Below are 51,392 nucleotides of genomic sequence, written 5' to 3'. Positions count from 1 at the left end.
GCCACTGAACCATAGGATCTCTGGGTTACGCCTCTGTCTGTATACTTCGCCGGTTCGGGTATTCGAGAGGTCTCAGGTCAAAAATGAGAGCAGTCTATAATGAGTACCACACTAACAGAGCGCACCAAACAAAGAATTTTTTTCCTATTTCCAAAAGCTACAGATCAACAACTGAGAATAAAAGTAGCTCGACCGCGAGGGCCTCAGTGCCCAGGCCGCCGCTCAAGCCTAGGGGGTCCTCGGGTAGTCCTACCGCTCAGGCATGAGTGGTCGGGACCGCCTAGCCCCGGCTCCCTCTCATGCTTTCCAGTGCTCGGGCACTCCGTCCGAGGGAACCAAGTTCATGGGCACCCCGAGCTCGGAGCGCACACCCCTCCTGAATCGGCAGGTCGAAAGGCTGACAGCTGTCCAGTGAGTGGCTAAAGTTATACGAATTTACAATCTTACGTATTCAGCAATCTATTGTTCTCGAGCTATCCTTAGGACCCTTGCATTCTAATCTGTTCGGCGAGATGGTCTCCTCGCGCACAAAACCCTGTCCATGTGCTCGCTTTTTCCGGAACGACAGAACAGACAGTAGACGGGTGTACCGTACGGACGTCAATGTCTGACCGAAGTCCTTAATGGTGGTCGTGGTGTTTAGCCCGCTTGGAAGTACCCCGGGCACTACCGGGCCTCTGGGGTTCTCGGGTAATCCTACCGCTTGAGCAAAGAGCAGTCGGGAGCCTAGACCCCGGGGGCGGGCTATCGGTGCTCGGTCCCGTCCGTCCTAGCCCGAGCACCACCAAACCGTGGGGACTCTTGGTCGCATTTCCGTCCGCACGTGTCTCCGGTCTGCTTGTTTGAGTGGTCACAAAGTGGAAAAGTGTTCACTGGTCGTGGCATGCTCCGTGCTGGATCGACCTATCTCCCAAGCAGGGAAGTTCGTGCCTTTGTCTCTTGACTTAGCCGCTACGGACTCGCGAGGCTGAATGCGCGGAGAGGCCTCACTACTCGGACGATGAGTGGTCGGGGCGACTTCGTTCTCGGGGGGGGGGGGGGGGGAAGGTCGGGCTTGGTCTGGCTAAGTACTCCTCAGGACATCAAGTGAAAAGAGAAAAGACCTCATCAAGCGTCAAGACAACATTGGAGTTGCGATCCCAAAGAAAGGCTCCCATTATATTAAAAAAGAAGAGCTATTCGGAGGGATCACTCCCATATTTACAACAAGTCAAAAGAAAACAAAAGACAAAAGACTAATCTAGACTCCATTAAATACATCAATGCTTAGAGATGATAAAAGGATACTCTTCACTAAAGCATTAAATTGCCACTCCTTATTTGTGACATGTTGTTTCATCCCCTCTTCGGTGACTCTCAAACTTCTAAACATTTGGCTTGCAAATAACAAGTCATTAGAATTTTCTAACGAGAGAAATGAGTGTCGTCAAAACATGGAGCAATACAGGTATCTATCCTTTCTCCGGACATCACAACTCACTAGGTGGTAAAGCCTAACCGATCAAAATGAGAACACGACTCAAATGCCACTTGAATTGACGTATCCTAGTGAAAGGTGTGAGCCTCGGCTCTGATACCAATTGAAAGGATCGGTGACGTCCTAAGATGGAGTGAATTAGGACACTTAAAACTAATCGGCTCCAAAAACTTCACAAGATAAACCTATATCAACTTCTATCTAAATGTGCTCTAGATTCATTTAGTGTGTCTACTCTAAAGGTTTGCAACATATAGCCAATCTTAGCAACCTACTCTAGAAAGGTAAAGAAGCAAAGGATAGATTGCAAGAACTAAATACGAAAACAAAAATAAGGTAGAGAGTGCAAACTCGGCACAAGAGATTTTTTATCATATGGTATCGATGGCATAAACGACACCCCTAATTCATGTTGGAGCAGCCACCTTGGCTATATTTCCCGGATGACACCCGGTCACAGCTCTTGAGCCACCTTGGCCTTAAGTAGGTTGAGCCACAAAGCCACAAAGGCAAGGCCTCACTATAAGCCTCTTTTGTGATCACTTGCCGCCGTATTCACTTCAGAGCTTGAACCACCAAGGCAAGGATCTCCACGTCCTTGTACAAGCATCTTGTCACCATTTGACACCAAGTCTCACATTCAACAAGCATGAGCCACCAAGACTCACGATGCTGACAAGTCACCAAGACTCTAAGGTACCAGCATACCACTTGGTATAATGTAGGATCACTCTTTGATCCACTCTCTAGACAACAACACCTAGCAACAACTCTCTCCATGCCTATTAGAACTAATCACTCCTTAATCTTATTCTTAATTTCCTTGGATGATCACTTTTAGCACTTAGTGGCTTCGATGTCTTCTCAAGTGTCTATGAGCTTCCCTGGACTCCAGCACACTCAAATGACCGAGTGGGGGTATTTATAGCCTTAAACCCGCGCACTAGTCGTTGCTCCAACGGTCACAAAAGACCGTAAACACAGGGTGATCTGACGTTAACAACAATACAAATACCAGACCATCCGGTGTGTACAGCAGTAGAAAACTAGCCATTGGAACTTGAAAGGATAATGATGTCGCTTAGAGGGGGTGAATAGGCGTTTTAACAAAACTTCGACCCCTTTTACCATATGGCTTAAACTTGTAGTGAAAATAAACTAACAGCTTTTTCACAATTGAAAAAACTAAATATGATAGGCTCAACTAGCGCACAATAACCCTAAACAAATATAAATTTTACAATCCTGGGGTATGACAAAGACTATTCAAATCTAGCAAGATATGCAAGAAAACTGTAATCGAAAGTTATGGCACTGTTCATCAGAACTTCCGATCAGCTCAGAAAAACAAATTTGTATATCATGAAATTAACTAAATGCATATACAAATAAGCATACAAGCATGGATGTCAAAATAATGCACAATAGTAAGGAAATATGGAGACAAATAATTTGCTACTGAAGTCTCAGATATCCATTGATATCCTACGACTCTGTTGAGGAAGCTCGGTCACACTTGAGCCGGGTCTTTTTCAACCCTTTTCCTCACGAGGTAGCACACATGCACTCCTTGTATCCACTATGGTTAACTTTTTCTCCACTCCAGAGATGGTGAGTTCCGCAATCACTTCCGGGCCTCCTCACAATCTTCACTTGAGGAGATCACCGGCAATCCACCAACAAGCCATCTAGGAGACAGTGGTCTCCAAGAGTAACAAACTTTCGAACTCGCACACGATCAACACCGAGTTCTCAAACACACACAACTAATGCGACACGTGCGAGCAACTCAAGCACCACACACCTCACTAAGGCACGAAGGCTTGATTCTCACAAAATCTTGATAGAGAGAGGAGGGAAGCACTCAAAGGTGGAACACTAAGTTCTAACACCTCTCACAAGCACCACAAAGGCAGTAAAAACCACTTCAAAGCTCTGCTCCCAAGCAAGGCAACAAAGGGGTATTTATATCCCACTCTGAAAAACTAGCCGTTACAAGCATTCTGACCTAACCCAGAACTTCCGGGTCCTAAGTTGGAACTCAAACAGTTGGCGTTATAACTGTTCTTCTATTCAACGGATAATTGAACTCGGAACTTCTGCTCCAAAACCAGAACTTCCGGTTCCATGAGAAAATCAAAACTAAGAGCTTCCTTCCAAGTTGAACCTAGAACTTCTGACTAACTCAGAACTTCCGGTCCAAAACTGGAACTTCTAAGGGATACACATCCCTACTAAATTTATGATCTCGATCTAGGAACATTTCAAAGACCGATTCGGACACTTCCGCCAATTTTCTAAAGCTTAATCCACTAAGATTAAACTAGGAACCACATGGAACATGCCAAACACCCCTAAGGCTTAGCTACAACCACTTTTCACCACTAAGACTGACAACACAAAGGGTTAAATTTAAAACACCTTTTTAGATACCCTGGATTTCTAAAACAAACTCTCAACACAAATCCATCTCGTACTAAGCATGATTTGAGCACTCGACACAATAATCGAGCAACGCTTTTGGCAGTCCCTCTTGATATTACAATTATCGATCCTATAACCCGGTCTCCCACCAAACTCCTTGAGACTGTCAAAACTAGAAAATATATTCTAGTTATACCTTTGCCTTGAGCAATCCTGTCGAATTTGACGAACACATCATCCAAGCCTCGATGCTTCTCATAACTCTTCAAGGCTTGTCGTCACTTCTCTTCATCTTGATGACGATGATCAACCTCACTTCCCACTTTGATCTTCACTTGATCTTCCGAAAGCTTCATGAAGTTTACTTGATTGCTTCCCATGCACCAAGGCTGTAAGACTTCTCTCTTTTCATCATCTTCATCTGGTTGACCACTTAGGCATGAATCGCAAGCATCAAGCACACAAGTTGTCCACTAAGTTTGTCTTGACCTTGCTCTTCCAACATGGTGTGTTGAATATCTCAATTCAACTCATGCCTTGTTATGGAACCTAACTCCAACTCACTCTCAAGCACAAAGCATACGAGTTAGTCCATAAAACCTAATTGACAACTTTATACCTTAAGTAACTTGATCTTGATAAGTAACTTGTCCTTCACTTTTATTGTCAATCTTCACATGAAACCTAACCCCACTCACTCTCAACCACATAGCACATGGGTTAGTTCATAAAACGTAATTGAAAATCTCATACATTTAGCCTTCATGCTTATTGTCAATCTTCTCCTTCATCTCATGAGCATCACCTAGAGCTCATTGATCTCGATGCATGTCTCTTGATCTTCATGGCATTCCTCAATGAATCCATTCTCTATCAATCATGCATCACCTATGGAACATACAACAATCAATTCTCAACACAATTATTAGTCCATAGGTATTGTTATTAAGTACCAAAACCACACTTCAGGGCTAGATAAACATTCAGAACCCCACTCAAACTCATTATAAACACCGGATGTTCTGGCGTTAATTTGAACTCCATCATCAGACTATCTGGTGTGTATACTTCAGTCGACCACTTTGTGTGAGTTTGCCCTTTTCCGAAGCCAGGAGCCATGATGACTGCTCCAAGGCCTTCATTGTTAGCTCAGCTAGCTCCACAAGCTTCCAAGACGACGCACGTTCCCAAGCGTGGTCGAGTGAACCACATCATGGCTGAGAAAGCTCGAGAGGACGATAATGTGCTCGTTGGTACGCTACTTGTGAATTTTCACCCTGCAGTCGTACTTTTCGATTCTAGTGCATCTCATTCATTCATCAAAGAAGGTTATGTCTTGAGTCACAATATGGTTACTCAGACCCTACCTTCTTCATTCCATATCGATGTGCCCGATGCAAAGTTGCAAACTAATCGGTTCGTTCCTTTGGTTAAGATTCTTATTGAAGGGGTTTCGCTCTTTGCAAATTTGATCTTGCTTGATACTAGAGGAGTGGATGCCATATTAGAAATGAATTGGCTAACCTGATATGGTGCTCATATTGATTGCTCCAAGAGGGTTGTTTCTCTCAAAAATCCTAGTATGCGGATTTATCTTCACCTTGGAGAGGGTGGTCCCTACTTATATGCCTTGATGCATATGGCAACCCCGAGTCTTCTGGATATTCCTGTGGTATGTGAGTTTTCTGACGTCTTCCCATATGAATTGCTAGGAATGCCCCCGACTGAGAAGTAGAATTCTCTATTGAGATTTTACCCGGTACGACCCTAATTTCGAAGAGGTCTTATCAGATGCTTCCAAATGAATTGACAGAAATGAAGAAGTAGTTTCAGGAGTTGCTCTTGAAGGGTTTAATTCATTGAGCTCCTCACCTTGGGGATGACCGACGCTTTTTGTGAATAAGAAGGACCAAACTCTACGGATGTGTGTTGATTACCGTCCGTTGAATGAGGTTACTGTCAAGAATAAGTTTCCACTTCCTCGGATTGACATTATGTTCGATCAGTTGACCAGTGACCAGGTTTTTTCCAAAATTGATTTGAGATTAGGCTATCACCAAATAAAGATCCGATCGGAAGATATTCCAAAGACGATTTTCTCTACCCGTTACAAGCTCTATGAGTATACCGTTATGTCCTTCGGCCTAACCAAATGCACCTGTATTCTTTATGTATCTGATGAACACGGTCTTCATGGAGGAACTCGACAAGTTTATCGTGGTATTCATTGATGATATTCTCATTTACTCCAAGACTGAAGCAGAACATGCAGATCATCTCTGAGTTGTTCTTGGCTGACTACATGATCACATACTCTATGTCAAGTTCAACAAGTGTGAGTTCTGGCTCAAAGAAGTCACTTTTCTATATCTTATCTGAGAACAGAGTTGTTGTTGACAGGAGCAAAGTACAAGAAGTCCTCAATTGGGTTCAACCCAAGAATGTCATCAACATCCGGAGTTTTCTGGGACTCGCGAGCTATTATCGTCGATTCATCGAGAACAACTCCAAGATTTCTATGCCCATGACTGAGCTTTTGAAGTAAGGGAGTGTATTCGAGTAGTCATGTGAATGTGAGCCAGCTTTCTAAACCTGGAAGAAACTGCTCACGACCACTCCCGTTCTTGCTCAGCCTGAAGTGGCTAAGGGTTTCCATGTCTATTTCTATGGTTCTCGCATAGGCCTCGTATGTGTTCTCACGCAAGAAGGCCAAGTTGTTGCTTACACTTCATGCCAATTGAAGCAGTACGAAGAGAACTACCTAACTCATGACTTAGAGCTTACGATAGTTGTCAATGCTCTGAAGATTTGGCGTCACTATCTGTTGGTCAATCTGTTCTGTATCTATACGGATCACAAAAGTCTCAAGTATATCTTCACTCAAGCTGATCTGAATATGAGACAGAGAAGGTGGATCAAGTTGATCAAGGATTATGAGCTAGAAGTTCATTATCACCCCGACAAGATGAATGTCGTCGCCGATGCACTAAGTCAAAAGGCTTGATGCAATTATCTCTCGCTCGAGCCTAAAGTCACCACGCTCTGTGATGATTTCCGAAGGCTCGAACTCGAGATGGTTTTGGAGGGATTTCTTGCAAACCTAGAGATCAAATCTACCCTCCTGGATCAAATTAGAGAAGCTCAAAAGGATGACAAGGGCATGGCCTGAATTTGAGATAAAATGAAGGAAGGCAAGGCTACCCATTTCTCTGAAGTTGATCAGGGTGTCTTATGGTTCGGGAAGAGACTAGTGATCCCTAAGGTTCCAGAGCTGAGAAAGAAGATTCTAGATGAAGCTCATGATTCATTGTTATCCATTCACCCAGGGAGTACCAAGATTTACTAAGATCTCAAATCCAAATTTTGGTGGAGATAAATCGCTTGTTATGTCACTGAGTGTGATATTTGCCGGAGAGTAAAGACCGAACACCTCAAGATGGTCAGTACGCTCCAGCCCTTACCTATTCCCTCTTAGAAATGGGAGGAGATCGGTATGGATTTCATTACAGGATTACCTAAGACCTCTCAAGGGTATGACTCAATTTGGATCGTTGTAGACTGACTCACTAAGTCAGCGCACTTCCTCCCTGTAAAGACTTGATATAGTGACAAGGACTATGTAGAGCTATGTCTTTATGGAATCCCGAAGAAGATCATCTCTGATCGATACACTCAGTTCACCTCTCATTATAGAAGAGCCTTCATGAAGCTATGGGAACTGAGCTCTTCCATAGCACCGCTTTTCATCCCCAAAACGATGGTGAAACCGAGAGGGTAAATCAAATTCTGGAAGACACATTGCGAGCTTGTGCTCTCATATATGGAAGAAACGGGAGATTTGCTTACCATTTGCTGAGTTCTCCTACAATCATAACTATCAATTGAGCATTGAAATGTCACCATTCGAAGCTCTCTATTGCCGAAGATGTTTAACATCGTTGAATTGATCCGAGTCCGATGAAAGAGCTTTTCTAGGCTCGAAATTGGTCAAAGAGGCAAAAGAGCATGTTCTGACTATTCGCTAGTGTCTCCCGTAATCATGTGTTTAAGCATAATCATACATCATTAGCATCATGTTTAATTTTGAGCAATTTTATTTTTGGAGCACTAGAGCATCTTAGTTTGGGTAATAAAAAGAGAGAAACAAATTCATAAGAGAAGAAAATGTTTTTGTAGTTGAAACAGACTTGTTTCTCTAGCAAATGGGGCCCACATGAGTGGCCAACCACTCCATCTCCTTAATGGGCAGCAGCCCCCACTCACTCTCTCTCCCCTCCCCCATGCTTCCTCACTCTCTCTCTCCCACCCGAGCAAGCAAGAGCTGCTCCCCCTCTCTCAAGCTCTCTTCCTCCCCCCACCCCCCCAAAAAAATCTGCCTTCAAGAAGCAAAATCAAGGTATGCATGTGATGCCATGGTGTTCACTAACTCATTACCTTCGCATACATCCAAGTATTTTGCGCATATCCGAAGGATTCGAGCCGTTCTTGACCTCTTTTGGTGTTCTTGGTGTTTGGAGCTAATTAGAGGATTTGGATGAGTTTGAGCTAGGAAATTGTGTTGCTTTGTTGGCGGATGAAATCTCGAACCCATGTGTTAGTGTAAATCCTTCACTCCTTAGATTGGTGAGGCTTGCAAATCAAATCGACCAAAATTTCCCCACGAAGAACTCTCTCTGCAACAATCCGGAGGTTCCGGGTGCAATCCAGAAGTTCTGGGTAGCACTGAAAAATCCTCGTTGAATTTTACTCAGAAATCGTGTGGGTTTAGTGTGTAAATTGAGTCTAGAACTCTTGGCCTAGTACATATACATGTTTATGTGGGATAGTTTTGACATGTAAGGTGAATCGACAAAGAAATCAACAAGAACATATTTTCTTCCAGAACCCGAAAGTTCTGGGTTTGCAACTCGAAAGGTCCGGGTAGTCCTAGTTAGAGCTAACCGAGAACCCCCACCTGGAAGTTCTGTGTATAGCCTGGAAGTTCTAGGTAATTGGAATTAACTCTAATCGAGCACCCTTGCTCGGAACCTCACGTGGAAAGTCCGATCCAACCCGAAGGTTCCGGGTATAACCCGGAAGTTCCGTTAAACCGAGCAAAGCCTAACCGAGAACCCATGCCTGGAGCAACACACGGATATTCCGACTCGACTCGGAGGTTCCGACCTCAACCCAGAACCTTCGAGTCACTCAAAAAGTGGCAACACAAGGACCCCTACTCGGAGGTCCACCCGGAAGTTCCAAGTTCAACTCGGAACTTCCCAATTCTGTCAGAGTTTTTGAACTTGTTAGATCATAGACTTCATCAATCTTTCGCATGTCTTGTACTTTAACTTGTTGTTATGCATCTTGTGGCATATATCTTTGCATATCTTTCATGCTCATCATTGCATGCATTCTTCTTTAGAGAACCAAAGGCTGAAGTGTCGCGTAGGGGTGATCGAAGGTGATATTGAACCACCAGAGTTTTGTGAGTGTTACACGGGTAGCACCAGTAGGCATCGGAGCAGCAAGTCAAGCATCGGAGCATACTCTACCTACTATCTTGGATCATGCGGTGTCTAAGTGATAAATTATGCCACGTGTATGTTGTGCATGTTAGTGAGTCAGTGTCAGGAAATGGTGGGTAGCTCCTATTGTGATGCATTTGCTCCTACCTTGGTTATTTGATGTTTCCTATCCTTGTAACCTAGGCTCAACGATATGTCTGTCTAACTTAAAGTTTAAACGGGATGCTTAGTAGGGCATTAGGTCATCGGTAGAAGTCGAGCGGTGGAATATTCCATCGTTCACGAGCTATAGGTTTAATTATTGTTCATAATGATAATAACAATGATGGGTTGATGAGTGCTGAGAATGAGGCCAGATGTGGACGGTGCTAGGGGTAGGTCGGGAGAGGAACACGAATGCCATAGACCTCTTGCATTGGTTAAGTACCACATGTTGGTGCCGTTGGCTTTAGCACTTTTTGTACTAACCACATGTCGATCTAATGGTAAGATAAGCTGGTTATCATACGCCGTGCTAACGCTTGCTGTGTGTCCCTATGATGCGTAAGAGAAAAATAATATGAGAAGCAAGGTGGCGGGGAGTCGAAGGTGTCCAGGACATGCTCGTGGTAACCCTGGTGTCATAGTGATATGTGAAAGTGGGTAGTTCCAGGTATGAGGAAGGTTGACATGAGTATCCCCTTGTGTGGGCCTGTGTGGTCGTGCAAGCCGAATGGTCCTCAAGTCGTGTGGATAAAGATGTACCCCTGCAGGGTGTAAAAATAATTTGAATTGCCGCGTTCTCGGTCATTAGCATGCTTCTGTCCATCCGCATCAGTCGTAGTCACGAATGTGAGATGATATGGTATGCTATGTTGGGATGTAGTTGAGATGGTTCTATTTTTAGATATATTTACGATGGTTTCAGTTACATATATGTTTATGTCGCTGATTACATGGTAGAATGATATAGTTGATCATGTGTAGATACTTACACATTTATATCAAAAATTGCTTTCGCATGTGAATCAACTTAACTTTGTGGTTGTTCCTTGCTAATCATCCAAATGCATAATCCTTGGAGTCGAATTATTTATATATACCCATTATAGATTAAGTCTTACGAGTACATTCGTACTCATGCTGCTCTTTCAGGTTTTGCAAGCGAGGAGGAGCTAGTGTTTTACTACTTCACGTCCACCAATGTAGGTGGTGTGTATAAGCAGTGCAAACTACTCGAGTGGCGAGTTTTTTGGGTGGTGCCTCAGGGCAATGGCTCCACCCACCTTTTGTTGTCAATAGATTTTATTACCTGCTGCGTAGTGTCTTGTAAATATTTATGGCAATGTAATGACTTAATGACATGTAATATATCTTAATTAATCATTCTTTCTTAAGCTTTGTTGTGATGACTTGTGTTGGAAAAGCGTGTATTCCGATATTGGGCACAAAATACATGCTGTGACTACCGGGTTAATATTCTATTCATGAAATTGGTATGAGACGACTTTAAAAGTTGCAAAGTTTAGAGGGAGTAAACTCCTAAAATATATAACCTATTAATGATCATTAGATTATAAATATTACACTCTTTTTCTTTATGAGTTTTTTTCTATCAAGATTTCTCATATAATGTTTTCAACGAGGCAATATCAATATAAACATATATGTCATATCATTTTCTCCTAAGATTTTTTTTCGCTAGGTTTTCAAAGAGTTTTTCAATGGCATATTACCATCAATATTTTTCTTCTCATATTTTTTCCAAATTTTTTTTTGAAGAAGTTATTCATTGATCAATATATGAGAATGAATCGATTAAAGAGGAGTGTTACGGTTGATCGATACAGAGCCTCAACCACCTATAACGGTTGCTTTCCATTCGTTGAGGAGGGATGTCTCCACAACGGACATCTCTTGGTACAATGTCTCCACAACGGACATCTCTTGGTACCTGTATAATTATGTACAATGATCAATGAATGGAACACAAGCTCATTTTCTATGTGCTGCTACTGCTGTTCAATAGAGTTTTCGATAGAATGAACCTACGCCCTGCCGAGACGGCGTTGCTGTACCGGCATGCCCTCGCTCGGAGGTTTTGCCCTCCTGTTTCCTTCAATGCTGTGTGATTCTTTGTCAAGTGTTGCAGATCCGGATAAGATACGAATGTGCGATGTTCTAGTTGATGTCGAATGACGTGCCATGTTCGAATGATGTGTGCAGCCGCACATAGTTTCAGAAGTTTGTTACAGGCATGTTCAGTGACGGGTCTAGTATTTTCAACTTAGATGTACATACTCATCGTGATCGTGTCCGCGCGCAGCCATGTGCGCCCCTTCTCGCTCATGCCCGCACCGTCACCGCGCCCCGTCTAGCGTTTGGATTCTCTTAGAAATATTTTGGTTCCAGATTCTCCCTGGAAACATTTTTTTTCAGTAACAACAATTGACATAGATATACAACATGAGCATCATCTCTGATCATTTTTGAACAATTGTTGCATGCATTTGCATTTAATTGGAATTGATCAAATTCATAAAAAATGAGGTCATATGAAGAAGCTTTAAATTTCACTATATAACTTATATCTGAAGGTAATTTTAGAAATTATCCCATTAATTAAGATGAATATTGGCGATTTTTTCCTTATTTTTGGGAATTCTTTTAAAGCTCTAAAAATTCATGAAATGTGCAAAAACAATCAACTTTAATGAATTTTAATTTGAATTCTGTTCAGACTTTTTAAGTGCAACCAGTTAAAATGGGTTGCTTATAGATTATACAACCTACACAAAAATTGGTAGATTTTTTGGGCCTTTTAGAAAGTCTAAACTTATAGAGAAAAGAGATTGAAAATATGGATTTTTAGGCAATCTCGCAACAGCTGAACAGAAGGGCTGAATGGAGAGAGAAAAGGGAGAAACGGCGATTCGGTCCGATTGCATAGAAAGTTTGGATCGCTGTCATTTGGATGCCGTTCTGCAAGAATTGCTTGCGAATCCGGAAGCTCCGAACAACCAAACTAGCAATATTTTTTACAAATATTTGGGTGTACACCCATGATCTCACGTGTGCCCGCCCCTGGGCATGTTACTGTTTCGATTTGGAGCCCAGGTGGAGAAAACACAACAAGGTGATCTGCAAAACAGGCGATTCCTCATAGTTATCTGATACATGACTAGTAGCGTGCTTCTTCTCGGACTCGCTTAGCGCTGGTCGTAATCATATCTCAAAGCAACAGAGAGCTCGTGTACTGCCTTGGAAAAAAAGGGGAAAAGGAACAGAGCCACGATAAAGATGAAAGTTGTCAAGTAATTCACATCTCAGTAAATGAGAATTCAAGACCACATCTACCTAAAACTTTAGGACCATAAGATCATAATTTCAAACTCAAGGCCATGTATACCAGTAACTCTATAGAGTTTGCAACATCAAGGAACTATGTATGCAGAAAGATAGGTAGATCGCAAGATCTCCTCTTTTATTTTTCCTCGTAATTTCGGAGGTAATTATTATTGCTAATGAGTCATACACATGGCTACCCGAAGTTTTTCTTCTTCTCTTTAGGTTCCAATAGCTAAGGTGGTTCAACTTAATAGACTTACGGATTAGTAGTCGAATTTGATACATGGACGGTACCAATTTTGACCAAGCAAATTGATCCAACAGCTATAATCTGAATGTTGAAACTGATGCGTTAACTATCTTGCAGCTTATGACGCTTCTCTTGGGAGATCTCAGAGCCATCATTTGCTGCTACTCGGGAATCAGAGTCAATTTCTGCAATTTTCTGTTTGACACCTAAATGGGTCGAACTCTCTCCCAGTTCTGCAGTCCCAGGGTTGCCTTCTGTTCTGTTTCGGTCCATGGCTGCATCACTATCCTTGTTTGCAGAGTGGCTCAGATCAGATGATGGGTTTGCTGTATCTCCTGACGATGGATCCTGCACCTTCTCGGTGCTGGATTTACACTGCTTTTCAAACATCATCTGCAGATACTTTCCTTGTTCTTCAATTCGCAACTGCAATTTTCTCTGAATCTGCAATAGAAATATGAAATTGAGTTCAGATTATGTGGATTTCATTTGCATTGACGTCGAGCATGCACTGTATCACGTTAAGATCTAAGCAATTATGTGGCTCTTCTGTTTGTGGAATACTACATTCCTGCAGCCACAGTTGCAAAGCTCACAAACAAGTGTGGAACAAAGGGTACATGTCAGTGTCGCATTTGTTAGTCCAAGAGCATACAAAGTGCAGCATGCAACTACCCTTCTAGGGCAATATTTGGCGAAAAACAAAGAACAACAAAATTTATAACTAGTACCTCAAGCTGTTCATGAAGACGCTTCTGAACTTCCATCTGAAGGAGCAGCGCTTCAGTAAGATCCATGCTCCTATATAAGAACCAAGATCATGCAAGAGTGTTAACCACGAAATGACCAACAAAGAAAGATGATGCACTTTCTCATATAATAAAGCCTCAAAATTAGAATTTATGTTTTTATAGAAGTGAATGCATAATGGACTCAATATGCATCATGACAATTCCAACACCAGATGAGGTAGAATTTGACAGATGCATCTACATTTAGAGCATGATCTGCACTCGGAGCACAAATAAACAAGGTTTTCTTATTAAGTGTTGGGTATCAGAGCATGATTGTAAAAGCATTTCCTTTAGCTTCACATAAACAAGGTTCCCAGAACAGATTTGAAACAGCCTGTAGGCAATAACGGTTCTTTATTGCATAGAACATTATGCAAATCGAAGGATCCAAATGTCAAGGCTTGGAACAGTCAGAAAAATGGATCAATTCTAGTGCCAGGAAAACGTGCCTGCCCAGACACTTCAATGTCATTATGAACAAAAAGCAAAGCAATTGTCCTGAAACAACCATTGTCCGATTATACCTACGGAAATTGGCCAGTAACCAGCAATTTAAACAATGCTGTTGGTAAAGATGATACTTTTTTTTATTCTCTGCTATCTGTTTGAAAAATGCAAGTGGAAGGGTATTTTATATTCCATATTTAAGCGATTGCCTACATTTCAACAATCATTTATATTTCACAGTAAAAACATGCCTATAAGTGAATCTCAAACATATATCAACATCTTTTTCTCAAGGCAATTATGACAGTCAACACAATAAATTGTCGTCCCAACTGTGACTAATACCAGTTACCACCAAAAGAGACAAACAGTGCGCCAGACAATGGAACAAAAGGAGATATAGTGGAATATAATTATTCACTGACATTTTCAGGTCCAGGGACAGCTCTCCAGTGGTTGTCCTTTTTTCTGATGCACCTGCATAATGAGTTATGAAAATGTTATATTCATACTAACAGTTCACACCAATTATAGTATAGCTACATGCATGCATGCTATTTGCAACAAAGAGTTCCTCACGACATGGTTGTTGGCTTGTTGCACCACAAGAAAATGAGTACTTCTATATAAAGTAGCAGACCCTAGCCATTGCCGCGCAAAATGTACTCAACAATGTATGTGCAATTGAGAAGAGTCCTATCGGGATAAACCTTCAGACAGGTCTGGCTTATAGCGGGCTGTGCGGTACTTCTGCAACACAAACCAGTTCAGATAAGAAAATGAAACGTCTCCTTTGGGCAAGGATACTACTTAGAAAGCTAAACAGCGAACCTGCAAATGGCTTTTGACATGATATATTGTCAAACCATCAACTTTCATATGCTTGAGCACGCCCTTAGGAGTAGCTTCTGAATAGGTATGAGACAGAAAAGAAAAAAAAACAGGCATTAGATACCATATAGGATTCATATTTCATACCTTGAATCATTTGAGGGAAATTGACAGCACAGCAGACATACTTTCGCTACCGCCAAGCTGATTTACAGCATCTACAAAACATTCATGAAGTTCTGGGGTCCACCTCATCCGTTGTTTAGCTGCAGAGGCATTGCTGCTATTGGGAGGGCTAGCAACAGGACAAATCTCCCCACTATGAGATGAAGCTGACTGGTTCACAGCAGGTTGTGATGCAGATGAGTTGGAAGGTTGGATCATGGCCTATAACAAAAGGGAGCAATAGTCATGAAAGAAACATAAGTCATTATAACAAGTTTCACTTAGAATTAAGGGGCTAGAACCATCTTAAAAATAATTGGACCTTTGAAGTCTATTTTGTGCCAAAGAGAAGATGCAGCAAGCCAGCGACATTACTTAGAATTTCCAGCGGTTACCATTTTAACATTAGGAGCATTAACAATCCTTACAAGATTGAAGATTATAACATGGTAGCTCAAGTAGTCAATCTAAAAACATCTATAACACTATTCAAACCAAGATACAGGGAATCATGGATGTTCTCCTCGCCATCACTTGAACAAGGCATATGACATGCAGGTTTTACATCACTTGAACGTTTATAAACTAAGAGCTAGAGCTAATTACATGAACAATGCTATGCGTTCTCATAGGAAAATGGCAAGGATAAAAATTAAACTCCCTTCTACAGATGTGTGTCACAGCAGTATGTGCAAAGCGAAAAATCTCAAACTTCAATCATTACATAAAATATGCACAGTAACATACCGGATGACCAGTAGATTTACTGTCAAAAGGACTTCTATAATTTTTAAGCTTTTGCTCATATGCAATAATAAATGAAAGAAGTACTTCTAAACTACCAGAACACAAGATGGACCTACAAGTTTACTCATTGTGATATTGCAATTGCATACCTTTGACTGGGAATCAGTAGCTGTTGCATCAAGAATATCTTTCCAATCATCATTAATTATCTCTGCCCACCATTCATTTTGTTTAGCAACCTCATCCGATGTCACAGCAGAACTGCCACTCTGGATCTGATTATCAGGAGCAGAAATATTATCTGTGTAACCTGGTAAAACATCCATAGCAGATGGGAAGCAGGCTGCCTCAGTGTGTGCTCCTGGAGTGTTATTAGATAGAGACTGAAACACTTCAACATTGGATGACTGAGAAATAAAGGGAGCAACCATTGACTGCCTCTCATGGTTAGACACAGAATCAAGTGGACTAGCAGAGTAGCCTGAATATGATGATCCGATGACACCAGCTCTTGGGTGCACAGAAGCAGACTGAGGTGCACTGTGACGCGATGGCATAGAATCATCTGGCAGTTGCCTCGACATTGGAATATGCTGGGGGTTGTGAGGCCTTGGGAAGCTCTCTTTCAAAGAATTTGGCAGAATAGGTAAAGAGGATGACATTGCTCCCAAAACTCTGCTGTTTTGAGACTGCCTCACATGAAACTTCCTCATTTAGAATAGTGCACAAGCTTCGTTTCTTTCCCATAAATTGCTTTTGGTACCTTTGTACAGGGTCACCTCGCCAAAAGCTTTAATCCATTACTCTGCAGATGGTTAAGAAAAACAAAGTTAAATAAGGTAACATAGTGAGAGGTCACATGAAAATACTGCAACTGCAACAAACATAGCTAGCAGTAAAATAGAATATCAAGTATATATTACTGGAACCAACCATGAGTAGGCAGCAATCTAACTAGTGTCATGTGGATCAAAAATTCAGTAAACAAGAAATGGTAGAATCTGAAATGAGTTAGCAACAGTCATTAAGTTGCAAACTTTTGTACAGGGGTGGCCAGCAACATAATAATAGGTCACTCCTTCACCTCCCTTTCTCAGTTTTTTTTTCAAAAAAAGAAGAAGAAGAAATGTCCATTCTGATTGTAGAATGGTAGATATTATACCATAAAATAGATGGGAATGGAATTAAGAGAACCGTGGCATTGGTCATAGGCAAGGCATAACTTGACCGATGAAGATTCAACCAATTGCAATTATGCAATGGGTGAGCAGCACCATTTTCTTGCCAGCTCAAGGGTGCCATTTAATTAATACTTTCTTTGAAGCTAGAAACTACCATTTTTTACACATAGCACACCAACATGCACAACCTTACATGGAGCATGATGCCATAATCATGCGGTCATATCCTGACATGGTGGCACTGACCCCGACCCTCTTCCTACAACCAAAGAAGGCTATACATAACTTTTAGCTGCACTTCTTATCCTCATAATTCCAAAATAAAGGAGTGACTGATTATTTAGTGTTTCTACTCTTTCAAAGATCAATCTACGAGACGATATTCCAAGGAAAGCCATCTCAATACTCAAAGCATGACAAATACAACTTAAGCCATACAAGATCCTCAGTGCCGGACTAAGACAAACCCTATGGGGCAGGCAACTGTTCCAAGGGGGAAGGACATGACAACATGGCCGATAATTGCAACCATAATAGTATCTAATATTCTAATAGGGTGTGTTTGGTTGCTCGAACGAGATTTTGTAGAGCTACATCGTATAAGCAGGCCGAGGGGAAGCAGACTGGGTGGAGTCATATGTATTGAAAAGAAGAGTGTTTGGTTGATTATATCTATTTTGACAGACTGAGCTAATTTTCTATTTGACTAACTGAATCTGAGACCGCATGAACAGATACAAGAGTTGAGATTGTGATTGGTTACTCGTATGAAGATTATTTTGTCACACTGACAAGTAGGTTCGTCTGTATCCACTCAGCTTGGATAAGACTCTATATTTGCATCCACTAATGCAGATGGGAACAATGATACAGACAACCAAACACGTTTCTTCCTGAGATTATAACACCCACTAAGCCAGGCTGAGGAGAATTCAGACAACCAAACACACCCATAATTATCATATAACGCGTCCTTGGTCCTACCCCACCATATCTCCCGTCGTTCTCTGTACCACCATCACACACTCACACCATCATAATCCACAAGCACGTGCACTACAACTGCTACCCACCAAACTCTCACAGGCACAGGTCGCGATCATAAACCCTAAGTAACCCCGGGTTCGCGCGCGCGGCTCGCCTCCGCTTCTGTTCCATCTGGCCGGCCGGGTCCGATCAGGATCGTGCCGGCGAAACCGATCGCCCCGGTAACGAACTGGGCGGCGTCGGGTGATCGATACGGCGCGGATGAGCTGGTTTGCGCTGGATTGGACCGGAAGAGACGAGGAGATTGGGGGACAGGCGCGTGCGTACCTGGGCGGGGAAGGGAGGGCGCGGTGCGACCGTCGCGACGCTAGTCCCGGCTGGCTTTTCACGGGGAGGAGAGGGTGGGAAGGGGGAGGAATCTGGGTGGGGCGATCGCCTTTTGCTGTCGCGGTGGGGAGGGGGGAGAGAGAGAGAGAAGCTGCGGGGATGGGGAGAGAGAATGGGGGAGGTGAGAACCTGGTGCGCAAAGAGGACGACGACGCCCACCTGTTGCTCGAGGAGGCGCACCTCAGGCCCATGGTGCGGTGGAGGTTTTCTGCGGATAGGCCCCTGCAGTCTCGACGTGCGGCGAACTTTACTTGCCGCTTTGGTGCTTGGACGGTGGGGATTCCACAATTTCGGTCACTTTTTAACTTCAAAGATTACATCAAGAGTTGTGCAAATGCAAATTAATTAGTCATATGTCTCTCCTCTTCGATCCCTGTAGATGCCACGGCAGTGTTAACGTCGTTGCAGCTTTCTCATGTGCATTGTATTTCGCTACCTATTTGTTTTCATCGTCTAACTAGCTCAACATTACTATTCTAGCTCAACATTACTATCATTCTATCATCATATTCTAACTTAATTTAATGGATATTGTCATCCCACTCTCATATGCCACCTATCTTCTTTCTCTTCTATCGCAAATTAAGGTGACGTCATCACCTATCTATATTTATAATTATTTTCTCTCTTATAGTTTGACAATAATGAGCTCATTGTATAATACTAGCGAACCATAAACTTAATTAGTTATTATTAAAGAAGAAATGACAAGATATTAAAATTACCATAGAAGCAACATAGAAAATTAAAGAGATGACTCATATATATTAACATTGATTGAAAGTTAACAAATTTTGAGCCAGTTGAGATCCAGCAATACTATATATAAAATATTCTGTATAGTTTGAATGCTTAATAAAGATTTTAAAAATAACAAATACATAAATAAACTAAATATTAATATATACTAAACTTTTTCTATACCCACGTCTTTCAAAATTTATACCAAATTACTCTAAAACTCTACCAAAATACTTTAAAACTCTATCAAAGTCGCTTTCAAAAGAGGTTTTGCAGCAGTGGCTAATCGGTATGCGGTTCGACTCGACGGCTAGCACAGAAAACCAAATCACCCCCAACCGTCTGTGCCAACTCCTAGATCCACGCTATCAAAAAAAAAACTCCTAGATCCACGGTAGCCAGAGGCGGCCGCCGATGGCGAAGCAGAGGAAGCCCCGTGCCCCCGCCCCAGATCCGGCAGCCGCTGCGCGGCTCCCATGGCACCCCGCCGCGCCGCCCGTCCCCACCGCCCTGCTCATCTCCCTCGCCGCCCTCCTCGTTCGCGTGCTCGTCTCCCTCGGACCCTACTCCGGCCAGGGCGCGGCGCCCAAGTTCGGCGACTACGAGGCGCAGCGGCATTGGATGGAGCTCACCCTCCACCTCCCTTCCTCCGACTGGTACCGCAACACCTCCGACAACGACCTCGCCTACTGGGGTCTCGACTACCCGCCCCTCTCCGCCTACCAGAGCCTCCTCCACGGGCGCATCGTCAACGCCGCACTCCCCGACGCCGTCGCGCTCCGCTCCTCCCGCGGCTTTGAGTCCCCGGAATCGTGCGCGCACGCTTAACAAGATCTTACCGCTTCCAGAATCGCGCTTGTCTTTGTGTTGTTAACCCTTTGCGATTGATTTGGTTCCTTTAGGAAGTTGCTGATGCGGTGGACGGTGCTGTCGTCGGATCTGCTGGTGTTATTCCCGGCTGCATTGTGGTTCGTGTGGGCGTACATGAAAGATGGGATTGGTGTTAATGGGGAGGAGAGACGGGAGGGGTGGACGTGGCTGCTTGCCATGGTCCTGATCAACCCGTGTTTAGTATTGATCGATCATGGCCATTTTCAGGTGGGTATTGTACTAATCATGTGTGTGATTGAGGTGGGGTAATAGAGCGGACTGCTTTGCGTTACATTTTGTTGGCTGGCTGATAACTAGTTGTTTTGTTTCAGTATAACTGCATCAGCCTTGGCCTGACGCTTGGAGCGATTGCTGGTGTTTTGTCAAGGAATGAATTTGTTGCTGCTGTTCTCTTCAGTCTTGCAATTAACCACAAGCAGGTATGCCTCTTGTCTGGAAAATTATGTTCCTTGGGCCATTTGGAAGCTTTGTTACCATACATGTAAGGCCAAACCTCCTATTGTGTGCTTGTTTTTGCAGTGTTGAAAAAATCGGCCGATTTTCAGCGATTAATCGGCCCGATTAATCACTGATCGGCAGGGGAACGAGTCGATTACGGTGAAATCGGCTCAAAAATTGGCTAGCCGATTAATCCCTTGACCACCGATTAATCTCCTCCCTCAAAACGCATCACAACCTCAGTAGCGTCAGCGTCTCGCGCAGTCGCGCTAGCCCCTCGCGCTGCTGCCCCTCGAGCCCAAGCAGTCGGCCGCTCGGGCACCCGCCCCTCCTCAAGTCGTTGGATCCGGAAGGGCACCGCGTATCGTCGACCCTATCCACCGCCACTGCCAAACCCTATTCGCCGTTGTCGCCATCCTATGTGAGTGTGTGAGTGAGAGAGAGATCGAGAAAGGGGCTGAGGGAGAGGCAGAGAGAGATAAGAGAGGGAGAGAGGTGGGCCACCGGCCCAAGAAGAAAAAGGCCCACCCAGAGAGATATATCTATTTTACTATTTTTCCTTCTTATACATGTCTATTCTAGTATATTATATTGCTAGATTACATAAAAAATAAGGTATATTCCTTGCTGGCCAACCGATTAATGGTCGACCGATAAATTCAGTTAATCTCCGATTAACCGATTAATCCCCGATTGACCGATTAATCCCTACTCCCCGGCCGGCCGAGCAACTACCGATCACCGATTTTTTGAACAATGTGTTTTTGCAAACTCACACCTTTCCGAAATGCAAAATAGCTGTTCCTGGGGTGGATACTTACTTAGCCCAAGAGGTTATCACTATATGTACGAAGGCAGAGCTCATGATCCAACTGGAAATTGCATCAACAGCGAACAAAATTGTTAACTTTATCGTTTGCCTTGGTATGCTTGACTCCCAGTGATTGGAAGACTTAGAGACATGATGCTAGAATTTAGACTTAATTTTTTTATCTCCTGAAATAAATAGTTAAATACAATAGGCTATCATGAGGTACACATGAGGTGTTGCTGCAATATTAGTCCCAAACTTTTGATGTGTACCAGCTGGATTATCAGGCTAGCTTAAATTTTCAGTAGACAGCGAGTGGGAATTGAACATCCTTACGTTCTGTCTATTATTTTGGTGGGATCATGGGAAATAGAGTAAGCAACGATGGGTGACCAATCTAATATGTGAACTTTAATCTACTATAATTTTTATGACCCTTTCAGATAACTAATCTGGGGCATTTTGTCCCCATTGTACAAAGAACATGTCAGATTTAGTTTAAAGTTTCAATACCCCATGCTTTTCTTACATATCCTACAACTGTACGATGTGTTGCAGATGAGCCTGTACTTTGCACCAGCTTTTTTCAGCCATCTTTTGGGGAAATGCCTCAAACGGAAATATCCGATTATTGAAGTCATGAAACTTGCTTCCGTGGTCTTGGGAACTTTTGCTCTTGTCTGGTGGCCATATTTGCATTCTCATGAGGCTGCCCTACAGGTAATGTAGATTACCCTCCTCGTTCTTTATGTTTAAGGAAACCACGTTCTATTGTTGAATTACACCCAGTACAATCTGCAGAAATTTTGTTTTCATCGAGCTGGTGTTAGTCTGCAGCATGAAACTTGTTTTTGTGTTTATTACACTGTTTGTCAGTCAGTACTGAACTTGTGAAGTCTGCATTATCAGGTGATCTCTCGATTAGCTCCATTTGAGAGAGGTATATATGAGGATTATGTTGCAAATTTCTGGTGCAGTACTTCAGTTATTATCAAGTGGAAGGGATTGTTTGCAATAAAAACGCTGAAACTTATGAGTCTCTCTGCCACCATCCTGGCTTTCTTGCCTTCATTTGTTCAGCAAGTCAAGTCACCAAGTAATCTTGGCTTCCTTTATTCTCTGATGAACAGCTCATTCTCTTTCTACCTATTCTCTTACCAAGGTATGTTTTACCACGAAGTTATAGGTTCTCTTTTTTTTGTTGTAGGTATTTATTGTTTCTTTTATTTCATGGTTTCCCTCGTTTTCTATTTGCAGTTCATGAGAAATCAATTTTGCTTCCTCTTTTACCGGCAAGCCTTTTAGCACTAAAAGAACCTCAGCTGTATGGATGGTTTGTGTACTTTGCACTTTTCTCAATGTACCCGCTTATCTGCCGTGATCAGCTTCTTCTACAATATATAGCTGTTCTTGGCCTGTTCTTTCTTTTATACTACTCACCTGGTGGAAGCCACGGAAAGAGATTGAACATTCCACACGGAACAAAGGTAGTTCTTAGCTTGCCATTTTTGTGCTCACTCTTTCTCCACATTGCCTACTTGCAAATAGAGCCTCCCAAGAGGTATCCCTTCCTCTTTGATGCGTTGATAATTTTCATTTGTTTTTTGCAATTTTTCATTTTGACTCTGTACACCAATTATAAGCAATGGATGTTGGACACCCATTCTAGATCAATAGGTGTGAAGAAGGATCTATGATCGAATATTTTGACAGTTAATTTCACATACAAAGTCACTATACAATTGTAACTATTGTGTGTGTTCCCTTGTAGCATTGACTCATTTTTTATGAATGAAATTGATGACTTTTTGCACATTGAGCAAATACAGACATTTGTATGTGATAGGAAATTTGAGTAAAAAATGTCATGCTCTACCGTGATCATGGGAAACTAGAATTTAGGCAATGTGGACTCAGTACTGCTTTTGTGCCACATCAGATCAGGATTTATGACTTGCTGCTATCTTTTCAAGTGTTGGGCTTGCCCTTGAAACTGCCAATACTGGTATCCTATATAGGACATGTTTGGAACCTTTGCAGACCTCACCTTGCCCAACTTGCCTAGCTCTGCAAAACATGGCAAGTCTCCCTTCACCTGTTCGGTTCCTTGCCCTTCATTTCCTCCCCCCTCCCAAACCATGAGGTACCCGATTTGGGTGGGGAGGAGTTCGTATCGATGCAAGGACGCGGTGCTCATTCTGTCGAACTCAATTCAGGCGGTGAGGTCCTCATTCTGTTGGCCTATGTCGGCCGATGTCAAGGTCTTTGTTTCAGGAGTGGAGCTTGGGAGTGGCGAGAGCAGCGAGAGTGAGCCAACCTTGGCATGCACAGGAAGGAAATCTTGCTCAGGTGGGCGAAATTGCTGGGCGAAGCGAGTTTTTAGGTTTTTGGTCGCTACCAAATGGCTTTTGCCCCTGGAGTCAAACACGCCTCATGTCATCTTTGCTCTATAAATTCCTTGGTGGCCTCCAGTGGTACATTTAGTCCAAAAATTACAGTAAGTGTAACACTTTAGAGGCAACTAGGTTCGTTCTTGATGTTTCTTCTAACCATACATCAGAACATCACCATACAGAATCAGAGTGCAACAAGTACCGAGCGCACGCATACAATAAAAAAATTCTTCATATCTCTACATATTCTTCAAGCCACTTGCTGAGGAGGAAGAAAAAGGACGAGGAAAAGAGAATCTTAATCCAGAAATCAGCTATTTTGGTTCGATCTTGGATTGGAAGGAATATCCTCCGCTATAGTCGAATGAGTCGGTGCTTACGTCCTTGTCCTTAAGGAGAGCATCATTGTAAGGATGGCGAGGAGCTCCCTTTGTGACTTCGAAATCAGTTGCAGATGTTGAGGCGGACGTCGAGGCGCTGCTAAGCCCCTCGCTCTGCAGCATCATCTCGATCTCCTTGACGATGTCGCTCATGGACGGTCGGGCCGTGGCCACCTCGTCCAGGCACTTGAGGGCCAGCTGAACAAACTTGCTGAACGCCGCGAGACTGGTGGTGTTCATGATCCTGGCATCTATCATGTCCTTGAGACCGCAGAACTCGGTGTCAGAGGCGTCCAAAATCCTCTTCACCTCGCGGACGATGTACTTGCCCTTCTCGATCGGCTGCTTCGCGACGATCAGTTCGAGCATTACCACGCCGAAACTGTAAACGTCGCTCTTCTCGGTAAGTTGCTGCGACATGTAATATTCAGGATCCAGATAGCCCTGCAGGTGAAATGGAAAATACAAGGTCAGATCACCGGAAGCTTTGTCGTCGTCGGCGGATGCAGTAACAGACAACAAGTATAAATCTGACAAGTAGTCGCTACCAGTGTTCCTTTCACTTGGGTACTGACGTGGCCCCTCTCGCTGTCCGACACTAACTTGGAGAGGCCGAAGTCGGCGACCTTGGCCGTGAGGTGCTCGTCCATGAGGATGTTGCTGGATTTGACGTCCCGGTGGATGATCGGAGGGTCGGCGAGCTCGTGAAGGTAGGCCAGTCCGCGCGCCGCGCCGAGCGCCACCCGGAGCCGCTTCTTCCAGTCCAGATGCAGCCCGCTCTTACCGGAGAGGCTGTCGCGCACCGTGCCGCCGGGTATGAACTCGTAGACGAGCATCTGCTCCCCCTGCTCGAAGCAGAAGCCAACGAGGCCAACGAGGTTCTTGTGGTGCACGCGCGAGAGCAGCTCGATCTCCGTCTTGAACTCCTGCCCGCCCTGCATGGACCCTTGCTGCGCCCTCTTGATGGCGATGAACTGCCCCGTCGGCAGCATGCCCCTGTAAACCTTGCCGTACCCGCCGTAGCCGAGCTCGTTTGCTTCGGCGAAGTTGTTGGTGCTCTTCTTGAGCTCCTCGTAGGAGAACCACCTCGCCCCTTTCAGCCGCGGAGCGCCGCCCCTCTCTTCGCTCCGAGCCCACGACGCTGCCGCAGTTGACACATAGAGGTCTCTCTCAGCGCAAAGCATTGTCAAATGAACATGGCAACAATCTTAGAAGGACTACGTACCGAAAGGCCCGCCGAGCTCCTGCTTCGCCTTCTGCGCCCGCCGCCTCTGCACAAACGCATAGACGGCCGCTCCGGCGAGCGCAAGTCCCAGGACGCCGCAGCCCACCGCTATCCCGATGATCACGCCCTTGCTCTTCGACGACGACCCGTTTTCTACAGCCATCACCAATTGAATTCGGTGTGTCAGCCGTGTGCAAAAAAGTTGCAAACATCTCGATGATACTTCTCAAGTTCTCATTTCAGTGGTGTTCTTGATCCTGACCTGGGAAGGGATACGGCGAGGCGATGAAGTAGTAGGGTCCAAACTCCTTGGGCGGCTTGAAAGTCTGGTTGCTGAGGTCGAAACCGATGCGAATGACCTCGGAGCGGTTAAAGTAGGCGCTGCTGCCGGAGGGGAAGAGCTTGACCTGCACCACCATGTAGGAGTCGCTGTTGAAGGAGGGGTCCTGCAGGTAGACGGAGCCTGGGGTGAGGCTCAGTTTGGTCCACAGCTTAATCTCCAGTGCCTGGAACGCGGTGCCGTTGGTCACGTCCCGGAAGAAGGGCGCGCGGAAGTACATGACCCCCTGGTACGGGTACGCGCACGCGCAGCTCTGCGGGCTCAGGCTCTGCCCCGCCGGGCACGACCCCGATAAGCACTTCACCAGGCTCGTAGAGTACGGCACCGCTTCCAGCCGCTGCTTCACGTTGCAGTACGGCGTGTTCGGCAGGCGCTCGCACACCGGGTTCCCGGCAAGCCTGAACGGAACACAGAGAGAAGAGTTGGAAACGTCACAGAATCTAGTAGCTTTTGCGTTGCACAGGAGCGGTGACTCACGCAAGTGTGCCGTTGTAGCCGGCGGTCACCGTGTAGGCGGAGAACTCGTTGTCCTTGAAGCTCACGAGGCTCAGCTCGCTGCTGATGCTGATGCCCATGTCCAGTGTGCCGTTGAACGCGTTTCCATCGAGGATCCTGCGGAATCAAGGCACTTTCAGTTTGTTACTGCACTCTTAGAATCAGTTTCATTGGATTTTGGTCTGATTCAGAAGGTTGGTGAGTGAGCTTACACTTGCTGCAACTGTGGACTGCTGAACAGCCTTGTCGGCACGGGACCGTAGAGCCTTCCAGACTGTATGATCCTAGATGAACATCAGAGAACTTTGTTAGGTTTGGTTACATGAACATATGATGCGAATCTGCAAGGTTTGACCGAGAAACTTACAAAGCTGAGAGCTGTGGCAACTTCCAAAACCATGGTGGGCTCGGGGAAGGATCAAATGTGTTGTTGCTCAGATCACTGGATGCAATTAGACAGGAAAAATTTCAGGGTAAGCTTGTTCAGTGATGGGTATAAATTAGCAGAAGAAATCTTCAAGGTGCTGATTTCTTACACGTAATTGAGAAGAGCCATCCCAGATAGATCTGGCAATGGTCCGGTCAGCTGGTTGTTGGCTAAGTTGCTGAAACACACCAACACTGTGTTTAGTATGACTGTATCTTCTCATGCACACAATTACACTGGTTCTAGTATATGGTATTGTGCAGTTCTTGAACAACTTACAGCTCATTTACTTTGGTGAGGTTATTCAGATTTAAAGGAACTGGGCCAGAGAGGGAATTTCTGTCCAGCCGGCTGTCAAACAACGCACAAGGTAGAGAAATGTTTTATTACATATTTGGTACTGAACTCAAAAAGCAGGAATCATGCATAGGTTCAGCTGAAGCTTTTTTGTTTGTGCCGATAGGGACTTACACAACTTCAAGTGTACTGACAAGTCCAAGAGAGTCTGGGATACTCCCGGTGAATTTATTTCCATCCAAGAGTCTGAACCAATTATCTTACGGTGTCAGTAATTTTAACCAATTTTGAAAATTTCTAGAAACCGGAGTTTCAGTTCAGGAGCTCACAGATGGATCAGTGTCATCTCAGGGCTCAAGAGAGCATCAGGGATTGGACCAGACAATTGGTTCTTGTTGAAGTGACTGCAGAGAAACATTTAGAAGAACGAACAAGGGCGCTTTGGTCAGTGATACATTCCATTTCAAGTTTTTTTTTTTAAATAGAAGTAAACAAAATTATTGGACCTACAAGTGTTTGGTGTTGAAGAGCTTGTCTAGACCCATTCCATCACTTGTCGAAATCGGCAAGGGACCGCTCAATTGATTGTCGGCGATATCAAACCAATAGAGGCTGGAGAGATTTCCCAGTGAAGCTGGTATTTTTCCAGAGAACTGATTTGAGTTCAATGCCCTGCAACAGAGTTGATGTCTTATTTTCCGTACAAACGGTGAACTACAAAAGAACAAAACCGCAATATCATCTGAGCTAACTCCTGCAACAATGGGTAACCCTTACATGTAGGACAACTTTGGCAAACTCCCAAGCTCATCCGGTATGGTGCCATGGAAACTGCAACCGGCTAGAATCCTGTAAAACAAGCAGTTCGAATCAACATCTCAGAAGGGAGAAGGGAGAAAGGAGAAAGCAGAAACCAAGAAAGAAAGAACACAGGACACGTCAAGAAATTACAAGGTGGTGAGCTGCTTCAAGTTTCCAATGGTCGGAGTGAGCACACCGCCGAGGTCCTTGTTGAATGACAGGTCCCTGCAAACACACAATTTGCTCATGACTCGCTGTTGAAAGTTGCAAGAACAGAAGGCTAAAGAAAAGGTTTAGCTTGACAGAGTGATACTACATACAGGGATTGCAGGCCACTGAGCTGCCCTATGTCAGCAGCTAGAGCTCCTTCGATGCCCATAGTGGACAGTTTTCTGTAAAGAGTCGCACAAAGGCAAGTAGACTCAGTAGAGTGAGTGTGCAATGAAATCTTGTTCAAGTTCTGGGGACACCTACATGGAGATCACTTTGTTGCTGCTGCATGCCACTCCTTCCCATGGCGAATCGCCGCATGGATCGTCGGACTGTCCCCAGGTCGGTGGCGCGTTCTGCCACTGATCCATCAACGCCCGGAGAACAGAAGCTGCAGTCAAGTCCATAGTTCAATATATGAGTTAAGAGAACTATTATTCCTGTTCCCTAATTGTTGACAAAGAAAGAATCAACCCAGAGCAGCTCAACACAACCATGGAGACAATATTTCCTCCAGACTAAGAAGAGCAAACTCGCTATGCACGAGAAAACAATATCTCAAAGCAAGCGAACATGGTTGAGTCATGGTACTCACTGTCCTCGCTGTCTGTCATGCCATGGCATGCTCGGACACACGCCGAGAGCACCAAGACGACGCCAAGAGCCAAACCCCTCATCCCTCCACTGCATCCAGTTGCTGCCTCCATGCGCGAACCGCGGCCGAGCTCCCGGCCCGGGGTGCGGTTTTAGGTCGCCCAGACACTTATCAAAAGCTCGGGAGCGCAGAACAACCACCGGCACCACAACCGAATTCCACGATGCGCCTCATGATGGGGTGTGCACACAATGAAGCCAAAATGGAAAGACCGGAGGTGGCAACGACGACTTGACTTGGAAGCAAGCCAAGCTCCGGTCCCGGCCCAACTGGGTCGTGTCGTCCCACCCTCTCGCTGTCTGCGGAAGAAAGACACCACGCGAGCATCATTCGTCAACATACATAGCCCTTGCTCTACGGCAAGTCCTGAGGATACAGTGACAGTGCTGTACTGCACTAATGCTTGTTCGTGTAATGGTGCTTAGAAAGTGTGTTCCCATGGGGCTGAAAGGTGATGATGGGGAGGTTAGCGATGATGAGGGGCGTGGTTCAAGGGACGTAAAGGGAGGAAATAGGTAGGGATTAAACAAATATTAGTGCTCATCAATTGACATGCCTTTGCTGCAGGGTCTTTTGCTCAGGAAAAATACTTAAAACAGATTTTTGGATTGTGTAGAAAAATCATCCTTGTTTTAGAAGCAAGGTTAGTGTAAAGACCGGCTAAAGTTACTGTATCATAACTTGCCATGCCTGGCATCGTGCGAGAAATAGGATAGGAAAACAGGTCGTCAATCCAAGGTAGTCACGATCGTAGCGTTGGACCGTTGGACCGTTGATGTTAGATTGAAAGTTCTATGGATTCAGTGAAGTGAAAATTGTAAGCGAGAAAAGTTGCGTTATATTTAATTGATTGAAAACAGAGTACAAAAGTTACAAATATATAGATTACAGCAAACATGTGAACACGTGATCTCATATTCTCATGGAAGAGCAAGTGTCACGCATGCAGGAAGCAGAGGCACTGGCAGCCGTGCAGACACGAGGGACGGGCATGCAGAGCCATGCATGGAAGGCTAACAGTGACATGAATGTGACATGAATGGGAGATAGAAAAGATCAGCTCACTACCGCATAATATCTCATTAGTGTTAGTTTAAAATTATCATTAGTGATGAGTTTTGAATCGATAATAATTACTCGACACTGATAGTCAGTGATTATCAGTGCTGGATATGGAACCGACACTGAAAATCACTATCAGTGCCGGTTCTCTGTTAGGAAACGACACTGATACTAATTATCAGTGTCGGTTCTAAAATAGAACTAGCACTAATAGATACAGCTAAAAAAATTACACAATTCAAAATGCATCACATGCACATACACCCATTCTTCTAATATTTAAGTCACGATAAACACTTAATACATTAATTCAAACTATAGTTATTTCTAAAATTACATCAAATACCATTATATGCATAGTTGATATGTAAAATTTCAACTCCAAATATTACATCAAAATAATTCAATGCATAAATGAGCACACTAGTTGTTGCTTCAAACAGAAGTTTCATTGGACTTCCGTGAATAACGAAACTGTTATTATCGCACTGAAACTTAATGTGTGACTGATACTTTCCTTCTCGGACCTTCCTGTATTCAGGACTAAGTAATGTATACCCCCATTGCTGGGCAAGAGACGTAAGATTGAAGTCAAGCTATGATCCATCCGCATCCGAGTGTTTAGGTAAAAATCCTATAGACAAAGAGCAATAATATATAGGAAAATTTTAATATTATTACAATAATCCTAGCTACAAACTACAGGTTCATGTCACCAACCGTTTCAGTTGTATGTAATCACGAGAGCCTATGAGTCTTGCAAGCACATCTTTATTCTGTTAAAGCGCTTTCAATTTGAAATAGTTGTAGTCCGAAAACATGTATCCAAGTTGCAGGTTAACCGATTATAGAATCTCATGGACAGCAGATCTTTCAGCCATAAGTCTTTGGTCTGTTTCGGAGCTTGATGCTGTTAAACTGATTATCCTTCTTTAGAAAAAAACAATGCTAAAAGAGATAGTGATCTTCATTTTATTGTTATCAGCCAATGTGGTCGTCACCACAGGTGGTGTGCCACCAAGGTCCGCAATAATATCATGTAGCCATTGTAGATGAGGAAGCATCTATATCAATCGACATGTTAGTTTCTGAATTTGTTAACTGCAAACTGCAATATTAACTGACCTTCTTATAATTTATAGAAAAGGGATTTTCACCTCTGAGCATATAGATATACCTCGGACAAGTCATAGGTACGTCTACATGTCTAAAGAAAAAAAAAAGCCAATACCATATCAATCGGCACATATGGATAATCTCGTAATTATGTCAAATCATCAATTGCAGAACAAGAAAGTACCAAACTAGTTACTCACTGGAAAGCCATGATTACATCTAAAACACCGATATAGCGATACACATCTAATATCATGACATATACATATAATAATAAGACAACATATTTTGAACTAAAATACATATCTTATTTCATGACCTAAATTAGCTAACTATAATCTGCTAACTACAATTTGCTAACTATAATTTGCTAACCACAATTTGTTAAATACAATTTTCTAACTTAAATTTGAGAAGTAACCGAGATGTTTTGTGGCCCTTCCGAGTAGGAAGGCGATACATCGTTGAGGATCTGGAGGCCGGGAGTACGAGGGTGGTTATTCGGACCGGGGCGGTTGAATAAGATGGAGTGGCCACCTCCACACTGCCTAGATCTACACCCTCCACTTCCACTGCCGTTGTTGCTCGCCATGGGGATGTTGAGGAGGAGATGATGAGGCGGCGGTGAGCCAGCGTGTAACGAGGACGAGGAGGCGGCGACGGGCCAATGCACAACGAGGATGAGGAGGCAGCAAGCCGACGCACGATGAGGATGAGGATGAGGAGGCGACGAGCTAACGTGCGATGAGGAGGCTGCAGATGGGGAGGAGGCGGCGGTCGGGGAGGAGGAGCAGCGTCAGGCTGAATGGAGCAAACGAGGAGAACGGCTAAGTGCTGGATATACATATGACAGAGGCATCAGTTCCAGTTCTAGTTCCTACCGGTACTGATAGTGCCTATCAATGCCGGTTCTTAAATATCAGTGCTAGTTCTTGGTGCCTCAATTGTGGTTCGTGCGTGGGAGTTTAAGAACCGGCATTGATACATCAACAGTACCGGTTACACTCGAATCGACACTAATGAGGTGCTACTTATGACCTATTCTGCAATAGTGCTCTAAGTTAGGAAAGAAATCTTGTTTAACACGCCCCCGCAGTCGGAACGTCGCCAAGGCAGACATTCAGACTGGACCTAAATTCAGTGAAGACGTAAGTCGGTAGCCATTGGTGAAGATGTCGGCGTACTGTGATGACGTTGGGGATTGAAGAACTTGAACATCCCCCAAAGCCACGTGCTCTCGTACGAAGTGAATGTCAATCTCGACGTATTTAGTGCACTGATGATGCACTGGGTTCGTTGATAAATAGATGATACTCACATTGTCGTAGTAAACCACAATGGTGAGACGAAGAGGGCTATGGAGTTCATGGAGCAATTGACGGAGCCAGCAAGCCTATGTGACAGCGTTTGCGATAGCCCTATACTCAGCCTCAACACTGGAGCGAGACACAGTATTCTGACACTTGGACGACCAGGAGATAAGATTATCAATGAGGAACACAGCATAGCCTGATGTGGCCTTGTGTGTATCGGTACATCCTACCCAATCAGCATCAGAATTAACCACGAGATATGCAGACTGTGACTGGTGAAGCTAGAGACCATAATCAAGGGTGCCGCGTAGATACTGAAGAATCCGTTTGACCACCCTAAGATGAGGCTCCTGAGGGTCGTGCATGTGAAGGCAGATCTATTGGACGACATAGGATATATCTGGTCTTGTGAAGGTCAGGTACTGCAAAGCTCCAACAAGACTCCGGTATTGAGTAGCATCGCTCACTAGGGAGCCAGTAGAGGCAGACACTTTGGGATGAGTGTCAATAGAAGTACTGCATGGTTTGCAGTCTGACATTCTGGCACGCTCCAGAATATCCATACTATCGTTGAGAGAGGAATGGGCCACTCGAACTCTGCTGAACGGAAATACCCAAAATATGATGAAGTGCTCTAAGATCTTTCATGGAAAATTCTCGTTGAAGGGCGGCAATGGTCTGGTGGAGAACATGTACAATGGATGCTGTCAGGACGATATCATCAACATAAAGAAGCAAGTAAATAGTGTCAACACCACGGTGATAGATGAACAACGACGTGTTTGATTTGGCCTCCACAACCGAGGGACAACAAATATGAGGTAAAGCAACTATACGAAGCACGAGGTGCCTGTTTAAGCCCATAGAGAGACTTGTTCAGGCGACAAACAAAGTCAGGGCAGGAAGAATCCACTAAGGCCATTGGCTGGGTGCAATAAATCGTCTCAGATAAAGTGTGATGAGGACATCACTCTTTCGGATACACACACACCGAGTATTCCTCCAACAATAGGTCCATTGACACGAGCTCGTGCACGTCAACTAAATCATGAGGTGAGCTCGTTCCTTAGTGCTCCTTTATATTTTGATGAGGATGGGATGCTACTGAATAATTATGATGTATTATTACTTAGGAACATGGGAGAAGAACAGCAAGAGCGCCCAAGCCAAGGTGGAGGCCCAATCCAGTTCGAGTCCGTTTCGGAGTCCAGGACTAGTCTGCACTAAAATCGTCGCCCAGGACGCATACAGACTCCGTTTTTGACGTTCTACACATGGTTGGAAAGCTAAGGAGATAAGCTTTCCAACGGTACTGGTCCCATGTCCAAATTCGTTCTGAGTCAACAGGAATCGTCGAAACAAGTGGACGTCCAGAATCTGTCAGGGTGCTGCGCCACCATCTTTTGGGCCGTTGGGCCGTGTAACGTGTTGGAGTCCATTAGGGACACGTCCAAGGGTCCTTGGCCGACCCTAGTCTTTTATATACAGTAGCCATCGCCCTAATTAGGGTTGGGTTTTGCTTAGACATTGATCACACACAGTTGTGAGATTTTCGCTCTTGTTCCGGACTGACTAGGCCGCCGCAAGTGTTTGTGGAACCCTGACTTCGAGTGCTTGAATTCAATTCGCAATATTTCAGATTGCATCTTCTATGTTCTTGCTTGTGTTCTCGGTACGCTTGCAGGGATTGAACCTTCTTGGCGAGGTCAACCGCGCGACACGGTTGATAATCATCGGAGCTGTGGTGTAGTGATTGTAAGGGAGACGATCTGTTCGGGCCGAAGCCTTTGGATCATCAACGTCAAGTTCTCCACCCACCGACTTATCACTACCTATCGGAAGATCAGGCCAACATTGCTCATCAAAGTGTCATGAAGAAATGCATTTTTGACATCTATTTGATGAATAGGCTAGTCCTTGGAGAGAGCTAAAGAGAGTACCATGTGCACGATCGCCGGCTTGACAACCAGACAAAAGGTCTCATCATAATCAATCCCAGGATGCTGAGTGAAACCACGAAGAACCCATCGAGCTTTGTATCTATCAAGAGTGTCATCTGCAGTAAACTTATGCCAAAAAATCCATTTGGCAGTGATAACATTCGCCTTAGGAGGTTGCAGAATAAGACTCCATGTGTTATTGGCGAGTAAAGCCGCATACTCAACTTCCAGGGCACATCGCTAGTTTGGATCGGCCAGGGCAGACTGACAGATCTTTGGGATTGGCAACAGTGCATCTACATGAAAGGTGAACCGAGTAATTGGCTGCTGAAACCCGTGCTTGCCATGAATGACCATGGTGTGGGAGTTTCCATAGTGAGGACTGCATGCACCATGTGAGAAGGAGCTGGTGTAGCCACCATGGGTGATGTGGCCAGTCGTGTGGGAGCAGCATCTGGCCCAGCTGCCAGAGGGGCCAAGGGGTTCTGCACGTGGGTGCAGGGATGAGTGCAGGGTCTAGCCCAATAGCCAGAGGTGCTGGCGACGTAGCGCTCGAGAGCGTGGGGCATGGTGTGGCCATTGGCCTAGCGACCAGAGGTTCCGGTGATGCAGCGCTCGGGAGCATGATGAGAGGCTAGCCCAGCAGCCAGAGGTGCTGGCGACGTAGCGCTCGGGAGCACGGACATGGTGTGGCCATTGTCCTAGCGACCAGAGGTGCTGGTGACGCAGCGCTCGGGAGCATGATGATCAGTCTGGTAGCTAGAGGCATGGGTGTCCCAATGTGCGGGGGCACGGGGCTTGGTCTGGCCGTTGGCCTAGCAACCAGTGGTAAGGTACCTACAAGAGAACTTTTTGGTCCAATGGGCACCAAAATGGTCTCAATCGGTGATAAAAAAAATCAAAATCACTAGTGGATGGAGTGTTTGACTCAGCAAAAGGAAATGATGTCTCATCAATTGTTATGTGATGTGATATGATTATCCGATTGGACAAAGGGTCAAAACAGTGATAACCTTTGTGGTATGAGGAATATCCTAGAAAGATGCACAAGGTGGAGCGAGGTGATAGTTTGTGTGGAGCGGTGGTGGACCAATTGGGGTAGCACTTGAGACGAACACACGGATATGATCATAAGATGGTTGCACTCCATAGAGGGTAAAGTAAGGTGTGTAGTGGTCGAGGATTACAGTTGAGTAAGTATGTGGCGCTATGAAGAGCTTCTACTGAAAAGGACAGTGAGCAGCTTGTCTTAAAGATAAGAGAGCATGCAATATTGTTATGGAACGTATGATCCGCTTAGCTTTGCCATTTTGCTGGGAGGTGTAGGGACACGACATGCAAAGGTTGATGCCATGCGTGAGGAAGAAAGTGCGGGCGGAAGAGTTGTCAAACTCCCATCCGTTATCACATTGGAAGTTTCTTATTGTCATGCCGAATTGAGTTGCCACATAAGAGAAAAAATTAGAGATGGTGAAAAAAGTATCGGATTTTAGGCATAAAGGAAACGCCCAAACAAAATAAGTGTAATCATCAAGAATGGCCAAATAATATTTGTAGCCGGACACACTAGTAACGGGTGATGTCCAAAGATCACAATAAATTAGATCAAACTTGTTGGTAGCTCTAGAGTTTGAAGTGGCAAATGGCAAACGTACATGACGACCAAGTTGACAAGCATGGCATATAAGATCATCAATACTTTTGGTACACGAGATGGCAGAAATATTGATAAGTTTAGAGATGGCTTCATGTCCAGGGTGGCCAAGACGATGATGCCAAAGGGTGGTGGGAGCAACAGCTGCAAGAGCACAAGAGGACTATGTCGGTAGGTAAAGAGGATAAAGTGGACCGGAGCTATTGCACTTGGCGATGGCATTCTGACACTGAAGATCCTTCACAGAGAGACCAAATGGGTCAAACTCAATAGAGCAATTGTTGTCAGTGGTAAACTGGCAGACTGAAATAAGATTCTTAATAATGCTAGGACTAACTAGAACATTATGAAGATGAAAGGGACTAGGGAGAGTGGTGGGGCCAGTAGATGTGACAGGAAAAAGGGACCCATTACCAACAACTATTGATGAAGGAGTAAAGGAACGTGGCAAATGAGTGGAGGATAGATTACCTGCATCGGATGTCAGGTGTGAGGATGCCCTGGAGTCCATGTACCAATCAATTAGGGCTGGCGAAGCAAGGGTCATGGTGTTGATCGCGGTTGCCAGGGACTGTTGATCCCATGAGCCGGATAGTGGAGTCCAGGTGTTGGGAGGGTGCTGCATTGGCGGTGGTGCAAGTGCTTGCAGGGGTGGGTAAGCCGGTTGTGGCGGCATGAAGAAGAGGTCGGGGGCAGTCCTACAAAGAACGCTTGTGAGGGGATGCAAGGCTTGGCTGCTACTGGTACTATGTGCCCTGTTGTCGCCCCTGTTGTGCCTCCTAAAGTTGTTTGAGTTGGCCACCAGGGTGGGGACCAGGCCATATCTGAATGGTCCCTGTCCATGGATTGTAGAAGGAGGGCCAGCCAGGGCCGCCCCCATTGTTGTTGTCGTTGCCGCCATTATTGACACAACATCAACACCGATTGGAGCTGTTGGACCTTCCCCTGATGTGGGTAGATGCGTGAGTGGCACCGTTTTGGCCACCCGTGGAGCCACTGCTAGTGGCGTCACCCGGGGGCTTGCTTGATTGGCCTGTCGTGGCTGAAGTGGTGAGGAAGGCAGTGGACGGTCCTGATGGGCGCAAGGCCATGGTCATCTCCTCAAGGAGGAGATTGGATCAGACTTTAAGAAAGGTGGGGAACGGACGCTGGCACTTGAGGAGGGCTACCATGTACGCGAACTTGTCATTCAAACCGCACAAGATGGCAAGAACGAGTGTTCGATCAGCGACAGGCTCATCAAGATATGCCCTATAGGCAATCACAGAGATGATTGTATCACACATCTATGTTCATATACTTCTGAATAATATGTTATTCCAAGAATAACTATCATTTACATTGGTTAGCAAGTATGTGACTTGTTTATGAAACTCTTTATTTATATCATGATGTTATTCTAATTTGATCCCTGGTTACATATCATTGGATGATTCATAAGACCAGCACATGTATTGATTGATGATCACGTTTCACAGATCATAGGTATAGAGATGTCAAATCAATAATATGGACATTTATGTTAGAGAACAAGATGTTGGATACACCCACTTTGAGATACTACTGGGATTGTTATTTATGATGTGCCATCAATTGTTATCTCAGATGGTGTACCTGTAGGATCCTTAAACCTGAGATCATTATTGATTTCCAAAATGTGTACTGACGTACTTTGGGGCAGCCAAACGTTATTCCGTAACTGGGTAGTCATAAAGGTAGTTTTTAGATTTTTCATGAAACATGTCATGGGGTCTGAGCGATCAAGATGGAATTTTCCCCTCCTTGATAACGGGAGAGATATCCTTGGCCCCTCGAGGTAGATGGATTGAGAAAGTGCATGGCCATACCAATATTATTAAAGAGTTAATCATAATAAATACACTACTTGATCGAGTGAATGGTTGAGCTATCACAAGGGTGGCACGTATCTCACCTTGAGCTTGACTCCTGAGGCAAATGGATCACTGCATGTGTATATTAAGGTTCAGCCGATGTGATCTTTGTGTATACTCGGAAGTCAACATATCCTGCTAGGGACCGATATTGATTTCGTTTTGGAAAGGGTTTCCGAGTTGTAGCCGTTTGTACATGAATCTATTGGATCACACACTTAATGGGTTAAAACAAAATATGCGAATTGGATTTGTATATGGGTTTCATGGACTGTGATCTGTCAAGTGTTAGAGTCCTAAAGGGCTTCCAACGTGGGAGCCCATTAGTGAGCTCTATATAAGGAGAGGCGTGGGTGGGGCGTGCAAGGTAGAGCCACTCCGAAACCCTAGCCGCAACCCTCCACGTGATCTCCTAAACCCTAGCTGCGCGTGCGGTGCTAGCATATCGACGCTCGGCGATTCCACCTAGTACGTGTGGATACCGTAGAGGCACTGCTGCTATTGCGGTGCTAATCTACTCAGCGTGTAGATCTTAACGCTATTGCTCTACTGGTCGAGGACCTACTTGGTTGGTCGACATACTTGCTCAGTGCTAGTCACGGAGTGTGACACGACCACTCAGAGCTGGTCTAGGATGCGACAGATCTACTTGGTGACTGGTTGAGGGACTGGTCGAGGAGCACAACCACATATTCGAAGTTGGTCGAGGAGCGTGACCACCTACGCGGGGCTGGTCACAGAACTGATTGAGAAGCTGTTCAAGGAGTTTGACGCGCATGACGTTCGATCGGTATACTCCAACTCTTCTTCCGTTGCACTGCGTGTCAAGTGGTAATGATCTATGATCTCCTACTTGCATTATTTTCTGGGTGAATGTGATAGAATTTTTTTTGTTTTAGACTAGTGTAGCCTACCCGTTACCCAACAATGGTGTCGTAAAGCCACTCGCAAACGACACAACCCATCTGGCACTAGTCAGTAGAGTCGGCGCGAACGGTGTCAATGAGGACATGGTCAGAGAGTGAGTACTTGCCGAGGGTGGTGAGAAAATGGCCATGCCATTTGTTGTAGTTGGGGGTGATGAGATCGAGAACCACGGGCACAAGGGCCTGGATGTTCTGGACGACGACGGCCTATGCATGCAGTTTGGCAATGGCAATGGCCTCGTGGAGGAGCATCATGTGGTGAAGTTCCTCTTCACGGCGCTAACAGGGAGCCTCCTCACCTAGAGCCTGGGCATCAGCCTTTGTGCGCTAATATGCAACAACCTCCTCACGTTCACGGGCAGCCTCCTCCTCGTGTTGGCATGCAGTGGCGTCATCGTCAGCCATGGACCTATGTGGATGATATGTAGGCGTAGCTAAGTTTTAGCAGAAACAGTGGTCATAGGATGCGAACACCTCTGATACCATGTGAGCAAGGAAAGTTGCGCTATATTTGATTGACTGAAAATAGAGTACATGAGTTACTAATATATAGAATACATCAAACATGTGAACACGTGATCCCACGAAAGAGTCAGCATCACAAATGCAGGAAGTCGAGGCACCAGCAGCCGTGCACGCATGAGGCGACGGGCATGTGAGCCATGCATGGAAGGCTAACAATGACATGCATGGGAGATGAAAAGACCAGCGCTAAGCCAGGGAAGAAATCATGTCTAACAGAAATGACACTGCTGGAAGATGTAGTAATGCAATTTAAGAGTCATGATGGTGATTTGTGATGATTGGAGGCTGTGAATCAAGGTAGCAAGACAATTGTTCTGAAGAAGAGTAGATTTAGTGGCATGATTAGGATACTTTTGCAGAATATTTAGGTCATAATTTGGAAAATAGATTAATTAACCTAGTTCATGCTCTTCTGGAGAAATACTCCATTTAGTTACCTGCTGAGTCTAAGTATGTCTGGAAGAAACATAACATCGTATCTCTTTCGCAAAATATTTCGAGTTAAACACTCCATTAAGTTGTCTTCTAGTCTCAATGTGTCTAGAGGAAACAAAACACCATCACGAGGTCTTTGCAAAGTAAGTCTCATGCCTTTGACATCGATGACGACGGTGTTGAAAACAACATAAAAGTCATCAAATTAGATAGTAAAAAACTAAATAAACCTAGGCCAGACCCATGGGTAGATAATATTTCAGGGCACCATTTATGCGAAAGGGAGGAGGAAACACAATGAGCAAGTCGTTCAACTAGTTCCATGAAAGAAACCTCGACATAAGGAGCAGAAGAACGGCGCGAACAAGATCTTGTCGTATGGAAATTTGAGTTGCACACAAATGGCACTTTGTAGTATTGGACATTTGTGTTGGTTGAGATAATTCACGCAACTGATTGATTGATTGCTCAAGGTACACAGGTTATACAGATATATAGTCAGTCGAGGTAGGTGTAAACACGAGTCATGTGTGAACATGAGGCCGGTGTGAACGCAAAGTGTGAATACGAAGTGTGAACCATTTGTCTAACGCTTTGGGTACCAACTCCTAAAGTGTGAACACAAAGCTGGATGAGTACCAACTCCCTCAGGTAATTGTAGTCGGTAAGCTGCTTGTCCAAGCTTACCAATGACTTTAAAAGGCCATAGTACTTAGACCTCAATTTTAGTGACCCCCTTAACCCAAAGGCATTATGCCTATATGGTTGTATCTTCAAATACACCATATCTCCTTCCTCAAATTTTCTTTTACTTCTTTTCTTATCAGCATACACTTTCATTCTCCTTTGGACCTATTGCAAGTTATATTTAGTTCCTTCAACATATTCTCCTTCTGGGTGATGGTGACCTCGGCCTCCTCAGATATGTTGCAGGGAAGAGAAAACTCCCAATTTGGGGTGGAGGATATCCATACAAAGCCTAGAAAGGTGTGATTTTCATATAAGTATTATAGGTGGTGTTGTACCACCACTCTGCCATTGGTGGCCATGTGTACCACTCTTTGGGCTCTTGAAAAACCATGCTCCTCAAATATGATTCCACACACTGGTTTACTATCTCAATCTGCCCATCTATTTTTGGGTGATGAGATGTGTTGAACCTGAGATTGACCTTAAGAGCCTTGAAGATTTCTTGGAATAATTTGCTAGTGAATATCCTATCTCTATCACTCACAATGGATATAGGAACTCTATGCAGTTTGAAAACTTGATCAATGAAGAGCTGAACTACGTGCTGCACTAAGTAAGGATGTGCCATGGCTATAAAGTGGGCATATTTGGTTAACTTGTTTACTACCACCAAAATAACATCCTTCCCCTTTGATTTAGGCAATCCCTCTATAAAGTCCATAGAAAGGTGAGTCCAGGCCATCATAGGAATGTCCAGTGGTGCAAGCAAGCCAGGTGTACCTACATTTTCAGATTTAGTGACTTGACACACTAGCCATTCAACAACATACCTTTCCACATGATTCTTTAGGTTTGGCCAATGAAAAACCTTCTTGACTATATGATATGAAGCCCTCATTCCAGAGTGACCACAAAAAGAGGGTGAATGAAAATTCTACAGAATCTGTCTTCTCAATTCAGTGTTATTCCCTACATATATTCTTCCTTTAAACTTGATGATGCCATCATCTGTTCAAAAGTATCCCCTATGCTCAGGATGAGTTGTGAGAAATTCTAGAAGTTCTTGACACCTAGGATCAGAAGCATAGTTTTGTTTCACATCATCTATCCAGTCAAGTTTTAGAGTAGTGATGACTTGGCAGCTTGAATCTTTCTTGGACAATGCATCTGCGACTACATTTTCTTTACCCCTCCTGTACTCTACTGTGTAGTCAAACTCCAATAACTTCAACAATAGCCTCTGAGTAGTGATGTATTTAAGACTTTGTTGATCAGTTTTTATCACCACTTTGTTTGTAGCAAGTAATGCCTCCATCTCTTAAGAGCTTCTAAGATGGTCATTGCCTCCTTGTCATATATGGACTCAGCAGTTGCCCTAACACCCAAAGTCTTGCTGAAAAGAGCTATTGGCCTTCCAGATTGCATAAGTATTGTTCCAATCCTTGTGCTACATGCATCAGTTTCTAAAGTGAATGACTCGTTAAAATTTGGCAAGGACAAAATTGGACATGTGGTCATAATCTCCTTAAGCTTCTCAAAGGATTGTGTTTGAGCTTATCTCCACTCAAATGAATTTTTCTTTAGAAGGTCAAATAGAGGTTTGCATATCTGCCCATATCCCTTGACAAACCTTCTATAGTATCATGTTAACCCTAAAAATCCCCTAAGTTGTGTTACATCAGTAGGTCTTGGCCAGTTAAGTACATGTTCAATTTTTCTAGGGTCTCTTGCAACTCCATTTCCACTGATCACATGCCCCAAATATTCAACTTAAAAGACACATTTGGTCAGTTTGGCATATAGCTCATTTTCCCTGAGAATTTCCAATGCCAATTGCACATGTTGTTGATGCTCTTCTGAATTTTTGCTACAAATCAAAATATCATCAAAGAACACCAAGATAAATTTCCTCAAGAATTTTCCAAAAATAGTATTCATGAGTGATTGGAAAGTGGCAGATGCATTTGTCAATCCAAATGGCATTATGTACTCATAATGTCCTAGATGAGTCCTAAAGGTTGTTTTTGGGATATTTGCTTCTTGCATTCTAATTTGGTGATATCCTGACCACAAATCTAGCTTAGTAAAGATCACAACCGCATATAGAACATCCAACAAATCCTCAATCACAGGCATGGGAAATTTATTCTTGATAGTCAAAGAATTTAGCTCCTTGTAATCCACACACAGCCTCTAGAAACCATCTTTTTTCTGACCATTACTGCTGGTGATGAGTATGGACTTAGGCTTGGTCTAATCACCTGGTTGTCTAACAAGTTTCTGATCAGTTCTTCCATAGCACCCTTTTTGTAATGTGCTACTCTATAAGGTCTAGATTTGGAGGATCTGATCCTAACTTCAAAAGTATGGCATGATCACATCCACTCTGAGGTGGTATCCCCTTTGGTTCCATAAATAGATGTGGAACTTCACCCCTCTCTACATTCGCTTGTTGGAAATGCATGCATTTGTATCAAACTTCATGTTACTCCCTTCCTGATAATCTTTTCCAGCTTTAGAGCATTAACCATACACATTCTATGTGGAATAGTATGCTCAGTGAATGTCTGGGTATGTGAAGGTTCATTTAGCCCTAAGTGTGGTTTTAGTAATTAATGACAATACCTATGGACTAACAATTATGTGAGAATTATTTGTAGTATGTTCCATAGGTGATGCATGATTGATAGAGAATGGGTTCATTGAGGAATGCCATGAAGATCAAGAGAGATATGCATCAAGATGAATGAGCTCTAAGTGGATGCTCAGAATTATTCCATAGGAGATGCATAAGAAATGAAGTATGGATTCATTGAAGAATGCTATGAGATCAAAAGAAATGCATCATTGTCATTGAGCTATTAATGATGTTCATGAGATGAATGAGAAACTCAATTATATTGATAATAAGCATGAAGGCTAAGTTACTTGTGGAGATAAAGTAAGTAAAGCTATGAGATTGTCAATTAAGTTTTATGGACTAACCCATGTGCTTCGTACTTGAGGATGAGTTGGGGTTAGGTTGCATAAGAAGGTATGAGTTGAATTGAGATATTAAATATGCCAAGTTGAAAGAGCAAGATCAAAACAAGGTTAGTGGACAACTTGTGTACTTGATGCTTACGGTTTATTCCTAAGTGGTGAACCGGATAAAGATGATGTGAAAAGAGAAGTCTTCAGTGCTCATGGGAAGCAATCAAGTGAATTTCATCAAGCTTTCTAAAGATCAAGTGAAGAACAAAATGGAAGCGAGGATGATCATCGTCATCAAAAGAAGAGGAGTTGATGATAAGCCTTGAAGAGCTATGAGAAGCATTAAGTCTTAGATGATGTGTTCGTCAAGTCTGACGGGATTTCTCAAGACAAAAGTATAACTAAAATAGATTCTTCTAGTTTTTCCAGTCTCAAGGAGTTTGGTGGAAGACTAGGTTATAGGATCAATAGTTGTACTATCAAGAGGGGCTACTGAAAGTGTTGCTTGATTGTTGTGTTGAGTGCTCAAACCATGTACTTAGTGTGAGATTTGTTTGTGTTGAGAGTTTGCTTTATAAGTCTGGGGTATCTAAAAGGTGTTTTAGATTTAACCATTTGTTTTTGTTGGCCTTTGTGGCATGTGGTATGTCATGTGGCATCTAGTTTAATCTCTGGTGATTAAACTTGTGGAAGTATCGGATGTGTGTTTCTGAAAGTTCCTAGAGTGCCTTTGTTGGCAAAAGTCTGTGTGTATCAGAAGTTTCGATGTTAGGATCGGATGTTCCGATTGGCGTCGGACAGACCAGTCTCTGAGAACTTGGTGTTCTCGTGTTGCTAAGTGATATGTATCAGAAGTTCCAGTGTGTCGATCGGATGATCCAATAGGGTTCGGACAGTCTGGTTTGTTGAGAACTTGGTGTTCTCAGTTAGCTGTGTGAGAGTTAATCAGAAGTTTCGATATGGTGATTGGAAGTTCCGGTTGTGATCAGAATCTCCGGTCTTGTGTCGAGTTAGGGTTCTCGGTTAGGAGTTTGTTTTTAATCGGAAGTTCTGATGTCTGCATCGAAAGTTTTGATGTGTAGTTTTTGTCAAATCTAGGTTGGTTTGTGAAGTTCAAATATGTTGTTTTGAACTAATCAAAAATTTTGATGTGGAGATCGGAACATCTGATGTGTGCTGGAAAAGGCTGTAACAGCTAGTTTCCGACTGTTGGGATTCTAGGGATCAAAAGCTCTGATCTGAGGATCGGAAGTTTCAATCAGCGCAGACTCTTTCTAACAACTAGTTTTTTCAGAGTGGGGTATAAGAAAGATTTGACCTCCTTGTGTGGGGCTGACATTTTGGCTTGCTTTGTGCTGCTTGTGAGAGGTGTTAGAACTTGTTGTTCCATCTTTGAGTTCTCTCCTCCCCTCTCTATCAAGATTTTGTGATAATCAAGCATTTGTGGCTTAGTGAGGATAGAGTGAGATGTGTGAAGCTTGGATTGCTCGCACATGTCGTATTAGTTCCATGTGTTTGAGCACTTGGCGTTGATTGTGTATGAGTTCGTGAGTTTGTTACTCTTGGAGATCACCGTCTCCTAGACAGCTCGGTGGTGGATTGCCTGCGATCTCCTCAAGTAAAGATTGTGAGGAGGTTCGAAAGTGGTAGCGGAACTCACCATCTCTGGAGTGGAGGAAGAGTTAGCTATAGTAGAGACGAGGAGTGCATGTGTGCAACCTCATGAGGAAAAGGGTTGAAAAAGACCTGGCTCAAGTGTGACCGAGCTTCCTCAACGGAGATGTAGGATATTGGTGGATATATGAACTTTAGTAACAAATCATTTATCTTCGTGTTTCCTTACTCTTATGCATTACATTGATATTCATGCTTGTATGCTTGTATGCATGCTTTGAGTTAATTTTGTGATATTCATTCTAGCTGTTCTAAACAGATTGGAATATGCAATCACTAGGAACGAAACATCTGATTGGTTTCAATCAAAATATCCAATCAATAGGACAGGAACTTTTGATTGGGGTTTTTTTATACCTTACTAGATTTGAATAATCTTTGTTATCCTAGGATTGTAACAATCACACTTGTTTAGGGTGATTGTGCACTAGTTAAGTCTAGCATATTTAGGTTTTTCACTTGTAAAAAATATGTTAGTTTTATTTCCACTATAAGTTTAGGCCAACTATAAAAGGGGGCAAATTTTTGCAAAAACTCCTATCCATCCCCTCTCTAGACGATATCATTATACTTTTAATTGGTATCAGAGCCAAGTCTTTCTTATAGGGCTTTACCGCCTAGAGAGTAAAGATGTCGATAAGTGAATTAGTGCACATAGAATCACTCCTATTTGATGGTTCAAATTATTTTGAGTGGAGTACTCACATGTTTTTAATTTTTAGGACTTTAGGTCCTCAAATAGAGTGAGTTGTAGATGTGAGTGTTTCTCCTCCTAATAATAAATCCATATCATTTGATGAGAAAGAGAAATGCATATATCTCAATGCTCAAGCTACTAATTCTTTGAGCGAAGATGTATTTGACACGATCATGCCACTTGAGGACGCTTATCTCATTTGGACAACACATAAACAAAGATATGATAAGCCTAAATGGGATGAAGAGGTTTCTCTTCCGGAGATGTCATTTGGAGAGAGCTCTACTTCATCATCACATCATGAAGAGCACCAAACGAAATTCTCCTTTGTCTAAGAGAATGTCACTTTGTCATCCACCTCACCAATTGCAAATCTAAGCAAGGTAATGAAATGGTGGGTGTGATGATTAAGTGTCCAATTCTCTCTTTAGACTTTAACAACACTTACAATGAAATTTCTATATCTACTAGTATTGTTAACCCTTGCATATCATCTAGTGTAAAAATACTAATTTATCATGATAATATGGTTAATTCTCCTCGTTGTAATGCATCTATTTCCCTTAGTATTTGTGAGACTAATATTTTGAAGGAAATAGAAGCTTACTTGAGGCAAATCTTAGGTGGAAAGACCTTAAGAAAAATCAAGAAGAGAGGTTCATCTAGGAGAAGATCAAGGACAAACAACATGTATTATATATGTCGCTAATATGGACATTATAGCTTGGATTGTCCTCAACATAGAACTGAAGCATCCACTTCTCTAAGGTACTCATCCGCTCACACCAATGCCCCTATGTGCCTAATGGCAAAAGGTAAAAAGAAATTGGTAACTGAGGTTAATAATTTTAATACTAGTTTTAATACTAGTGATAGTGATGAGCTTGGGTTTGATCTTTTGGATAAAAAGAATATACCCTAAATGATCAAACTCATGAGCATAATACAAGGCCAAGAAGAAAACTTTAAGAGGCAAGAGGAATTTCTCATTGAGAAAATAGAATAACTTAAGGCCTTAGATAAGAAGTATGAAAAACTTAAAGAATCTCATAGTTATTTGTCTAATCTTTATAGGGATCTTAAAATTAAACATATTTCTTTTATTAGTAAATTAGATGTTATGCCTCTAGTGGATTTAGATATGTCATGTCCTAATTGCAATGCTTTATCTAAGGATAAATTCACTATTTTTTCTATTGATGATACTTGTGCTTCTAACTCTATCTCTTGTGTAGTATCTATAGAGAAAGAAAATATTGAGCTAAGATCTCAACTTAAAAGGCTAATTAGCAAGTATGTGAAACTACAAGAAAAGTACGATAAGCTTTTGTGCACTCATAAAAGTCTTGTAGCTTCTCATACCGAGCTAGAAATAGCTCACAAGGTAATTCTCATAAAGGTAAAATCATATGAACCTCGTGTGCACATTAGCACACATTCTTTGCATAATGTAGATTTAACATGTGCTAATCCTCATAATTTATTTAATGCAAATTCTATATCCAATGGTGAATTGTATATTATTCCTTGTTCTAACAAAATTGTCTCTAGTTCTATTTGTGAAACTAACATTGTAGAGGAAATTAAAGAGCTCAAGGATCAAGTCAATTCCTTGAAGAAATATTTGACTTGGTGCTTCAAAGGGAAGACCACTCTTGATGAGATGCTAGTTGAACAAAGGCATCCAAATGATAAAAGTGGACTTGGATTTAATTCCAACAAAAAGAACAAGTCCAACAATAGCAAGAAGAATATCAAGGTCAAAAGAAGATAACCGCACTCATCACTTGCCTCAAGTGCAAGAAAGATGGACACCATGTTCAGGATTGCCCTATGAAGAAGAAGAAGAAGAAGAAGAGACTCTTGATGGAAAAACGACAAGACATGAAGTCTATAGAGAAAGAAGCTCCATGACCATCAAGCATTCAAGCAAGTTCACATCATGATGACAAACAACAACAGAAGAGCTCCCAAGCTAAGTCAAGATCACACAAGATAAGAGAGCAAGCAAAAGGTCATCAAGGTGAGAAGCCTCAAGTAAAGAGGTTTGACGGCAAAATTTTCTATACATGCCGCAAGAAGGGACACTTGTCTTTATCATGTCCCCAAGGTATTCATCCTAAGCCTCAAATTGTCAATAATGATTATTTTCTTGGGAAGGATAGAATTGACAATGTGTTTACCAAATTAATTGGCGCTTAATGTGGCTTGAAGAATAAAAAGGTCATTTGGGTTACCAAGCCTATTGTGATTAACTTCTTAGGACCAAATAATGTTGGGGACCAAAAATCTCAAAATTGATCAATAGGTGAAATGGAGCGCATTGGAGACTTGGCAAATTATTTAAAGATTTATCTAATTGATTAAAGAGTCAAGTTATGTGAAATTTTATTTATTATCTATTCAATGTCACTCTATGAATGTAACTTTCTATCACAATGTCTTAAATTCACATTCTTCATCATTGTGTTAGATTCATTGTTCTACACAATTTTTGGAATTTTCATTATATCGGAATATCCGATCCTTGTGTCGAAACACTCAATATGTTTCGGGCTATGTAAATCTGGGTTTTTACATACATCGGAACATCCGATACTTAAATTAGAACATCCGAGTTGTTTAGCTTTCTGAAAATATGGTAATTTACACAAATTGGAACATCCGATTGAAATTATTAAAACATCCGACTTGTTTGTTAGTTTTTGAAAACCTAGAATTTTACACTGATCAGAATATCTGAATGATACATCGAAACTTCCGGTGTATAAATCGGAACAACCGATGTGTCCAGAAATATTGAAGGTTCCTAGCTCTTTGCATGTATAGGTTTTGTATCTATACTTCGTTTAGAGTTTATGCTTATCATAGCATGTGTAGATTTTATTGTAATCATGCCATGCCTTTATTTCAAATTCTAGCATGTCTTGATTGTTTGCTAGTGTGCCATGAATTTATTTCTAGCACACCTAGCTTTGCTTACCTACTAGTATGTGTTGGTAATATAACTAGTATGGGAAGGAAGGATGTATTGCACATTCATTTGTTTATTGTGTGGTTTTGGAGTCTCATTCAATCTTACTTGTATTTATTGAAATCAAGTTGACGCTTTGGAGAATTTAATGGATTATTACATTATGGGGGAGTATTATGCTTTGTGCATCTTATATACTCATAAATTGTGAATATTTGACAAATACTATTTAGAATTGATATTATTGCTTATCTAGCATCATTGTGGTATGACAATCTCATTTACGACTTAATGTCTCAAAATATTCATTAATTGATTCATATTTGGTTTTAATTTGAAACATGAGATTCTTGGTACTTCTTTAGTGATTTATTTAATCCCAAGATCTTATTTGAATTAATTTCTCATTCGGATCAAATCAACTATGATTTTTATGTGTTTGCTTGTGTTGTTGATTTTGTGAAGAATACATTTGAAGCATGGTGCCTAATCCTTATATTTATTCCCATGCTTCTTTAAAACAAAGTTGATCTATGCCAGTTTGCAGATACCATCTTGTGATTATCTCCATACACTATTGTTTTCTTACAATTGGTTGTGATACAAGTAGTAATCCTTTCGTTCAATTTTTGCATCTAGTGATTTCTTTCTTTGCGAAAGATTTCTTTTAAACTCTTAAGTTAGGAAAATTGGTTTCTTCAAGTAAACTTGTTTGGAGTTTATAGAAGCTTGCTATTTCAATGCTTGAATCATTATCTATATACTTGTATGAGATAAGTTTTTGAGCATGAATGCAATTCATTTCTTTATATGCTAAATCTATTCACTTAGTTCATTTGTTGAACTTTGTAAGTGATCATTTATTGATATTTTGTCTCAGATGTAATTTGGATATCATTTTTGATATTTGACTTCCAATCGGTATCTTCATGTCTTATATGCTATTTTTGTTCAAATTATATCTTTATTGGATCTTGAAAAGTAATGAGCATGATTGTTTGATTTAAATATTAGCATGTTTGCTTTATTTGATCCAACATATGGAGTGAGCCTCTCTCAATTGCTTTTATTGGTTAAAAGGTGCATAGAGTTCTCATTTGACTTTCATTTGAGATATATGCCTTCAATCCCTCAATTGGTATATATATTAAATTGGTATCTATCAATTGGAATGAATTTCAATTGTTATAATTTGCATATCAAATTAATATGCACTGTTTATGGGAGAGTTTACCCTATATGTTGAGATTTTTGGTAATCTCTTTGGGCCCAATGAGTTTGTAGATCAAACTCTACTTGAATAAGTTTTCGGTATAATACAGATGTATTGGATGCTTGGCTCATTCATAGATAAGGTTTTTTTAAAACCAAGATCATTTTAATTGGAATTCATAAAGAAGGTCTTCATCCTTCAATTGATATTAATAAAGAAGATCATCTCCTGTAATTTCAATTAAAATCATAAAAAACGATCATATCAAGTGAAGCCAAGTAAAGATGAACAATAATTTACTACATCAATACAATACTTTCTCGGTAACTTGTTCCTAATTCATATATTTAATGTTATAGATTCAACCTTTTGTAGGTTTTATCGTAGCATTAAAATAACTTGTGATAATTTGTTTTTCATGCAAATGCCTAAAAACCTCTTTATTGCAAATATAAGCAATTTGATGTAGCATATTTATATGGAAACTCTAGAATCATGTTTATGATTCATCCAATCCCAAATATGCAAAAAAAAAAAATAATCATGATTGAGTTGCTTTTATATGCAATATAGATGAAATTGGCAAAATCTATTTTTTGCTTGAGGTTTATAGTCCACCTTGAATGGCACTATTGAATATGTAAGCTTATGAGATGTTGACTCTTTGATAAACAATAAATTCATTATAATGTCAATAATTTTGTTATGTTCAACTTTGAGCCTAATTTTAGATATTAATTTTGGACTATAGCACTTGTGTTCTAGATATTACTTGTGTTTTAGATATTAATTTTGGACTCTTGACTTGCCGTCAAATTGAATTTGTTTTAATTGGCATTTCTTTAAATTGGTACGCTTTGGATTTTCAATTGGTATCTCTTGCAATTCCATTTAATATTTTTTTAATTGGTATTCTTTTGAAATCTAATTTGGCATCTTGTTAAACCCATTTGACTCCTTGTATGACATGATCTCCTCACATGGTTCGTAATTGGACCAGTGCATTTGGTTTCACTCAAATTATGAGGAATTCACATATCATGGGGAGCTCATATCATACATAGTCATACACTAACATCTGATTATTCATTTTGCGGGATAGAGCTAATGTGCTTTGAAAAAAAAAATCTTCTTTTAGCAAGCCCTCCATAATTCTTACCAATTTAACGTCAATTGGGGAGAATTCATATCGCTGATTCCATTTTGACATTGATATCAATTGGGAAAGAATTTGGACTAGATGTTATATTCTGTAAGAGGGCTTTACTTATCGGGGAGAATTTGTAATAAATATCAATTGGGAGAGTTTCAAAAGCAAAACCATGCAACTCATTTTGGAAGTGGTTTTGCTTTGCATTGCATAATATATATATATATATATATATATATATATATATATATATATATATATATATATATATATTGCTTCATATGTATAAAGGAAACTCAATCCAAAATTTGAGATAGATAATATAAGCAATGATATTCAAGATTCATTCATACATGCATTGATTGTTGGAGAATTTGCTATATACATATGTTTAGTTCTACTATCATTAAAATCTTAGTGATGTTTGATGCTAGTAAAGCTAGTTTTGGTAACCTCAAATATATTTGTGATGTTTGATGTTTTCAAAACTTGTTCTTAATATACATTGTATCTTTGGATTAGATGTATAG

At 42.4% G+C, this 51,392-nt stretch overlaps 3 protein-coding genes across 6 annotated transcripts; 1 reads left to right on the top strand and 2 right to left on the bottom strand.

Annotated features, from left to right (window-relative positions):
• Nucleotides 1–12,836: 12,836 nt before the first annotated feature.
• On the bottom strand, nucleotides 12,837–18,807 carry LOC133912433 (protein PHOSPHATE STARVATION RESPONSE 1-like). 4 transcript variants are annotated; one of them, XM_062355151.1, is made up of 8 exons: nucleotides 18,654–18,807; nucleotides 16,119–16,774; nucleotides 15,246–15,444; nucleotides 15,058–15,134; nucleotides 14,937–14,976; nucleotides 14,652–14,703; nucleotides 13,717–13,786; nucleotides 12,837–13,429 (listed from the first exon to the last, which is right to left on the bottom strand). In XM_062355151.1, exons 2-8 carry the CDS (start codon nucleotides 16,680–16,682, stop codon nucleotides 13,088–13,090), a joined length of 1,344 nt encoding a protein of 447 aa, XP_062211135.1. In that variant the 5' UTR covers nucleotides 16,683–16,774; nucleotides 18,654–18,807; the 3' UTR covers nucleotides 12,837–13,087. The 4 variants fall into 4 exon arrangements, with proteins under 4 accessions (XP_062211135.1, XP_062211136.1, XP_062211134.1 ...); XM_062355152.1 differs by having other exon boundaries at nucleotides 18,684–18,775; XM_062355150.1 differs by lacking the exon at nucleotides 18,654–18,807 and adding an exon at nucleotides 18,465–18,647.
• An 803-nt stretch (nucleotides 18,808–19,610) lies between these two features.
• On the top strand, nucleotides 19,611–23,218 carry LOC133912432 (probable dolichyl pyrophosphate Man9GlcNAc2 alpha-1,3-glucosyltransferase). Its single transcript, XM_062355149.1, has 6 exons — nucleotides 19,611–20,077; nucleotides 20,168–20,363; nucleotides 20,468–20,575; nucleotides 21,964–22,125; nucleotides 22,315–22,567; nucleotides 22,663–23,218. The coding sequence occupies exons 1-6, from the start codon at nucleotides 19,680–19,682 to the stop codon at nucleotides 23,100–23,102; spliced, it is 1,557 nt and encodes a 518-aa protein (XP_062211133.1). The 5' UTR covers nucleotides 19,611–19,679; the 3' UTR covers nucleotides 23,103–23,218.
• A 621-nt stretch (nucleotides 23,219–23,839) lies between these two features.
• LOC133912431 (leucine-rich repeat receptor protein kinase HPCA1-like) lies at nucleotides 23,840–28,928 on the bottom strand. The gene is made up of 17 exons (XM_062355148.1): nucleotides 28,569–28,928; nucleotides 28,238–28,364; nucleotides 28,084–28,155; nucleotides 27,914–27,988; nucleotides 27,740–27,811; nucleotides 27,473–27,634; nucleotides 27,292–27,366; nucleotides 27,137–27,208; nucleotides 26,945–27,016; nucleotides 26,775–26,843; nucleotides 26,606–26,680; nucleotides 26,451–26,522; nucleotides 26,221–26,355; nucleotides 25,666–26,141; nucleotides 25,404–25,556; nucleotides 24,727–25,319; nucleotides 23,840–24,622 (listed from the first exon to the last, which is right to left on the bottom strand). Exons 1-17 carry the CDS (start codon nucleotides 28,678–28,680, stop codon nucleotides 24,113–24,115), a joined length of 2,922 nt encoding a protein of 973 aa, XP_062211132.1. The 5' UTR covers nucleotides 28,681–28,928; the 3' UTR covers nucleotides 23,840–24,112.
• Between the last annotated feature and the right edge of the window lie 22,464 nt (nucleotides 28,929–51,392).

Source organism: Phragmites australis, chromosome 3, assembly GCF_958298935.1.
Source record: "Phragmites australis chromosome 3, lpPhrAust1.1, whole genome shotgun sequence".
Taxonomy (NCBI): Eukaryota; Viridiplantae; Streptophyta; class Magnoliopsida; order Poales; family Poaceae; genus Phragmites; species Phragmites australis.
This window is presented reverse-complemented; position numbering and strand designations above follow the sequence as displayed.

What these genes read in the sequence shown, in the direction of transcription:
- LOC133912433 (XM_062355151.1), bottom strand. Translation starts at nt 16,682, where the DNA reads ATGAGGAAGTTTCATGTGAGGCAGTCTCAAAACAGCAGAGTTTTGGGA. An exon ending in CTACTGATTCCCAGTCAAAG is followed by an intron (nt 15,445 to 16,118) that starts GTATGCAATTGC and finishes CTTTTGTTATAG; the next exon opens with GCCATGATCCAACCTTCCAA. An exon ending in GTCTTCATGAACAGCTTGAG is followed by an intron (nt 13,430 to 13,716) that starts GTACTAGTTATA and finishes TTTCTATTGCAG; the next exon opens with ATTCAGAGAAAATTGCAGTT.
- LOC133912432 (XM_062355149.1), top strand. Translation starts at nt 19,680, where the DNA reads ATGGCGAAGCAGAGGAAGCCCCGTGCCCCCGCCCCAGATCCGGCAGCC. An exon ending in TTGCAATTAACCACAAGCAG is followed by an intron (nt 20,576 to 21,963) that starts GTATGCCTCTTG and finishes GATGTGTTGCAG; the next exon opens with ATGAGCCTGTACTTTGCACC. An exon ending in CTACCTATTCTCTTACCAAG is followed by an intron (nt 22,568 to 22,662) that starts GTATGTTTTACC and finishes TTCTATTTGCAG; the next exon opens with TTCATGAGAAATCAATTTTG.
- LOC133912431 (XM_062355148.1), bottom strand. Translation starts at nt 28,680, where the DNA reads ATGGAGGCAGCAACTGGATGCAGTGGAGGGATGAGGGGTTTGGCTCTT. An exon ending in CTCAGTGGCCTGCAATCCCT is followed by an intron (nt 27,989 to 28,083) that starts GTATGTAGTATC and finishes GTGTGTTTGCAG; the next exon opens with GGACCTGTCATTCAACAAGG. An exon ending in AGTCCACAGTTGCAGCAAGT is followed by an intron (nt 26,356 to 26,450) that starts GTAAGCTCACTC and finishes TTGATTCCGCAG; the next exon opens with GATCCTCGATGGAAACGCGT.